This window comes from Phoenix dactylifera, chromosome 11, assembly GCF_051530095.1.
Source record: "Phoenix dactylifera cultivar Ajwa chromosome 11, Ajwa_hap1_PhDact_Kaust_v1.1, whole genome shotgun sequence".
Taxonomy (NCBI): domain Eukaryota; kingdom Viridiplantae; phylum Streptophyta; class Magnoliopsida; order Arecales; family Arecaceae; genus Phoenix; species Phoenix dactylifera.
The window spans coordinates 24,695,056-24,765,434 of NC_143200.1; the positions used below are offsets into that span (position 1 = coordinate 24,695,056).

Genomic DNA, 70,379 nt, shown 5'->3' on the forward strand with positions numbered 1-70,379 from the left:
CTTTACTGTGAGTGTGTGGCAGGGACTTACGACAGTTATCTAAGAACCAACACAATAATAAAAACTTTTTCAGTCGAGCAATGAATGAAGGAATACATGTTATTTATTTCTGGAAAGTGTGTGAGTGATGCTCTTTTTAGAGTATACAGGTGAATAGCAGAGATATACTGAACTCTGGCAGGCTCCAATGTGCTGTTGGGTTTAATTATCTCTATTGGGGTATTCATGATAGAAGCAATAAAATAGATTAGTAGGTTTTCATTTGCAGTGTGCAGTTATTTGTATGTAACATTTATGTACACATGATTCTGGTTGTGCACAAATTGCACCATCTCAGTTATATATTTCTTTATTTTTCATGAAATAGTAAATGCAAGCCTCTCCAGTAATTAATAGGTAAGTGTCGTTAACATATGATCTTTTAGGTAACTCAGGATCTCTTTCCTCTGTAAATGAATTTGTTTGTAAGATTAAGCACATCTCGGATATTTTAAGAGCTTGTGTATTTGAAACACAAGATGTTTCTTTCCGTTAGACCTCCATTTCTTTGAACCCTGAGCACAAAACGTTTTTATTACAAGGAACTCACAACATTGACCTTCATTTGGAATCTCAATGCAGGCTTCAATAATGTCCAAACATTTTACAAAGTCTGAGAAGCCAAGGTGACTTTGTGGAACCTTTTCCTCTCTCTCTCTCTCTCTGTGATTAGTTTTGTATTTCCAGTGGCTTATGCATTTATGCATTTCTTTCTTGTCTCTAGGAGATTGAGCAGCCATTTAGATGCTGAGAGAGAAGTGATCCATTCAGCATCTGCGGAGGTGTGCAAAGCTGTATCTTCCTGAAAAATTGTTTTTACTCTTTTTTTTTTAAGTAACTCTTACCCATACTGAGCTTGAGCAGTTCCTGTGTTTATGCATGTTAGAGGATATAATTCAAAAGTGAATTTTCCAATTGGCATGTCTTTTGAGCAAAATTCAAGCATGTATTTAAGCCTCATATCCCTGAAAAAACGTGCAACATGAATCATGCATACTATTTGGAAATTTAGTATTAACTATAGGCAGTGCTCTGCTGCAAAAGCATTTGGGCAACCTTCTCTTCTAACATTTTCAGTGTTTGATAGATGTACGTGAGTGGTCATACATCAAATGGGCTTTTATAGGAGGCCCAATTTTCAAACTTATTTCAACTACTATTGTTTGTCATGAAAAACATTCTACATTGTTAGTGGATGTACCTAGAATGGCCACGAACTAGGTCCTTTGTGGTGGTTTTTTTTGGGGGAGGGGGTGGGGTGGTTGTGGCAGCTGGGTTTGGATTTGATGCCAACATTCCCATTTTGATCTCAACAGTTCACCTAAAATTCCAGCTTTTAGCCACTCCAGGTACATTCTAGGGTATACGGAACACAGCATCTTCCGTATCAACTTAAGCAAGAGAATTTTGCATTTGAAGCTGTCTGATATGACATGAATGGATGTTGACTGAATTGGTAATTCTGAATTCATTTAAGAAAAATCTACAGATAACCTCATACACCTTTTCAATCATACTGAGAAGTGATCTACCTTTTATTTAAACATTAAATGAATAAACAGTGCAATGCTATGCATGATTTTATTCATGTTTTTGTTATATATTATTCCTAATTTTTACTCTAGCGCTCAAACCCTCCCCCCCCACCCCCACCCCCAACCCCCTCCCCTCCCCTCCCCTCCCCAACAAAAATAAATAAATAAATAAAACCACAATATACCTGTTGTCTTACAACATGAAACTGTGCCTTTTGGGAGCTAGGATGCTCTAGGTGGCTTGATGGGCATCATATTGCTCACCTTGTATATTAGCACATGGTTACAGTCTAGTGCTAGAATGTATGTTGAAATTTTGAAATCTATTGATATATGCCTTCCATCATGATATCCGTTGCCCAAATTTGAAAAATGTTCTAGTCTAAATTTTTGGGGACTTTCTCACATATGTAAAATGTGGTTTCAAAATAAAATAATTTTCAAATCAAAACAAATGAATTGTTTTACTCTATGGTTGGCCTTTCAATATCTTGAACATTCATTAAGTCATGTTATAGGCTATGTAGATAGCAACGAATAGTATAAACTATCAAATTGAATGTTGACTTGGATTTTGGCATTAGCGTTATATATATATATATATATATATATATATGCTTTTTATGTTTGAAAATTTGAATCTAGAGTAGTGTATATGTAAAGACCCATACAGGCATGTGTTTAGTCCCACATCAGTTGTGTGCCAAGATGGATTTTTTTACGGTGCACAGCTAGTACATGTCAGATTCCACAAGTCTAATCCAATATGTCTCACAGAGTAGAAAAAATTGGAGTTTGTCCCTTTAACCATGGAGGATGCTAGGGGTATAGCTGTGCCCTTTCTCTCTTCCAATCAGCTTCATGGAGAGAGAGAGCTGGTACTCAAGTGAATAAAGGCCTTCAAACTCGGTTTTCATACTTTGCGAAGACAAAGTTTATTTTTGGGTTCATTATAAATGGTATCAGAGCAAATCCGGTCCACAATCTATGTGTATGAGGGATACTGTAGCGTGGGCCCTTTTGGGGCTGACCACAAACTGATCACTTGTATTTGAGATTGGACTCTTAGTTTGGCGAAGATACGCAAGCTTAAATAGGGAGAGTATATGAGGACACATGCGGGTGTGTGTTTAGCCCCACATCAAATATATGTTGGAGAGATCTTGGGTACTTATATAAGGTCAGGGAACCTAGGTAATAATACCCTTTGACTAGTTTTTTTGGGTGAGGTTTTGGGTCATTACAACATAGATACTCAAAACCGACATGTGATATTTATTCATCTGGCATTACAATAGTCATTACACTAATTAAATAATTATTTTTTGCTTTTCCATTGAATTATCATGTACTGATCATGTCATTCTTCTGGTTCTAGGCGGTGTGAAATCCAGGATGCTCTAGTATTTTGATGGTAGTGGTGCATGCTTTTGACTTGATATAAACTAAATTTGCCTCTGAGCTCCAAGTAGCAGAGGTGACAGAAGCATCAGAGCAGAATCTTGTTTAACTTTTGTAAGTATTTTTGAAATAGTTCAGAAGAACCAACTGAATCCATTAATGTACTTCAATATATAGCTTTTTTATAAATGTATATTAGTTCTATTCTCATAGTACATTTTGACTCATTACTCTCCCCGTATTTCCCGTTTTCTTCGATATGATTATGAATGTGAATTTTTGTCACTAATGAAAGTGCTTCTTCAGCAGTTTAAACTAGTCGTATACTAGTCATATTTGGATCATTATCACTTAATAGTTCCAAATTAGTTCACTCCATGACATCAATTTTTCTACTGGGCTGTTGATTATAATATGATCTACTTTGAAGTTGGGAGTTGGTCTGGAGGCCTACCATAATATGAGGGTATCTAACCAATTTGATTAATCCTTTATGGTGTTTAACTCATACGTCCTAAAGTTCTAAACATCAATAGTATTCTTCAAATTGTTTTCCTTAGAACTCTAGTCATACCCAGTTGATCTGCAAAACTCTCATATGCATGGTGAAGTTTTTTCTTTTTTATATTTAAACTTGAACAAGCTTGCCAGATGTATTAGGCTTTCATTTCCTTATGCCCTTTGACAGAATTTCCGACAAATATCTAGCCCTTTCAACTAATAACTGTAGGGATTTCATCGACCTTTTCTTGTATGGTCAACTTCAAGTAAATGACTGTTTACTTTAAGAGCTTCTTTCGCACTAGCATACATCATAACAGATTTTTTTGACTTTGCAACTGCTTGAAAGTTTCTGTACAGGACTTATTGTGTCTGCATCCTCTTCTTATGTGCGGTCATATCCTGTAGCATGTTAAGCCTTTCATTAATGCAATTCGATCAAGAATCAGCTCAAATGATTTCACCCTCAAGTTTTGGTTGCACTGATGTTCTGAGTTGCTTTATTAAGTCAGTTGGAAAAACAAACCGAGACAAAAGGGGTTGAGACAAACTTATTACAATATATCAGCAGGTGTCCTGTTTCTTTGAACAAAGCGAACTTATTCAGATTCATCGTTACAAAAAATAATAAATAATACTCGTACCTCTCTTTAACTCTCGTGTGCAAAGACAATGTCTGGGTTCCTTCCATGCTTCCAACAACAGCTGTTACAAGTTCCCTTGCATCTTTCTGCTGAAGCACTCCAGATGAAATCTTTCCCATTGGTCCTTCTTATATGCTTTATCCCAGCGATGTGTACCCCATGAATATGAAATCTTCTGGCAGATACCTCTGCACCCGATACCTCAATGAGTCCAATCATGAACTCCCCAGTAGCTCCATTGTCTTCCATTGGATCTCTGACCTGAATCAGCATCAGTAGAACAACACACTGCCTGCTTCTTTCCTTCCCTTTACTCTCCCTAATTTTAATGGCTTTTGAACTCGATCCCATCTGTATCCTCAAGCCTTCTAAAACCAAGCCTTCCATCTTCTCCATTGCATCCAGAAGTATAGCCTCCATGAAACCATCTTCAGAACCTTCTAAAACAGACTTGCCTCTGCATTCACCCGTCTTGAAGCCACTTATATTGGTCATTGACATTGATTCAAACAGGCTACTTAGCAAATCCTCCATTCTCATTGATGCCATTTGGCATAGCACCTGCAAAAACGGCAATACCTTAGTTTGAAATTGATCAAGCATGTAGAAAAGGGAAAATGGCAAAGCCTATAAAGATTTATGTATTTAGCATTTTCTTTTTCCGCCATGTATTCTTCTGCAGAGCACCTCAGTTGCAGTTGTGGCATTCTCAGCAATTGCAGGTACAGAGACTTGCATGACTAATCTTCCCCATGGCCTGCCCAATCTCTTAATTTCATGAAGATAACTCCCGTCTGATAGTTTCGTCAGTTCTGTGCCAGGAACTTCTTGCGGTTTTCCTGTCATAGAGTTCTGGAGGCCCTCTCTTTGTTTTCTCTCCGTGCTCAACCACTTGTCTATCTTATGAAGTTCTTGTTCAAGTTCTCTAGCTCTTCTCCAGTAAGCTTGAACAACTGCTTCATGATTCTCAGAAAAATTTGGAATTAGAGGAGCCAATATGGAGTTAGAGGTGGCCTCTTGTTGAGAAATGACTTGCAGAGTAGGGGGTTTGGGCTGTGGACATGGTTGGGGATGGGAAAGAGGACGGCGGAGTGAGAGGTAAGACTTGATCTTTGAGCAGCCAGTGGACACTACTACAGGAGGAGAGGTGTGTTTCTTGCTGTCCGGCATTGTAGCGTCTCTGTGCCAGTGGTTTGGCAGCCCTCGGCCTCTGCTTCTTGTTGAAGCTTTTTGGGGTTCTTTAAAGCCCGTTAAGTTGTTTGGTTGAATGCTATATGCTGCTAAGTTGGATTTTGTTGCTATCTCATGCCTGGATTTGTGGGTTGTTGCGCTTTGATAGGGCTCTTTGATTTAAATTTCAAATCTTTAGATGTATCTTACCAAACGGGCTTCTCTTTGAACCTGATTTTCTATTCTAAGCTAGTCTTGTTCGTATTTCCAGTGCGGATATTGGTCTGGTAGGAAAATGTTCGTTGGGCTCCTAACTGCAAGGGACTACCTAAGGTACTTACTAGGATCTTGAGTAGATTCGGTGCGTTCGTTTAGTGATGTGAGTGATATTATGGGCCTGGATCACTGATTTAAGTTCAAAAGGCTACTCTTGAAGAAAAATCTCGGGTTGTATATTGAATTTGCACAAAGGGTTCAGTCCATGCTCCGTACCGACTAGGCTTCTTTCTTGGCTGAAGGAAATATAAAAAGTTATACCCATCTATTCTTTGCATATGAGCTTCTGGGGCATGCCAATCTCTTATGAGAACTGTAAGTGCTATTGAAACTATATATTATGTGCACTTGCCAAGGAGAGAATCAGCTAATAAAGACAAATGTTGACAAGGAGAAAGCAAGTGAAAACACTTTTTGGAGTGAAAAATAGGAAGATTCACCTACATTATAATTATCGGAGTTCAATTATCTGGACATGCGCCGCCTAGTATTTGATCCTAGAAGCTTTAGTAGTTAAGTGGATCGATGTAACTTTCACAGGTGAAAAAAAAATTATTATGTGCATGTTGCATGTGTTTATTATGTAAGATCTTATCGGAGCTTTTTTTTTTCGGGAGAGAAAAAGAAAAATTATATAATATAATCATTTAGATTCAAATACTTGGAGGTGTGCCATCCAAGAATTGAACCTATAATTATTGATTGCTAAGTAAAGAGGTGTGATTATTGAGACAAGCTCTAGAGATGCGAGACATGATGAAAACTTTTGACCATTTTTGATGCAACTGCACGTAAAAATGCATGCGATGCTTAAGTCAAATTTCTACTCTAATAACCAACACATATGCATGCGTGCAAACACAGGAGCACACGTGGGGGGAGAGGGGCCGGGGGGGTGGAGAGAGAGATGTGATTGATGCCACTTTTCTTCATTATATGGTTCAATAATCCTCGCTTCTGTTCATTGTATAATCCAACAATTCTTGAAAAGTAATGCTAGACCTACTACGTGCCTAAGTTGTCCCATGCGAACTGCCTCACATTGTATTTATGCATGGCCAGCATCTAAGTCTTGGTTAGACCCCAATAAGGGACGTGACTTTCGAGGTGTGCATGTGGGCAACGTTTATATGTGCACGTGTAGTTATAGCATTCCACATGTTTTTAAAACTGATCTCTTCGTCCAGATAATCATCCCCTCAACCATATACTTTCAAGCCCAACATTGTATGCATATTTATAGTTGACCCACACGTCAAATTGTTATTCTTAAAAAGAAAAAAAGTTGATCTATAAAACTCATGTACATACTGAGATTTTCCATCTTTGTTGTCTCTGTCCGTTCTCCACTTATCCGGAGGAATTGTGCTAGAGGTTATACTTATTCTTTTATAATTGACAAGGCGTGCCAATGTTTCTTAGAGCTTGGTACAAAGCCCTGATTAGCTTCTTGAATATTTGGAAGTAGGGTTGTGAGGAGAGTCCTGAACTTAGTTTTCCACTACATTAAGATGGTAAACTTAAGTTGCTGGCACGTCTCCATTCCATAAGGACATGCATCATATATGATCCTCTATTTTTTTATTTTTATTTTGGTATACTGGCGCCTTATGAGATATGCACATGAAAACAGCCAGCAAAGCCAGACAAAACAAGTTGTTGGCAAGCAGAATTTCAAAAATCCACTTAGTTCATTCAAAGGAGTTTATCGGAGTGATGTGCTGCATAAGAAACTACTTAGCTCGCTGTACCATTCGTCTTCGGATGAACATAAATGATCTGAAATTTTTTTTATTTTTTATTTTTATCTTTGATCTGATACTCTCTCCTCGGGTGCTACTTCTCTTTTTATGCAGACCATAGGCGGACTCCACTCAGCAAACAACCTCACCTCCACGTGTACTGCAGTAACCCGCCCCGGCTCTCTCACGCGCGCGCGCACGTACACACAAGCATCTCTTTTCCTGATGAGTTCCGCGTACGGCAGTTAACACGTGCAGTGGCGTAAGATGCAGGGGAAGCCATATGTTTTACTTCCCACATGGTGTACTATTAAGTTATAAAATAATAGCAGTGATTGACATATGATATGATTAAACCTTTTCTTTTCTCCAAACTTATTATGATCAAGGGCCGAAGAGACCATCACCCCACCCATCCGACTACCCTCACCGCATCGGTAGGTGACCGGATCCCGAACCATCCTTTTCGGTTTCACGGCGAGTAGCCTCGTCGCCATCGCCATGTGATCTAAATCAGACGCGGTCGGTGGTGGGATCCATCCCCGTTCCCACTCTCCTTTTTCTCTCCGTCAGGCGACCATCGACTGACGGCGAGGGTCCCCATGTCCCGTTGACCACTCGATCACCATCGGACGGACAGCGGGACCACCGCTGCGAACAGGGAGGAGAACGTCCGTCTGCGATCAGTGTCACGCGATAAAAGCTGACGTCGGATCAGAATCGGACGGGTTGCCGTGCTGCATCGTCAGGGACGGTAGCGGGAACTGTAGAGGCGGTCAATAGCACCTGGCGGGTGAGTGGAACTAGGCCATGTAAAAGGAAAAGGGGGAAGCGGGAGGACGAAGCCAGAGCGGCGGGACCCGTTGTCCGCCACGTGTCGTTCCGTCCGTACCCACTTCCGTCGCGTATGCGCGTCGTCGTGTCGTGTCCCCTCCCCTCCCCTCTTGCCTCCTCGCTTCTCTGCAATTCTACGGTCCTCTCCTCCTGCGGGACATCATAGCTAATCCACCGTTCCAATTAGAATTCCCCGCGTGGTAATCCGTTTATATTTGTCTTATTGCATAACAGCTGTTGTTTAATATAAGTTGGGGAGGGATAGTGGACACTGCTTGCCATTCGGTCAAGGGGACCGCCCAGACGGCCCGTGAAAAGCCTCCACTTGTGCCCCCTCCTAATCCTACCCTATCTTGATCTTTAATTAAACCCTTCTTATTTTAATATCAGATTTAATAAGGCAACCTCGATTCTCGTGCGCTCGCTCTCTCTCCCTCTCCCTCTCCCTCTCGTTCCTCCTCTTTGCTCTTCGTTCCCGTAATGGTCCTGTCTATATTTGTGTCTTCCTTTCCCCGACCCCCCTTGTTCCTCTTTTCAACTGATAAGTCTCTTTCGTTCATTCTCCCGGAGAGTTCTTTATTCCCAGCATAGCCCCACAAACAAACTACGCAAATGGATGCTTCTAACAACTGGCTCGCCTTCTCCCTCTCCCACCATCCCGGTCTCTTCGAAGTCTTCTCCGCGACACCTCACCACGGTCAGTCTCTCCTTCCTCCTCCGTTCCTTCTTTTATCGTTCGGTAAAAAGAAACCCAGAAGGGCCTTCAATGGCGCGCGGTTTTCTGTCTTTCATTCTTTCCTTTGCTTTTGGCTTCGCTGCAGGTGGCCAGGAGGGAGCGGAGGAAGGCTGCTGCGCCACTGGAGACGACCTAGCTATGCTGGCGGCGGCGGAGGGGCCGAAGCTAGAGGACTTTCTCGGCTGTTGTGGAGGGTTTTCCAGCGGCGACGCGGCTGCAGCAGAGACGGGTGCCCGCGGGGGCTGCGACTCCGACCTCAGAAGCATCGCCGCGGGATTCATGCAGGGATTCACGGCTGACCGGCCGGATTCCTCGGCCGCCGTGACGTCTGCGCTGGTGACCGCCGAGCCGAGGAGGGCGTCGGAGACCTTCGGGCAGAGAACCTCCATCTACCGCGGGGTCACCAAGTAAGTAGCACACACTACAGTATGAGACTGGACTACCGGGGCAAGTCGGGAATTAAGAAATCGTTCTCTCTGCCGACACGAGAACATGGAGGCGTCGATGATTGCTCTCTCTCTCTCTCTCTCTCTCTCTCTCTCTCTCTCTCTTCTTTTCCGGTCTTGGAATTTTGCGTGGAATTTTGAGGGGTATTTTGGGCAGGCATCGGTGGACGGGAAGATACGAGGCGCATCTCTGGGACAACAGCTGCCGCCGGGAAGGGCAGAGCCGGAAAGGCCGCCAAGGTACGCCGCTCCTGCTAACGTCAGCTGGCCGCACACTCCTCTAAGATGCGCGGCCTGCACTCCCACCTTTATCAGTACATTCCTACCCTCCATGCGCAACCTAGATTTTCGCTACCTGACGTTCTAACATGCGCTTCTCCCCTGTCCTCCTTGCGACGTGGCACCTCGTGATTGGATGCTTCACCTTCTGTTTGCTGCCTCTCAGTCTACCTGGGTGAGCCTTTTTCATCAGCGATTCATTCCTCTCTCCGCAGCCCCCCAAAAAAGAAAAACGGAAATGTAAAATCTTAATCTAATTATTTGAAATGCGAAAAATAGGTGGGTACGACCGGGAGGAGAAGGCGGCCAGAGCGTACGATTTAGCAGCGCTCAAGTACTGGGGTCCCAACACCACCACCAACTTCCCGGTAGGTGACCGCACCTCCCCCCACCCCCCGGGTTGACAATACGGTATTGTACAAAAGCATCAGTGTACTACTCTTGGTATCATAGGTGTCGAACTACGAGAAGGAGCTGGAAGAGATGAAGAATATGACACGTCAGGAGTTCGTGGCATCCCTCAGAAGGTGTCTACTTGGCGTGAAAGTCACACACATCCATTAATGCATGCATGCATGCATATATGTAGTCTTGACGTTGGGTTTATATCTCATTATTTTTCTTGTGTCAATTTACAGGAAGAGTAGTGGATTCTCTAGGGGAGCCTCCATATATAGAGGAGTCACTAGGTCCGTCAACTTTTCTTTCATAAGTGGATTGGAATTTATATATCTTGTTACTTTTAAGTGCTACTTTGATCGAGTTTTATTAAAAAAAATTCCCTTTGAAATACTGCAGACACCACCAGCATGGCCGATGGCAGGCGAGAATTGGGAGAGTAGCTGGCAACAAAGATCTATATCTGGGAACTTTTAGTGAGTATCCAAATTTTGAAGCATTCATGCATGAGTTGCACGGACATTTTGGTTTATTAACTCTTTCGTAATGGATTATTTTTCTACTGTATGTCTCTTTCATCTTAATGAAAGTGATTAGGCTCTACCTCCTGATCTGTTTCTCAGAAGAAAAATTTTTTTTAAAATCAGCTGTAATATTATTAGGTACACAAGAGGAAGCTGCAGAGGCGTATGACGTTGCAGCAATCAAGTTCCGGGGACTCAATGCTGTGACTAACTTTGACATGAGCCGCTATGACGTTGAGAGCATCCTAAACAGCGACCTCCCCATTGGCGCGGTATCTAGCAAGGCCTTCAAGGCCTCGGATTCATCATCGACATCCTCCACCTCCAATGCCGGGCACCAAACTGGTGGCGGGGATTCCTTTTCCCTGCCCTCAGAACAGGACCAAGACTATTGGTCTTTACTTGCTCTCCACCAGCAGCAGCAGCAGAGAAACCTGGCGTCGGGTTTTGAAGTGTTTGGTTCTGGTGTTAATATGGATTTCTCTGCTGCTGCTTCTGTTGGTGGTATGGGTCAAGGAAGAGGGGCGACCGTTGTGTGCAACGGTGGGATGGTTCATCCGCAAGAGCCGGGCCAGAGCAGGAATAGTTCTGTTCCTTATGCTCCTCCCGTTTCTTTTGAAATGGGCTACGAGAATTCCGGTTATGTGGGGACGACTTGGGTCACGCCACCCTACTATTACCAGCAGGGTGCAAAGCCTACTGTGGCAGCCTTACGTACAGCCCTTTACGGGATGGAATGATGTGAATGAGTGGGAGAATGAGGGCACACAGCATTAGCATGCAGAAAGAAAAAAGTGTTGCTGATAGATAGAGAGATGGGAGAGGAGAGAGAGAGAGAGAGAGAGAGAGAGAGAGAGATGATTTGAACTGACAAGGCCAGACAGAAGGAATAGGAAGACTGATGGTGGACTAACATGAATCTGAAGTTTTACGCATGGTCATGTTCTTTTACTTTGCCATTCTTTTCCTGAAATGATTCTATTCTATCATCATCAGTTTAGTATATCAACAGGAGACCTTTAATGTCTTTTCCTTTTGGCCAACTTATGCTTATCTTGTACTCGGCGACTTGAAGAAAACCCATTTTTCTTGTACTTGTGTTTTTAAATGTCTGATATTTGAAACTCTGTTTCGATTCTCTAATGAATGCATTAAGTTATACCGTTGGTTGAAGTTATTGCAACATATATATGTGGGCACGTCGTGATGCACTCTAAGGTTTCATGATATAGCATTCATTTAGAATTTGCCAAAAGCCATCAACTTGTACACTGACATGTACAGTATTTTAAAGCAACTCCAGGAGAGATTCTTTTTTGTTGCCGGATAAAGAGTCGTAAGAACCAGCTGGTGTTCAAGAAGATATCCTTACCCAGGGGTGATGAAGATTAACGGTTACTGTTCTATGTGACTAGTCTAACCATTAAAGCTTCCATTTTTAAGTTGGTCGACCCGGCCACTTGTAACCTGATATAAAACTTAGCCAATATATATAGGCAAGTAACTACACTTGACTAAAGAGAACTCTGTTACGTCTTGGTGATCATGGCTTTCTTTCGAGTCCACCATAGTTTGGTGCTAACTTGTCCCCATCTGCAACTTCACAAAACAGAACACATCCATATCTCTACATTAAATCAACGCATATGATCAGTTTGCTTTCCATAATCTCCTCATAGGATAAACTACTAAGATATCCTTCATGGATATCTTCGTCCTTTTCTTTTTATTATATCCTGGAGAGGGTTTTAGAGAAGTATTGAGAGCAACGCTTGACAAAGTTAAGGAGAGCATATTTAAGAACTCATCTATGTGATCTCACCATGTGGTCCTCCTACTGGTCCTGAGCCGGAAACAGTTTTAAAATCATGGAGGCAAATGCACCTCTTAGTGTTGGTTATATATATATCCTTCTCGTGTCCTTATCCTGGATTCATTTCAAATTCAGTCTTTTCGCGTACCCTCTATCCATTGACCAAAATCTGACCGACGCTAAGATATTACCCACTGCCTCAACCTCCTCATACTGGAACTCATGTCGCCATCTTTTCTTTTAAACACACTTCCAATAAGAAATTCTTAGTGAACTCATGTCGCCATCTTTTCTTTAAACACACTTCCAATAAGAAATTCTTAGTGTTGGTCATACGATGACAGAGGATTGCAGTCTCTTCCACATGCTGCTCCATGCAAGGCGGTCATATTTTTTTTTATCAAGATGTGGCAATGAGGCCATTAGTCAATTGAAAGACTCTGAAAAGAGCTATCTTTTGGCTGTGGGGAGGGGATCTTCCCTTGGTTTGAGAAAGAGGTGTTTCATTATTGTCTCCTTTTTATTGTTTAAACTTAGAAACTATGTCGGCCATCTCACCTACTCAGTGTTCATCTTTATGGTTTTCTTATAATATGTCATATTATAGTGCTTTGAGTGTAGTTCTCGGCAACCCTGTCTATATAGCTCTTTATTATCAACCAGTGTTTGCCTCTTGTTTGGCTCTACCTAGAGAACAAGAGATCAGTGGGGCACAAGTTAATATAACATTAGCATATTTATCTCACCAGTTTTTGCTTGCTTATCATATAATAGTTATGTGATAAATACACGTGTCGGATACTATAAGTGCAAGTTAAATAACAATTTTTAAAAAAGAAGCTAAATGTTGTTTACCTTTTTAGAAACTAAAGATCAGTTTGTGCTTGTAATCTAGCTATATATATTGACAGAATCTTATCTTTTTGAACATATTTGAGATTGGTAGATAGCAGAGATGTTTGTTGAGGCAAAAAGATCTAAGACCGCCTCGAAGTGATGGATTTGTTTACTAAGATCGACTGCATAAGTAATACAATTGCACCCTTTTTTTTTCCACACTGGCTCATGAGTCATGAACCTTGTTTAGTAACAACTTTTGCAATGAAAAAATATGGGCATCATCAAATCACTAGCATTAATACTTCTACTTCATTTATTCTGCCATTTCTGTATGTAATATGAAAACTATCATTGTTCTGTTTTTTCATTTCCATGGAGAAGATTAATGTATAACAAACTTACAACTTCAATAGAATCACCATTTTATTGAATATTCTGCCACCATTTTCAGGATATGTACCAAAAAAAAAACAAGAACATGCATTATCATTTGCATGTTCATCAGTTCTCAATCCCTGATACATTCAGTTACAATGGGCATCCTGTGGAGTTTTCATTTGAGAAACCCTAGGAGAATCAAGTTGTTTAAAATTTCTCAAGTTAGTTGTTTGCTGACAGAGATCCAAGATTCACTATGACTAGATAGGCTCGAATTACTTAACCTGAACTAAATTGGCACATTCTGCACATCAAAAGATTGGCCTTTTAATCTCTACAAAACATAGATGGACCAGCATAAACTACGGATTAGGTCTAGCCTTGGATTACTTAGGACCCGGAGTACAGAAATACTGCAGGCCGGAAATTTAGTTGTTTTATTGAAGTCCCAGCAATTTTTCTCTCAACTGCTAACCTGGCCTGTTTTTCATGTGAATCTGAACCCAAGTTCGACCCATCAATCTTGAAAATGCAAGGCTGATTAAGCTTTGTTTTTAAAATTTTTGACTGCCTTTAGCACTTGCACATCTCTATCTCGGCCTGAATTTAGAAACAAAATTTAGCAACAATTATGAGATGTAAGCCCAGACCCATCTCTGTGCCTCTGGGTTGCTTAGACAGCCCAGGGCTTTCTTGGCAGGTGATCTGATCTTGGAAAACTAATCAGAGAGAAGTTTGGTTCAGTAAAGCAAGATATAGTCCCTTGGAATTGAATTAAAGGATGAAATGGCTAAAGCAGTGATTAATTTCTCTCCATGCTCGACTTTGGTTTCAAACTGACAAATCCAAGAGATATGGTTCTTATGAGTAAAACTAAGTGTCTTGGTGCTCATTGCGATGCGAAAAGAATGCAGTCCATATATTTTTCCCTATGAACGTAATGACATTTATGACACATTGCTTAAATGTTCTGACAAATCCAAGAGATATTTTCCCTATAATTCTCTAAGAACCTGTTGAAGGAACTAGGTTCCTATAACAAAACCAGGGAACTAGTCCTTCTAGGCTAAAATGTCATACTCTACGTTCTGCAGGACAAGCCTTTACAGAAACTAGTTGAAATGGATGCACACAAAGACTGAATCAAAATCAGTCTTCAGGGCTGATAACCACGGTGAGACGGTTGCTAATTGGAATCCACAAGCCATATTTGGAGATTCTCTTTCACGAACAGTTTGGTTTGGCCTTTGGAGCCACAGCCTCCTGAGTTCGATGTTATAACTAGGAAATAATTCTTGGAACCCTATAAAAGGGAAACTAGATTTTTTTTTGGTTTTTTTACATGAATGCCCTTCTAAAAATTCAAATTTGTGCGAAGACCCTCTTAAAATTTATATTTATTTCTGTACCCTCATAAAACACTATTTTTGCACAAATACCCCTAATATAATGGTTCTTTTAACACCTTTAATAAAAGCTATATTTATTTCAATTAAAAATAAAATAAAATTTTGAAATTACTTTGTTTTCCTCATCACAATGGCTTTATAAATGCTTCTTTTTATACATTTACTCAGTAAGAGTATTTTAGCCGTTTTAATTTGAAACCGTTAATTTTGTAACGGTGTTAAATGGAATGCAAAAGTAAGGATAAAAAAAAAAGGTAGAATAACAAAACAAGTGTTTTACGATGATATACGTGTAAATAGTAATTTTGGAAGGATATTCATGCAAAATTCAATATTTAGAAGGGTATTTATATATATATATATATATATATATATATATATATATATAAGAATTAGGATGGAAGAAAGCTGGACTAAATTGGTTCATGGTGGGCTTAGAACCTATGTCATAATGCTGCTCTAACCCTTCCGGCATAATGCTATCAGCAAACATACAGGTAAAGTAACTGCAGGTGCAGGATTTGAGGTGTTGTTAAGCCGTTCATGACATCATAGCAAGTGCGGAGAAATGAAAATTTTATAGGGGGTGGCTTAAAATTTAAGGCATAGAGACCGAACATCTTTTACTGAAAATGGCAAGGGTGTATTTTGTTGGAGCATCAAAATTTGCTTCTGTCATTAATGGCGGACCTGATTGCAGGAGGAATTCAGAGTTTCTAATGCTAGTCGAGTTAAAAACAAGACAATGCCGATGCTGGTAAAGAACTTAGAAGCTGAGCTTATCTTCTTCCAAGGGATGAAATCAATGGTGGGTTTTTGTCACCATCTACCAGTTCATTAAATCATTTTCCTATTCACTTATAGTGGATAATTTGTTGGAGACTGTAATGACTACAAAGAGAGAGTTGTTTAAGCCACTATACTAATATTTGCTAATAAATAAATCAACGTTGGTCCAAGGTGAGCCCTCTATCCTGGAAGCTCATTAAAATGCAGACCTTGACTGCATTGAACTCCGACAAAACTCAAATAGTCCTTTTTTGATGAAGAGGGAGGCAAAGCCACCCGGCCTTTATGAGAAAAGGAGAGTTTACAGAAACTATTTATATTGGATTTGAAAGAAAAAAATACAAAAGAGCAATAAAAATCTTTTACAAAAGATAGTGGTCTGTAAGTAAACCTGTTAAACTATTTAACAAACTGAATAATCTCATAAGTGATTTGAAGGATCTCTGTATCTTCAAAATGTAACTATATAAGCTTTGTATCATGATGTGAGTCAGTTTTTTTCTAAACGAAAAACTCAAGTAGTCAACAAACTCTCTGACAAACAGCTACATTGGGATACATGAGTTTAGGAAGTACATATACATGACCAAAGCACGCCCTGATATAGCCATGCAGTGACTTCCAGTTAGGAAATGTTACTTATCCTACGTTCATTAGATCATAAGGCACCACTCTTCATGGGCTTATCGCCATTGATGAAAAAAGGAAGCTCAAAGACCAGATGAGGACAGTCAGTGGTTGAGTTTATCCATAACAGGAACATGATCACAGATAGGTCAGAGATTTGTCATAATCTATAGGAAAAGAAAAAAGCCCTGTTTGATCTTTATCTACGTAACAACAACAACGCTACTAAAGAATTAAGGTATAGATCTTGAAGATTCCTAGTCTTACCTGCTTCAAAGAACTAGTGTAGCCTCTCTCTCTCTCTCTCTCTCTCTCTCTCTCTTACCTCCTTGCACAGTGTCAAGGCAGGATGCTATTAAAGGGGTATATCTAGGATGATATGGTATATGTTAGCTATCAAATACCGAATTTGTCTCCACTATATGGTATTTGCTTGTGCAGAATAATGCTGGAAAGTGAGAACCCCACCTGACCAATGGTCTGATCGAGTAATCAGCACTACGTTGAGAGATTGCATCCCATCACCTCTTATCCCTTTTACTTACCAAAGGTCGTCTGCCCATATTCGAAGAGGACCAATTGGATTGGACGGTGGAGAAGAATCGCACCAGTTGGCGCTTGTCTCATGAGCCCACTCAGATGGTGTTCAAATTTTTGCACGGAAATTTACTTTCTAGCTGGTTTTTGATGGGATGACAGGGGAAGACATCAAACGTTTCTCACCTAGTGATCGCTGCAAGTCACAAGGTGTTACTATGAAATTTCTAAAAAGGTGTCTCGTAAGTTATAATATATTCCTTTTCTCAAGAATATCATTCTTTTCTCCTTTTTTTTTGGTACAAGTTGTATTGTATTCCTAGCAGTGTTCACGAGCTAAAGAGCCAACCGGAGAGCTCTTGGTTTTTACCAGGGTGCTGTTGGATTGGAGCCTCATATGGTGGTCTAAATTTTACTTCTTCCTGCTGTTTTTTGGACTACCCATCCTCTTCTACTGCAGTGCAATAACAGAACAAAGGAAGCATGCATTTTGTAATTAACGTGCTGCTAAAATTTGGTTGGAGTTGCTATGTCTTTCGAGTGGCCGTTTGACTTGTGTAAATTGGCTTGCATACTTTACTAGAGGCCTTCCAGAGCTACTAAATGGAATTAGGGTTCCTTGAGGAGCTGATGGAATGACTTCTCAGCATGCATTCATTCTAGGAAGAAATCAGCTTGGCATTCTTCTTTTTTTTCCAAACAACAAAATGATGATGAAAGCAACAATGGAAAGTACAAGCTTAATAGAAATCATCATCATCTAGGGAGTGTGCTTCAAATGGGACACTCATATTACAAGTCCCATATTACCGAACTTGTCTCTACTATATGGTATTTGATTGTATAGGTGTTTTTGTTTATTATCGTCCATGCAAGGATGTTGCAAAGCATGATTACTTTGAGATGGCAATATATACCAGCCACCCGACACAGCAGAAGCATTTGATCAGAGGGTTGGGTTTGCACATCAGCCCATCTGTTTCAAATTATGCCATGCTTCAAGGTTTTGACCTATTATTCGCATAGAACGCTTAAGAATAGAAGAACAAACCGCTGCATTACCTGCACCTCTTTCATTGAAGAAAAGAATGGAGTGCCAAAAGAAAAAAAGCAATAACTATGACTCGAGGCATAAGAAAATACGCATGTTTATCATTTTTCTAATTTGAAGATCATAACAGAGTCAAAACAAAACTCTGATCTATAACTCATTGCTCCTCCGATGACATGAACAGATTACTTTACAGATGGTAGCATTTTAATTGGCAATAACAGCCTCCGCAATTTAGAAGCCACACAATAATCGGCAAAGGCAGCATGGCATCCGAAGTGAGAACATCAGACCCAGCTTCTGAATGGAATAGTCCTCTCTGCTTCCATACATATTTATTTCAGATGGAATTTTCATCACATTGTATCAGATACGTAGTCATAAGGACTGCAAAACCTTGAAGTTATACTGCACAAATATAACATAAGGGAGTAAGAGATTAAACAAAATTAAAATGATAGGTCTCTACAAACAATAGCTGGATTGAATGCAATCACCTACCAAGAGGTTACACAACTTGCTTTTTGCCGGCAAGTCCTGCTTTGCCACCTTCCTTTACCTACAATTAGAATTTTTAAGTTTGACAATTTCATAAATCAAACTAGAAATCTACAGTCTTGAAGTTTGTTGGGAAGTGATAGATCAAAATTTTGTTCACTGAGTAGAACAGGATGCAAAGAAACCTTAATCAATTATATGGTTTGCAGCTATAACAATAGTATATTGAAAGGAAGGGACCAAAAATGCTGTGCTTGAACAACCCTCACTTGTAAAGCTGTTCGGTCCAACAAACTAAAAGTATATAGTTAGCTCAAACCAAGGAGAGTGTCTTGCTTAACCAGACTTTGGATTGTTCCTTACTGGTACACAAGAAGCTGTTCCACAGAAAAAGCATAGAAGAAACTAGTCGCTCTGTTGAAAAACCAAAATGGTTAGCATTCAAGGGTGGGCATACATAAGAAGGATACACAACAATGCAGCTGGTTGAATTTAGGACATAATGTTTTCTCTTGTACCACATAAAGCTCATGAAGTCCCATTAAAGTTTTAACCTTAGATATATGCCACTCCAGTAAGACATCGGTCCATGGAATTGAAGGGATGCCAACTCTCATAGGAAGAACAGCACCTAAAGAGTGATCCATAGTATGGAACAGGACAGGCTTTTTCCACCACAAGGGAATCAATTTCCTTTATCATAGACAAGTCAAACAAGATCATTTGCATATCATTTTGGAGAGAGATTAGTCAATTATGTGTCCAAGAGAGCGGATCTGTAGAGAGGTATCAAATTATTTAACTGAAGCTGCTGTCACTTGAGGCATCGCAAAAATCTGTAACCTTTGGAAATTAAAATATGGGAGACTGACACCATGTTAGACAAATCTTCATTGATCCTTCCAAGTCCCATGACACCAAGAGACCATCTACTTACAGCAGTAGATATAACGATTTTTTTTTTTTTCGGATGATAAGGGAAGCGAAATGCCACCCGGCTTTTATTGCTGAACAGAAAATATCTACAGAAAAGAGTTTACAAGAAGCAGAGAGCTAATTTGTCTCTCAAGCAAGCAGAATACAGTCAGACAAAAGGAAGTGAACCAATTTTGCTAGTAAAGAAGTCACCTTTTTCATGCCAGACTACTCCAATTCCATGCCAAAAATAATAAATTCTTACCACTTCTTTGTTCTCGTAGTAATGGTTCAAAGCCCACTGATACTTCGACTGGTCCAGCCCCAACCAATTCGCCAAGTACTCATCCAAGCTCGAATGCGCTGCCAAAAGCACCAAACAACAGCTCAGAACTCCTGGAATTTAAAGAATCGGAATGCATGCCACACCAAAAAACCCCAAAACCCTAAAAAAGATACCATCTTGGACTTTGGCGACGGTATCCCAGAAGAAGCCGAACGCGGAGCCCGACGACCGGGCGGTCGGCTTCCCGAAACTCAGCGGCGGGGCCTGCACGGGAGGAGGATAGGAGGGAGGAGCCTTGGGAGGCAAAGGAGCCTCCTTTATAGGGCTGGAGCTAGGGTTAGGGCTGGGGCTGGAGACAGGGAATCTCGGGGCCTCGGAGGGCTTCGGGGTCGCCGGAGGGGTCAGGAAGACGGTGTAGCTCCCGGCTTTTCGAATGACCGGCGGCGGCGTCAGCTCTCGCGCCTGCGCGGCCGCCATAACCGACCTCCGAAGGCCGATCAGAACCTCCTCCTAGGGTTAGGGTTAAGATTTGGTATCAGGGGAGGCCAGTGGAGGGAAGCTAGAGGCCGTCGGTCATCCATGTTGCTGGGGTTTTAAACGACATCCCGAGGTGCCAAAGAACACCGTCCTTCCTTCAGAATAATGCTAACAGATTAAAAGTAATTTAGCCTTTCTTTTTACTAAAATATCTAGTTTGCCACTACAAAAATGGTACAAAACCGTGAGGGTTAAAAAAAAAGCTCGTGGCGCGGTTAGATGGCAGGGGTATTTGTGGGAAAATCAGTTTGCCGGATGCGGTGGTTACATCATTGCAACTTCCGGTCGCCGCCTGATTCCTGGGTATACTTAGCCGCGGAGGAAAATTAGTAGTCTGTGCCTCGCTCTGCGTATAGATTATGAGCGATTAGCCAATCATAGACCTTGATAGTGCAACGGATGGTTCAGATTCATTTGTAGGAGTTGCCAGGTGTCGAGTTTAATACGGCGCATCCGTCGCAGAATTGGGGGGTGTCTGTGTGTGCGATCCGAAATGCCCCCCGACACGAGAGGATAAGCCCGGGACAGCCGACACGAAGGAACACGTGACAGCTGGAAAGGAACACCAGCGACCGCTGTATTGTCATGTGGTGGGCTCCAGCCAGCGGGCTACAGCCGTACGATCGGAGGGAGGATTCACGGGATTGGGGTTCGTGAGGGACCATGGAAACATACGCTGGATTTATACGTGCTACGGTATCATTGAGAAGGAAAAAGGCAGCAGAAATGTTGCTGATGACTGGAATCATGCTAGCACGTGTCAAAGATTACAAATGATTACGTGTGAGGTTATTTAATTAACTCCCAGAGATATGCTAGATTTTTCCGTGCTCTTTTGCCATTAATATTAAATATGAATTTGCTCCAGCCCTTCTGGATGGAAGATTGTTAGAAAAGTTATAAAAAAACATCAAGGCAGCAACCAATTTGTTGATAAGTTTTTTTGTTGCTTCTATCAAAAATGTGTAATCAATTCTAATATTCAAGGAATGACAGGTGATATCATGATAATATCAAAAAATAAAAAAAAAAGTATTCTCTCTCTCTCTCAAAAAAAAAAAAAAAAGCAAAATGCTACATCAGAATTTGAATATTGGTGAATAACCTAATAGAATAATTAACTAGTATCCATATGTATGGACAAAGCATTTCTTGAAAGAATAGAATCGGCGAGTCAAGACATTTCTATCCAAATTAAACTAGCAGATCATATAAAAAAACTTCTTTTAATGCTAATAACAAAATAGAAAACATAAATACAATGCACCTTATACATGTATACTATTTTTTTCCCATGAAAATTTTGCATATTATTCGCCTCATAAGTATTCATGATATTAATTTTATCAATTCGTAATTCATAAATTTATAATAATCAAATACATTTGTTATCGCGAATTATCATTCACTAAACTCAAGTAGTTAGATTCTACTTGCTTTTGAAGCTAATTAAAGCAATTTAGCATAGCACAACCTTGACATGAGAGGCTTTGGGCTTTAGCCTGACCAACCCATTGGCGTTGCCACCCTCTCGCCCCGTCTCCACTTTCTAATCACGTGCAAACAACGTGACACCTAACCATTCCAATAACCGTTTTTCTATAGTAATCCAGCGGAAATACCGACCGGTGCTCGCGCCTTTGCGGTTATTGCTGCTCTCCCTCCATTTCTCGCATTCCCCCTTCCCTCTCTTTCTCTCTCCGATGTCCTCCCTCTTCAAGTCTCGTCAGGCGGACGAGGATGGGGAGATACTCCGGGGCCGGCCAATGGCGCCGCCAGTCACACCCTGCCTCAGTCCGGAGGAATCGCCGTCCCCTAATCCTGCACAGTCCGGCAATACCGGGTGGTTCTCAGGGCTCGTCTCTGGCACCAGGAAACTCATCTCCTCTGTCCTCCGCTCTGATTCCACCACCACCACCACCTCCTCCTCTTCTTATTCCTCAGACAAAGATAATGGTAATAATCCCAGTGAGTACCATTGTGTCTTTTTCTTTCCTTTTCATTCGTTTCTCTTAGGCCCTGGTTATAGGTTTCTTTTTTTGCTTTTAAATATCTTGGTATTAGGTCGATTTATGTTAAAAAGCTGGGAACATAACGTATTTGATAGGATGAATTAATTTAAATGAGATATTCTGGTTTGGGGATTTCAATTTTGTGGACCGTTTTGATTGGAGAGGAAAGGTTTAAATTTGGAACTAAACTTGAGTTTATCAAATAGAAATCTAATCACGATTTACATGAAATCGAGATCTGCATAGAAATTGGTGGCTAAGATATGTTCTAGGTTTATCTATTTATAGTATAAATTTGTCACAGATAAGAACGGAGTGCTAGGTAAAGACATCGAGCAGAATTCAAAGCAGAGATACAATTGTTTCTTTTGGTAAGTAGATATATAATTCTTGGTTATATTGTAATTACTGCATGTCAGAAAATTTTAGAAATATGATCCTTATGATAATAGCAAGGCTGTCAATGAGCTGCAATGTTGCACAATGTTAAAATTGATTTTTTTTTTCTAAATCAAGATGATGGTAGACACATGTAAGGATGGGTTGCATGGATAAGAATGTTCACGTGAATCATGGTATTATATACTTTTCTAGTGTCTTCTAAAAGCATTTTTTTTATATACTTTTCTTCTCGTAGAAGCATTTTTCATATACTGTCACCTTCCTTGAAAAATGCTTTTTTTTGCTTTAAAAGTTGCAAAAGCACTTTTTAAATCAATATTAAACATGCCCTTAGAGTTGCACCGCTAGAGGTAGGGTGCTAGAGAATTTAAAAAGGAAGAGATGTACATATCAATTGAAGATAAAGGGATGCCTTGTTCAGTTGACAATCTAAATTTTTTCTAGAAGAGGCATTAGAAAGTGGCATTTCAAAGGAAAAAAGTTTTAGAAAATGCAAGTTCTTCCACTCTCTACCCCTCTTTTAGCATCCTCTCTCTACTCTCCATATCATAAAAAAATGAAAATTAACTCGAGAAGGTATATCTATGTGGGCGCTTCTGTTTTTCTTTCAATAGAATCAAACACACATGTAGGCTGAGGATTCTTAGATTCAGGAGGAAGATATTTTCAAACCTCTTGAGTTCCACTGAATAATCAATACTTCATCGGATTATATCTTGGCCAAATAAACTAGTTTGAAAGTTGTTGATGTATGCATTCATTGGTTGGCGCATGTTGAGATGCTAGACCATTTACTTCTTTATTGCGACTTTGTCATTTTGGTGGTCTAAACGAAGCTAAATGGACCACCTCTTTATTTGTATGAGAGCAGCGAATTGAACACACTAACTCCTTATTGATGATTTGGAAGTTTCGAAGTGGTATATCTCATACAGTTTGGTTAGCTGTAAGGAAAGAGGATTTTGTGTTTTCTCTGAAACAAGGTTCGCCATATCGGTACTGGACTCCGTACCGGTGCCACATTAGCATAGTATCAGTACGGTATGGTACAGAGTTTTTTTGCATATCGAGGGTCGGTACCGATACCGTCCGATTCAGTACGGTATGACATACCTCTGGAATTAAGATGGACAATGGCAGGGTGTGAAGAATTATCATATATAGGATTTGTCTTGTTCCAAAAGTGTGGCTGTTTTGTTGTGAAAGATGTCCATTTTGTAGATTACTTGCGCATCTGTGTGCATGTGCCTTTGATATTGCCATCCTTTTCCCTTTTTTCCTGGATTTTTTACCTAGCCTGTTTTGTGAGGAACTGAGAACCAACATAGTGCACATGCTCTTAGGATTATCAAAGGTCTCCTTCATGACATTTAATGGGAAAGTTGGTTCCACTCTCTGTTGTTTTTCTCACATTTATAGCCACAAGTGCAGTTTTTCGTTGCCTTCTTGTTTGAGGAAAAAGTTTTATTACATTAAATCATTGTTATTTTACTTTCCACTGTAGCTTGTAGCATGTTGACAAGAATGAAAGAATATGGTGATTGGTTGTTGGGCCTGTCTTGCTGATCTGTATTAACTACTGCTGGCTGCTAAATCTTATTCATCTTACCAATAGGCACATTGAGAGTCCCACTATTATTTTGTCCGCACAAACTTTGGTTTTACTAGCTTGAGATCAAGTTGTTACCTTGGACATGTGTTGCCTCTGTTCTGTCGGGTTATATTTTTGTCAATTTATGCATCCATGAAGTTTAGCCTTATGTTGATCTGTATTTTTGCAAGATAAGGTGGAATTTGTTGCACCTGTATTGTTAGTTTTTCCCATCTCCTAGTTCCATCTCAAGTTAGTTGCATTCTTTTATCTGAATGGAAGTTTATGGGTATTTTATGTGCTAATGAACAGCTCATGAGTCATGACTTATTCTCTGATTGATTGGTGCAGACGAGGATGACGATACTGCTGTGTCTTCTAAGGAACACAATGCATTAAACCAGGTATATTCAACATTTACTTTTTTTCCCTTTCAGTGTTGAAGAGTTAGACTGGTCATTTGTTTGTTATTTTGCCCCTTATCTTGTTTAAAGGAACTTTGTTTTATATATCATCAGAGTGGAAAGAATTCAAAGATAGTGAAGGACTATCTTGAAGGATCATTAGCCATTGTCTCAGAAATTGAATCCAAACATGCCATAGAACAGTTGCTAATGCAAGAGACCTTTTCAAGGTATTTATAAATTGGATCACTCCATTAGTTCTCTTTCTTCTGGATACTTACAATAATTGTTTTTATTTAACATACTAGTTTCTCCCTGTTAATCTGTATACCTACATTGTTTATGCTGTTTTATGTTTTTTCTCTTCTATATTTGAGCATCTTCTTGGAGATTAAATTGGGTATGAAAAAATCTGGTCTGCTTCTTCTGATTCTCATGCTTTATGCTCATCAAGTGCAGTAACTATCCTTTCTAACATTCTAGCTGATGGATATCTATTATAACCTTCGAAGTCAGGACATGGTTAAAGGATGATTTAACATTCACAATTGAAATTTTGTTTCATGTCTTCCAGAAACCAGGTTTTTCTAACACTGTTAATGTAGAAGCATGTATCTCCTTTGGAGTCGGTTTTATGAAACCTGTATGTTGAAGTCCCTTCAAGAGCCAAATCCTCTGGAATGAAACATCTCTTCCTCTCCCTCTCCAAAATCAAAGTATAGGTATCATATTACAAAGGATTAGCTGAAGCTCCAAAAGGAATGAAAATTCTCATACTTTATAGCCTAAACGAATGTTAAGTTTCAAGGCTATTATCTTGTGTTCCAGTTCTTCAAACTGGCATCTCTAGCATAGAACTTAGAAACTTCTCTCGTGCAAGACAGCTCATAGTTGCATATTCCTTCCTCTATGATAAGTTATAATTGCCTGCTTTCATATTTAAAGATTCTTCTTCTCTGTGCACTCAGTATCTGCAGATGAATCAAGTGGTTCACAACGTACATTTTCAGATGACTTAGGTTTGTGAAAAAGCACATTTTGTCGTTTCATTAGAGTTCTCAATGTCAATTTTTAGAAATATGTCTGTAGAATATATGCTTATTCATAATGAGGCCCCTCCATGCCCAAAATTATTAATTGAAAATTCTTCTAGAATTGGATTTTGGAAAACTTTCTGAAGTGGTTTACTTACTAAAATTTATCTCAAAAATAAAAATTTATGCTGTAATTGCCATCATCTCTTTGATCACCTGCTATAAACATTTCATTCTTTTTCCGGTTCACAAGTTTCCTTCATTTCGAAGCTGTTGGTGTAGCTACATAGTTATAGCTCACCACTTCACCTTTTGTCCGCATATCTCTGGAGTTTGTTACAAGTTATGTTGCATAATTTTGCTGTCTGGTATATATGGAAACTGAGTGAACTGGAAGTCCAAGATAGACAGAAGAACTGGTGTCTGCATTTGAAAATCACACTCTTTGAGCTATCTTATGTGGTACATTTAGAGAGTTAACATACAATAGGGCTTGTTTAGTTAATAGCTTATATTATGTTTCATGTTATGGAGTTTTGAGTGTGCATCTTCCTATTTCCTACCAGGGATGAATGCAATAAACTTACGAAGATAATTCAATCACGAGTTGTGGACTTCCAATCTACAGAAGTTTGTCAGGATGGAGTGCAAAGGGAACTTCTTGGAAGGGCAGCCAGCAATACTATTGATTTTCCAGGATCTTGGCAACTTTCTTCTCCAGGATCTTCTGACCACCAAGCACTTCCACCAGGTTTCCATGACAGAGCTGTTATTGAGGCAAAGAAATGGTTAGAGTCAAAAAGGTTGTCACCAAGCTCCGGTCATGGTTGTGATTGTGGGCCTTCCTCTCTAAATACCAATATGCTTCAGTCAGTGAGTGCTGCTTCCTTCTTTCAATATTTTGTGCCTTTATCATGAATGAGGTCTGATTCAGAAGAATTACTAACGTGATCTTGTTCTGGACCATGTTAATGCAGTGCAAATGCTTTTATTGTTTCCAAAAGATTAATTCCATTCGTTTTATGGATTTTCCTGAAATATTAGGTTTATGACAAAATTTTACACATAGAGTGTGACTTCTATGACTGTGTGGTGAAATTGTTGTCTAATTAGCAGGATTTCTAATGACCAAATTATGCAACGCACTGTGATGGTCCCTTTCTACAAAAATCAGTTTTGTTATTTTAAAAATTGTTGAGTATTTTTGGAATATGGTAGCAAATTTGTTGTTTGGCAGACTGCTATGTGATTCAGTTTTGATCACAGGCAAATGCGAGCAGATCACGTGTGGTTTTATAGCCTAAGTTAGATACCTTTTTTTTTATCATGCTTGACAATTCCTTTTATGACAAAAAAATTAAGGTTCTGTCTCTCTCAATGGGTAGTTTCTACACATTATAGAAGATTAGTGTTATTTTGAGTTATGCTGGAATGTGGAAAGTGGAAGACAGATATTATTGCTAGTATATATGCAGAATACAATACCTTTGTTTGTTCCCACATTATATTTTATCCTTGGGTATCATAGAGAACAATATCTAATATGTCACAGTTGTTCTGAGTTGTATCTGGGCAATGTGTTGAGCTGGTCCTTAAGTTTAGAATGGTCAATGAAATAACAACAATTATTAAAGCATATTTGACCTGTACGTATATTCTCTTTTAGTTATGCCTACTAATTATTTCCTTAGATCAAGTTTTCTTAAATCTTGGGTCTACTGTTTCTGGAGTTTCTTAGGGAAGGCATCTTTTATCCATCAAACTTAATAGTCCTCGTGAGACATGCGATAGTGCAGAAATAATCTTTTTATATGATGCAAAAAACAATGTTTATCCTAGCTAATGCATTGATAACTTCATCAGAAATATCTCTTCATGTTCTGATTGCTGGTAGTCCATGTTTCAAAGTACTCTGTTGTTTAGTCAAATTGCAGTTATAAGTTAGTTCTTGGTGCGGGGATTCCAAGCTTCCTGTTTGATCAAGCATTCATTATGTATTATTTCCTGTGCAGGATTTTGAAGGTGGAAAAAGTTCACCTCTTGATATGGCTAAAACTTACATGCAGTCCTTGTCCTCATGCCAATTTCCATCCCAAAACAATATGGAGTATAAGTCAACACCACCTCGCATGATGCATCTATACAAAGATGAAACAACATATTCAAACACTGATCACTCTTTGCCCTTGTCCAAGGTACTTTCTGTGGCCTGATATGATGAAAGCATTAACAAAAGAAAAGAAAAATTAGGAGAGAGATAGTGCGCAATATTGCTCGTGTACAATTAATGATATTGGAAAACCTATTTCCTCAAAAAAAGATATTGAAAAACTTGTATCACATGGTGCACGATCAGATACAGACCCACCATTTGGATGCCTGTTCTCCTTGGGTATGTGTTTGATATGCCATCTCCTTTCAGTTGGTCTGTGAGTGTAATGAAACTAGACCTGGCCAGTTATCACCCTTCCATCCTTGAATACAGGATAAATGCTCTTTTCTCTATAAAAACTTTTATGCCATAAAAGTGACAGGATTATCCAGTAGCTATATTTTTTGTCTTTTTCTATATATGCGCATATATATATATATATATATATATATATATATATATATATATATATATATATATATATATATATATATATAGAGAGAGAGAGAGAGAGAGAGAGAGAGAGAGAGAGAGAGAGAGAGAGAGAGAGAGAGAGAGAGAGAGAGAGAGAGAATATGCTCGTCTCAAGATGAGAGGAGGCATGCAAATCAAAGATCCACACTGTTGTTCATATCTATATCAGTAAAAATATATAGAAACCAAAAATCACATATTTTGGTTGCCTCTAATACATGCATTATATGGACACAAAAATGGATGATTTTTATTGTGCAATTATTCTAAATATATCATAAAACATTTAAATTGAGAATTCATCTTATTGTTCATGATTCACATATTTTAAGATATATATATATATATATACTGAAAATCAGTAGATTTTAATTTTTAGATCATAGCAAAATATGATCTTATATTATTTAACAGTTCATTTTTGCACTCACTTGATGCGCAGAATGGAAACCACCAAAACATATGATTATTTATATCTAGGCATTTTAGTAGTATGGATCATGATTAACAGTATAGATCTTGGATTTGGATGCCCTATTATTGATTTTGAAGTCAAGAAGAGTAAAAGCCTTCTCTTCTCGAGAGGAGTGCATTTCATCTCATATATACATATATACATACAACATTCGTACTTCTTAAAAATGGAAATTTTAAGCAGTCTTCTATCGTATTAAGGTTTCAGGCTTAACCTACTTTGATCGAGGCTTGGATGATGATGATGATGATGATTCTTTTTGGGGTCAACATTTGTATACAGGTCCTGAAAAGGAATTATCATACCTTGATTCCTGGGGATAGTCATGATGAATCTCGAAGGGTCAGGCTGAAGTCAACAAAAAATGTATTAAACATTTCTAAGTTAAAAAAAAATGATCTATCTGCTGGATGTTTAGAACATGAAGCTTGCAAAGTCTCCTTCGCACCTGATAAAGGATTTGTAGATGCACCTGCAAATTTGTCTCCAGAGTTATGTGTTGAAGATCATAGTACACTTGGAGGCCTTGGATTGTCTATTGAAAGGTCCTTTGAAGCATTCCATCCACTTCAAACAGGTAACATCACTTCTAATAACATCATTTCAGATGGTGAAGCTGTGGCCGCCGCATCAGCACACGACACTAGGAGACCAGCTTCCTTGCCTTTAGAACCTACTCATGTAAGAGCAGGAGGTGATCTGAAGTCATGCGATCCTGCCGTTCCTATTTTAGATGAAAATAAGGTATGCGAGTACGCCGCACCGATGCAGCAGGATTGTAACGTATTCCACAATTTGTTTTCTTTGCTAATTCTCAGTCGTTATTTCTTTATGTTAATTTTTATATCTTGAGTTGGTTATCCAAGATACAAAAATACGTAGAACTTCTTATAATTTATACAGAACTTATTTATTTATTATGTCTGAAGGATGTGGAAGAGCCCTCAAAAGCCAAGGAACAACTTGAGAATATTTTTGTTCCTCATGACTCTCATATTCCTGTTTCTACAGCAATGAAGCATGATGGTATGTTCTCATTCTGGACAACGAGTACAGTTTTTAACCAAATGACATCCACTTCTGCAAATGAATCCTTATCTGCATTTCATCATATTAACGCAGGTCCCTTCTTATATTCAGGGGACCCTTTCCAAAATGTCTCATATGCCGGACAGGCAATAATGCCAAAAGAGGAGATTGAGTCCGCATTAAGGTTGGTTATCTTTGTATTTTTGAGCCCATGAAGAACTGTGCCAGCTTTCTCTTGTACTTTCTTAACATAATTTTGCAATAATAAAGCACTCTTCACTAGACTATAATAATATTTTGACATTTATAATGCTCGGTTTCATTTATCACTTTTGGATCTCATAGACTACTGTCTCATACTCCGATCATGAGTTATTTAATTTTAGATGGCTTTACATAAAAATTTCTATCACAATTAAGATGTGATAAAGGTAAAATGCCTTATAGATGAGCTAAAATGACACTTGCTACATATTTCAATAAATTCTGCTTTTGTAGCTAAAGAACAATCCCTTTATTATGATATAACTACATAAAATATCGCAAGTTATATCGTGCGAAGTCACGGCAATTTATTGCAAAACATTATTTCTGATTCGTGCAATGGAAAAGGATAGAATTTTGGTTAAACTTCCTCTGTTTTTCTCATTAGGCTAATAAATTCAGGCAGATCAAAATGCCTGTCAGCTGTTTTTAACTGTTCAGATGAAATGCAATGCGCTGTTTAAACACTCAATTGTCTTTAATTTTTTTTATGATGTGATGCATAAACTTAATTTTTTTACAGGTCATCAGCTGGATTAGACGTGGAACTGTACGTCGATAGGAAGGGGTATGTCAAGGTAAGCAACTCCGGCAATGGCGAGCCAGCCGAAGGACCGTCCGGGAGAATCCTTGAGCCTTCAGGCAAGGCTGCTGCTGCTCGTCGAACCAAAGGCACCAGAGGCAGACCGCATAATGCTACGATGGTGGAGTCCGTCGAGCGGATGCTGGGTGAGTATTATCCGAGCACCAGCCGTGGCCGGGGGAGAAAAGCAGCGGCGAGACCGAGGAGAGGAAGGGGGAAGGCGAAGTGATCTATATAACTTTTTCTTCGCAGCGCGATTGTTTGATAATTATTTGTTTCATATCCAGATTCCGTTTCAGTTTGTTTGATTCTGATGTGCTACTGGACAAGTGGACATTATAGTATTCGCCGAAAGATTAGATTTTTGGAGTGGATTTAGGAAGGGGCTCGAGCTCTCGGGGGAATTGGAAGAGAGCTCTCCTCGTCTCACGAGCGAAGTCGTCGTCCGGGTGCTGGGCGGCAGACAATCCCGGCATTCGGTTGCCTCCAAGCTGTTCGATTCTATTCCGCTGGAAAGCTACTGTCTCGAAATATGACCGAGCCAGTGTCTTTTTTTCGAACAGATTAAGGAGATGGGCGGCTACGGAGCCTGTCATGCAGATAGGAGGAACGAGGGCTTCAAACCTAATGAGCTATGGAAAATACATATGGAAGGGGATATAGGAAATGGAAACAGAAGTTTATGATGGTTGAATCTTTTTTTTTTTTTTTGGTACAACGGCGGCTCACACCCTACGGGTGTGGATACGGCCTGCAAAATCTGAAACAAGTAAATCAAAGAGAGACTCCGGCACAGTGTCGGGCTCCCGCAAAATAAAACCTCCAGAATGGTGAGCCGCATAGGAAGCGACCCAATCAGCTGCACAATTCGCTTCCCTGTAGACGTGTGTAGCCTGATAGGTTTCACACGCCTGCAGAAGACTGCGAATGTCCATAAGCAGCGGTCTGCCCTCACCTGCACGACCTCGGCCTCTCACCCAATCAATCACAGTGGACGAGTCACCCTCAAGAATGATCTGGTCAGCACCCAGTGTCCGTCTCGCATAAGATACGCCCTCCCATGCGGCTCGGAGCTCAGCACATACCACCGATGCATCGGAGATCCACTGACCCCCCAGTGCCACCAGTCTGGCATCATGATCTCGAATGACGAAGCCTACACCTCCACCTCTCCGGTCAGCTGCCATACTGCCATCGAAATTCACCTTTAGGAAGCCAGGGGGTGGGGGTACCCAGGATACGAAAACGTAAGTGGGCGCTACAAGAGCAGAGGGGGTACCCCAGATGTCCCTGGCCAACCCGGAAGGTGACCCCACAGCAGTGCTAAGAAACTCCTCTGCATGCAAAAAGGCCCTGGCCACCACCGCCCCCGGGGGCGTGCTCCGACCCTCAAAGACTCGTGCATTCCTGTCTAACCAGGAGTGGTAAGCCAGGTATGCAACCCGAGTCCCTCTCTCCATCACCCCGGGCCCTGCCCCCGGACTCTCCAGGAAGCGAATGAACTCAGCAATGGACGGCCATCTCTGCCTCGGGTCGTAGGCCAACCCTGCACACCTCCAGATCTGAACAGCCCGCGGGCACTCAACTAGCACATGATAGATGGACTCCTCCACCTCCGAACAGACTGCACAGTCCGCAGCTATCCGTACTCCCCGTCGCATCAGAACACTCCTCGCGGGGAGGCAGCCCCAAGCTACCTTCCACATGAATAGTGCGACGCGTGGATGAACACGTAGTCTCCAGATCCAAGCACCATCAAGATATCGGGTCTCCACTCCTCCCCTCCACTGCGCTATATCGCGAGACCTCACTGTCGTCCGCCCGGACAAGCTCCATATCCTCCTATCCACTGTCATCCCCATCGGTATCGGTAAGGCCAGCACTCGCTCTGCAAGCTGCTCATCAAAAGTCTGCCTAACAAGATCTACATCCCATCTCTGCTCCCCCTGGACAAACAGAGCACTCGGTGTGCGCCCCTCCAACCACCCATGATCCATCAATGTGGGCCAGTCCTGCAATCTGCCCTCTGATAGCCACCTATCCTCTAGAATCCTGATAGTCCGACCGTCCCCAATCTCCCATCGTATCATAGGCAGCACCCCCGGGGCACGAGCACATATCTCTCTCCAAATAAAGGAAGCTCCGCGTCCAGCTCTGAATGTGGCCGAAGTGATGGGGTCACCATACTTCGCCCTCAGCAAAGAGGCCCAAATACTCCCCGACTCCAGAAGAAATCTGACTGCAAGCCTCGTGGCCAGTATCTCCCTACGCTCAAGTAGAGAGTGGATTCCCAGTCCACCCCGACTGGTTGGCTGACAAATGACCTCCCAAGCTAGTAAGTGGATGCCCCCTCTGTCCCCACGATGCCCCCAAATGAAAGTCCTGAACAACCTCTCCAATTTGCGGAGCACAGACACCGGTACCAGTGTATTAGACAATAGGTAAATAGGAATAGAACTCAAAACTGACCTCAGTAGGGTGACTCTGCCCATCATCGAAAGGGTGCTCACCTGCCAGCTCTCCAATCTCCGTCTGATACACGCCTCCATAGACGAACACTCCCCCTGCCGTAAGCGTCGGCCAGTAATCGGGACCCCGAGGTATCTAAAGGTCCCCTCCTGCTCGCCAATCCCCAATCTGCTCATAATGGAGGCCTTCACCCTAGGATCAGTCCTCGGGCTGAAGCTGATGGCTGACTTAGATAAGTTGACCATCTGACCTGAAACTCTACAATATCCCTCCAGGATCCCACTAATGGTCAGAGCTGATCTCCGTGTCGCGCGAGACAGTAGTAAGCAGTCATCCGCAAACAGCAGGTGAGAGATACATGTCGCACCCCTCGCCGGCCTATATGCCTCAATCTCCTGTGACACTGCTGCATGGCGAAGTGCTCGTGATAAGAAGTCTGAGCAGATGATGAACAGAAGAGGTGACAGCGGACAGCCCTGTCTCAAGCCCACTGATGACTCGAAATACCGCGATGGGGAACCATTTATCAATAATGCAAATGATGGTGACAGAATGCACCCCTGAATCCATCTAATCCACTGAGGGTGGAAACCAAACATCTCCAATGACCGCCTCACAAAATCCCACCTCATCCTGTCATACGCCCGCTCCATATCCAGTTTTACCCCCATCAAGCTCCTACACCGGGGAGCACTCTGCAGATCAGACATGAACTCATGTGCACAAAGGACGTTATCAGAGATCGAACGACCCCCTACAAAGGCTCCCTGCTCCTGACAAATAATCCTGGGCAAAATACCTCTCAACCTCTGAACCAATACCTTAGCCACTACTTTGTGCAAAGTCGTGCACAAACTAATAGGTCGAAAGTGGCCCGGCTCTACTGGGTCATGTCTCTTCGGGATCAAGGTGATAAAGGTCCGCCTCCACTCCACAGGCATCGATGCCGATACAAAGAACTGCTGCACAGCCTCTAGAATCTCCTGTCTAATGATCTGCCAATATCTCCTGAAGAAAAGTGGGGGGAAACCATCCGGGCCTGGGGCCTTATCCTCACCTAGGGACCATAGGGCCTCCTGAATCTCCATATCTGACACTGGTCTGCTCAATGCTGCATTCTCACCCTCGGTGATCTGCACCTCTGGAACCAACCCCCACTCACCGCTATCAACATCCAACCTCCCTGTATCAGTCCATCTGGCGTGAAAAAACTGTAGTAGAGTCCTCCTGACAACCTCCATATCCTCTGACTCCTGCCCACTGCTATCCCTGATCCTGCGAATCCTGTTCTGCTGTCTCCGCATGATAGTCGACTGATGAAAGAACCTCGTGTTGCGATCCCCCTCGCGGATCCACTGAACCCTCGATTTCTGTCTCCAGAATACCTCCTGCTGCCTGAGTAGAGAATGATGCACAGCCAAAAGCCCCCTAAGCTCCCCCTGGTCCTCCTCAGACAGTCCTCCACCACTATCCTCATGGGCCTGCGCCCTAATAATAGATGCTTCAACTTTCTCCACCCTTCTAAACAGATTCCCCACTTCCTCCTTATTCCACCGGATCAACCGGCGTCTAGTCAGCTCAAGCTTCCGGGTCACCCTATACATCGCACTCCCCCTAACAGGCGTACTCCAGGCCTCCCTCACCACATCCCACGATCTCGGGTAGGATAGCCATACCTTCTCAAATCGAAATGGAGAATAAGTCTGAACAAAATGTGAAGTACTCACCAATATGGGGCAATGGTCAGAGGCAATCCTAGGCAAGTGGCGCACCCAATAATCTGAGAATCTCTGTACCCATCCGGTCGAGGCAAATACTCGGTCAAGCCGCTCCCATACTCTGGCCTGGCCCTGCTGGTTATTGCACCATGTAAATCTTGGGCCTGTGAATCCAAGATCAGCTAGCCCATTAGACATTAAGAAGTTCTGAAATTCCCGGACCTCAATTTTGTTGGTGAATGCCTTCCCACCCCTCTTCTCCATCGGACCATCAATACAATTAAAGTCCCCTGCTATCAACACCGGGTGCCCCAACTGTATGAGGCTTGTGGCCTCCTCCCACAACACTCTTCTCTCCCTATAATCAGTACTTGCATATACTGCCAGTAAAACCCATGGGGGAGCATTACCCTCTGATATCACTAAGTTCACCTGCTGCCTACACTGGTGGAAAACGTCAATGTTGCACGTCCCCACCCTCCACAACACAATAATCCCTCCGGATAGCCCCTGTGCCTCCACTACATAAGTCCCCCAAGACCTCGGAATAGTATGCCTGACCCGCTCCAAGCTTCCTCCCGACAATCTTGTCTCAAACAGAATACAAATCTCAGGATCATGAAGGCTTACCAATCTCTGGAAAGCCGGTTTGAAGGACGGCTTCCCCGCCCCCCTACAGTTCCACAATAAAACCTTCATTACAACTGTTGAACAGTGCTTGGATGAGTCAGAGATACCTGTGACCCATCCACCACCCGTGACCCATTCTCCTCTATGGAAGACCCTGCATCCTTCTGTCCATGAGCAAGCAACACCTCCTTCATCTGCTTGGCAATCACAGCATGACCCGGGCCGCCAGTGGAACCTCCTTCCCCAGCCTCCCGATCGGCCGATTCCCCCTGCACTCCAACAACCGGCAAGCATCTAGGGTCTCCCGTGCCCCTGTTCTCCCCTTCTCCCGAACATGACAAGCTGCCCGTTAGAATCCCCGTCGGGACCCCGCCGCCGGCCGCCGCTGTAGAGGTCGAAGTCGATGATCTCGGCCGATCCAACGCCTTGTCGCCGTAGACCCCCTTCACCGCACCACCGGGACTCAGGGCAACAAAGGGCTGCCTAGCAGGTGGCCGGACTCCTCCCACGACCGCCGGCGACAAGCTCCGGCTGCGGAATCTCCGCCGGTCAGCTCCCTGGCCTACCATCGCCGGCCTCGGCACGTTTGGCACGGAAGGGAACCGTGCCAAACGGGCCGTGCCAGCCGGCCGCTTGGATGGGCTACGAGCCCGTTTGAACATAACGGGCCCCGCCTCGGCCCGCTGATGGGCTCTGGCCTGATCCAGATTCAGCGGGCCCACAGATCTATTCGGCCCACGGTCCTGACTTGGGCCTGGGTCTTGGGGTCTGGCTGGCGACTTCAGAACTCGGTCCGATTGCGCCTGGTGCCGAGTCAACTCGGCCGTCTGAGATCCCGCCGCCACACCGGTGTCCGGATGTCCCGAACCCTTCCCCGGCGACCCTCGCCGGGCGAACTTCTTTGGCTTCCGCCACCCCTCAGCGTCCGGCGAAGAGTCAGCCAGATCTGCCGCAGCCGAGTCAGGAGTCGGTTTCACCGCACTTGCTCGCCGATCCGCCTCGGCCGTTTCCGTCATCTTCTTCACGCCAGCCGGGGCGCCGCTTTTCCCCCAAAACCTCTGCCGGGGAACTGTCATCCACGAGCCAAAGGTCAGCCGATCCTCCTCCAGCTGTGGGGATACATCCGACCCACTACCAGGCTCGCCATGCCTCTCCATCTCTTCGACCCCCGGCTCCGACCCCGTTTGCAATCCCGGGGCCTGGAAGCAGCACTCGTCGGATTGATGGCCCAAGCGGGCGCACCGATAGCACAACCCCGGCAAATCCTCATAGGCAAAGGTTTGCCAGAACCTCGCCTGCGCTCCCTGGACAATGGTTCCCGGGATCAGTGGCTGCCGGACATTGATTTCAACCTTCACCCTAGCATACCCGATGCGCCGCCTCTCATGGGAGAACCGGTCGAGCTCCAGGGGGTTTCCCACCTCCGCCACAATCACCCTGATCGCCTCCATATCCCAGTACTCGACTGGGAGCCCGGGCAGCCGGACCCAAACAACCGCTCGGTTCACCGAATGAGTACCCGGAATGAAATCGGGTCTCCACTTCTCCATTGCCAATAACTGCCCCGCCACCACCCACGGCCCAGCAGCGAGCGCCGCCGCCCGGTCGTCGCCAGAGGCAAACCGGACAATAACGAAGCCCTCCATCATCGGCAAGACCTCAACCTCATTTTTTAACTTTCCCCTGCTCCTGAGATCCCGTGCCACCAGCTCCGGAGAGACCCGCCGCCCCAAGCTCTTTGCAATCACAGCTGTTTCCATCCAGCTGTTCCTAGCTGCCGCAACCCTCTCCTCCGGGACCACCGCCACCCGAGGAAACCTCCGTTGCAGCACCTCCAGTTCGTCAGCAGTGAGGCGATGACTGGGTTCCTCCGGCCGCCGTTTCATCCCTCCCGCCACCTCCGACCACAGCGGCGTGGTCTTGGCCTGCCCAGGAGCAATGTGTGAAGGCCGGGGCCAACCCGGGTCATCGGCCACCGCCGTGCCAGGGGCCTTAACTGACCCCGTCTTCCTCCCCACCTCCGGCTCCGCCATCTCCCCCGACCGCCACTCGTTCGGGATAATCCCCGTGAATCTTTCCGAGGTGGGTGATTTTGCCAAGTCTTGTGATCGCCAATTTGAATGATGCTTTATGCTGGGATGTTCATGATGAATGAAATGCAAGAATTTTTCTCCACAAGTATCAATCATTCAAGGATTTTTACTTTTTTTGGTGAACCTAGACCTCGTCAAGGAAGAAGAGTAAATTGTCGCAGATATTTTCCCAGTGTCGCAGCATATAATCCTCTCCTTACATCAATGATTACCGGTGGGTTGTATTTTGAGGCTATATATTATCTCCTCTCCTTGCACACGTGATTTAGGGTGTATTTGTAATCTAGGTTTTAGGCTCCATTTGGCAGAGTTTTTGATGGACCATAAAGCACTTTCTGATCCTTCAAAAATACTTTTAAATATAATAGAAGTATTTGCTAAAAAATCGAGAAATTATTTTAACTTCTTCGGAAAATTACTTTTAGCACATGGAAAACTATTTTAGATTTTAAAATTTTTTTATTTTAAATTAAAATATTTCTGATAAAATTATATAATTACAGGAAGAATCTCTTTATATTACATTATATCATAATGCTTGTATTATATATTATGTTATATAATATCAAATTATGTTATATTATTATGCTATAATATATAATATTATATTAATTATATTAGAATAATATTATATTATATTACAATAATAGTATACTATATTATATATATATGAATTAATGCATACTATATTTTTTTATGCTCTATTGTATAATACTATGTAATGTGCTTTTTAGTCATTTTGTCGTATCAAAAATATTTTGTCGGTTTGTTTGCTAAACACACATTAAAGTTACACAACACTTTAGAAATATAGTTACCAAACAACAAATAACTCTTTATAAAAGCTTTACTTCTGAAAGTTTTACTACTAATAGCTTTGTCAAACGACGCCATCCTCGGATCAAGATGTATGGCTTTAAGAACAGTTGGGCCATAAGAAGAGGAGGAGAGAAAGTATGGTCAACAGAAAAAATAGAAAAATAGCTCATATTTGGTTGGAGTCTTCAAAAAAGAAATATGAAAAAATAGTTTTTTATAGAAGAAGATTTTCATATTTTATGAAAAAGAAAAATTCATGTAGGAAATGAAAATTTTTTAATTCTCATCAGCTAGAAATTAGATTTTTTTTAAATACCCTAAAACTTTTAAATAGAATGGGGTAAGTTTTTTCTTTTATTTAGGATATAAAAGATATTTTATACAATTTTTTCAGAAAAGTTAATGCTCAACAAAAAATATAAGTCATTATGTAATATACCATTTTCTCGTGACCAATTAAATATACAAAACCCACTTTCTCATGCATCATATACTTAATTATTAACTTTTTTTTTAAAACATACTATAGCGAGGAAAAATATTTTACGCAAATCAAACGAGTCTCAAGTCTCCTTTCATCGCTCTAAAATCTCCAACGTTTCCCATGGAAGGTAGAAATAGGAGAATGAATGAAAAGACTGCTCCATCTTTTAAGAGAAAACTAGAGAGTGGTTTCGGTGTCCTTGTATTCTCTTATCTTTTTGATTTTATGGATTGTACCTATATCCATTGTATGTGAGTTGCCGTTGTATCAAAAAAAAAAACTAGAAAGACTTACCGGTACCGTATGTTTGTATTTTCAGGGATACACCCTTCAAGAATCAACTGTAGTGGCCATCCCATGCCTACCACCCACTTATGGTAGCCCATTGCGAGCGGAAGTCGAGATATTTTTTTGCCCCACGCCGGCAGAAAATCCTGGCCAAGGCCAGGATAGAGACATCTCTCATTCTCGTCTTCTTGTGAGTCTATAAAGATGTACCCACCACGGCTCTTTTACAGGTCAATTTTGTCTCAAGCCACAAACAAACTTCACCAGATTGGCAGGATTTTAGTAATATTCTTTTATTCAATTTCATTTAATTAAATATTTGTCAAACGCCTAAGTAATAGAGCAATATAATTGGAATTCCAAGTAGTTATCTTGAGGCCCTGTTTCGAATGGGGATTCATGGGGTTTATCCCGTCTATCCTCGGAATAAGTGGCAAACACCTCAAGCACCCTTTAACCTCACTAAACTGGGCGTAACTTTTACCTAAGATCCCACGGGTTAGGCTAAAACCTAGGTGTGTGGTGTAAACCTAGCTGCATATCTAAACAATTAACTCTGACCGTTGGACTAGAGAATATTTGACCCCAATTCAACCTATTTTCATATTCAGATCATAATTTTGGACCCTGACTCAACCATCAATTGATCGGCTTGAGTTGTGTTGGGTTCATGAAAAGAATTTTAAATTCAATAGGTCTTCCGTAGTCAATCATGGTCAAGTATGATATTGATCCAAACCAAAATGTTCCGTATTTTTGTTAGTTATGTGTTGAGCTATTCTTTTATAACTAAAGTATAATAATTGATAATTAAATATAAAATTACTAAAATTTTAAATACACTAGAAAAACACCAACGTACATTTCAATTTTATTCGAAAATTTTTAATTTTATTCAATCAATTGATCATTCTTAAATTTACAAAATATGATTTTTAAAACATATATTGGTATACTTAAGGGTATTATAAATAAGAATTCAGTAAGATAAACAATGAAATATCGATGTTTAAACATAATTAAGTGGAAAATGGATAGGAGCATATATAGTTGTTGAGACAAAAAATAAAAAATAATAATTTAAATGGGAGTTCATTTAAGAAAAGATAGAGTAAAAGAGATGGAAGTCTATATGATTCAGGTTTTTGAGTTGGATTAGAAAATTTTTAAGTCGGATTGGGCTTCTTTTTTGTTGACTCAAATTAATCTTGGATGATATATAGGCCAACATGATTCGGGTCAGGTTGAAAATACAAGATCCAAATTCAACCAAAAGTTTAAAATAAATCTTATTTTTAAACTCGATCTAATCGACAAGTCATTAAATTTGAATTTAACCAAATTTAATTGGGTTAGATCGGGTTAGGCCTCTGGTCGATCTGATCCTTTTTCAGCCCTACAATCAATTAATTTTTTTTTCTCATTTTTCACTTTTTACCATTTAAATATTAACAAAATATAAATATTACAGTATGATATATTTTATAAATTTAATTGTAGATATAAAAATAACTTATCACATACCGAAATAAATTATAATGTTACTATGTCATGTAAGCATGTTACATGGCTGGCTGAAGATATTCTGTATCATGTTGAAATATTTTATTATGATAATGAATTTAATGCCACTATTTAAAAATCTTGGGATGGAGCGGTACTGGTGGCAGCGGCTGACCGGAGGAAGGAAGAGACGAAGAGTGAACAGGGATTCCATATGGGGATGGCCACCCCCTGATACGGGATACGCGTAGATTGGTGCGGGAGCTGACCTTCTGTCAGATTTCTCATGTATATCGGGAGGCGAACAGTGCAGCAGACTGGGTCGCCTCCTATGTCGCTCGGCACTCGGGGGAGTCTCTCTGGACTAGCTTAGAGTGCATCCCACACTCCTTATTTTGTTTAGTTTCCTTTGATATGGCAGGTTGTATTCACGTTAGAGGTACTTGAAATGGAATACCGTTTTGAACAAATGAAAAAAAAAAAAAAAAAAAAAAAAAAAAAAAAAAAAAAAAAAAAAAAAAAAAAAACAGGGATTCAGAGACTTTTGCATCCCAAGTCCCAACTTTCTACGGTGAGATTCCGGAACGTATACCCGGCCAAACAAACAGGACATGTGCACGCTCGGTTCGTGCCGCGCGGTGTCCGTTTCTTCCGTGGACCCCACGTAGTCTTTTCCTGTTCCGCCATGTGTGCACAGTTGTGACGGACGGTGATTCCTGCGGCACCAAATCGGTGCTCCAGTTCGAGTGTGACCGATGGTCAAATCGCGATTACGTGATCGATCGTATCACGTCACCGCTTTGCACGAAATTAACGAGTGAGCCCCGGTCCTTGTGGTCCCCGCGTATTCGTGGAAAGGGCGTGTGGTTTGAATTTGAAGTCCACCACCTTTTTCGGCTCCAGCACGGCACTTGAGGTTACACAGGAGATCCAAAAGATTTTGAAGATGTCAGAGCTGGTCGGAATTTAAAGCTATTTGACGTCTCTGGTTGGAGGAGGAAAATGTGACCAACGAAAAAATAATGAAATATTTTTTATTTAATTAATTTTTTTTAAAAAAATAAAAAATTTATATTTTCATGAAAATATGATCCCTATATTTCATAAAAATATTTTTCATGAGAAATATAGGAAAATTACTTTTGCATGAAGTGGAAATCATTTCATCTTTATTTTTTTTCCAAAATAATCCTTCAATATTAAAGAAGCATGAAACACCAAATTTTTATTAAGGGTATAATAGGAATTATACATAATTTTTTCAGAAAAGTGGATGGTCAACCAAACATAAGCACTCTGAAATCTGTCACTTTTCTATGTTTGACCAAATATGTCAAAAGTACATTTCTAGACATTTTCTTCCTAAAATTTTCTTACCAGAAATCATATTCGTAGAAGAAAAAATGCTTTCCGCGAACCAAACAAGCTCTCAATCACAAACAGATGGTTACAGATTTCTAAATTTATTAGTTTGGTGTAGTGTCTCTATCAATAATAAATAGATTGGAAAGCTAGCAAGTAGCGTCTCTATCCATGATAGATTGATTGGCGCTAATCAAACATGTACTAAGTTTGGTGCCCATCCATCACAATACGGTAGTGCCCTTAAAAAAAAAAAAAAAAGAAGCGTGAGGGTGCACGAGCGGAAAGCGTGATGGATGCACGAGCGGTAAGACTTGCTCAATCTGCTAGAAACTGAAATAGTAATTGAAACTGGAGGCAAGGGTTGAGAGCTTCCGGGCTCCCGCTAAGATCTGGTTCAATTTTTCTCCTTCAGTTCGCCGAGTTTTATGGATTCTCTTCTTCTCCGGCCCTTCTCCTTCCCTCCCCGGCTACGTTGTTTCTCGTCTCGGGGAGGTATGTGCTTCGAACTGAGGGATTGGAGGGAAAGAAGCGTTCTTTCTTGTATTTTTCAGAGGGAAATGCCTAAGTAGATTGGATAAAGGTGGGGGGGAGGGGGGAGGGGAAGGGTTTACAGGGGAAACGAGGGGGAAAAGGAAGTAGATTCAATGTTTCACATATTTAGTGAACAGGGAGAAGCCGTTGGAGCGAGGAGGCTTTTCTAGGGTTTCGATTCGGAGGGCATCTGCCGTTTCTTTTGGAATAGCTCGAGATATGAAAACCCTCCAGCTAAAGAGAGGTTTTTTCCCCCTCTCCAGTATTCTTAAAGAAAAGAGAGCGGTTTCTAGGGAAATTGATATCGTATGACCTGATAGATATGAGTGTGTGATTAGTGGTAGGCATTTTATTATTATTTTTTGAATGTGTAGATAGATGATCGTAGAAAGCACATATAACTGTGAATCTATTCCATGCTGATGTGGACAATGTTTTGATCCGTCCGTTGAAGTGGAAAAACATCTTCGAGGTGTCATGAAATTGCACGTGTTAGCGACCAACAGCATGAAACAATAACACTTTTAAATCTAATCGCAATAAGATGTAATGAGGTTTCCCATGGTTGTATTTAGTCAATACCAATAGCTATTGCGCGGCCTTAATTTTTTTTTCCCCTTCAGTTAGCATCACGGATGGTAACATTTTCAATAATATTTCTTCTATCATCTATCTTATGCTTACTTTTCAACACCATATTCATATGATGGATGATACATTAGAATTTGGTACATGAATTATTGACTCATTTCAGTCTTCTATTCTGTAAGATACTTGGAAGTTATAATTCCATAGAGACTTATTTTATAGGTGGTTATTGAGTTCCTCAGACCATGCAATAGGTAAAGGCTTCTTTTGTACTAAAACCCTAAAATTAAAAGAAACACGAAGTACTAAAAGTAAGCAGGGCAATCAATAGAACAGTAAGTACTAGATTGAACTGTTCACTGATTCTCTGACCTTTTTTGCTTTAATACTCCTAACATGCCTTACTTGCTTCTGCACTCCCCATCTACATTGCGCATATTTTTACTAGCTTCCATTTCAGGCAAAACAATGATGAAACAATATGCACGTAAGTACGCATGCAAAGTTAGAGTAGAACTGCAAACTGTTCTATGATGAATCCAAGGTACATTGATGTCGTAACATAACAATCTGATTGTTCAATGTCAGAGAATCGATGAAAAATTATAATATCATGTACCAACATCTTTTGCATGTGTAAATGAATCTGCCAGTCCTTGTTCCTTGATCTGCCTGTGGAAACTTGTTATCTTGAGCACAGTTTTAGGTTGTAAGAGATTATATGCATAACCCATTGGTTGATAATCTTATCAGTGAGTTGCTTAAACTGTCTCAGATTCTACATTTGACAGGGTGTTGCGTGCCAACCCAATATTCAATCAACCAAGCATGTAAGACCACATCGAGATGCAGAGTTGGAAGATCTCAAGGTCGCCTTGTCAGACAGACTCATGGAAAATCCACTTATCATGGGAGACTGCATGAGCGTAGTCCCATTAATGCGACATCAGGGCACTCAATAGGATCTGAGCCGCCCGAGGCATATGATTCTACAAACACATGGAAGTCAATACTAAGTTCATTCGACGCCTTCTACCGGTTTTCACGGCCCCACACAGTTATAGGAACGGTTAAGTCTTAATCTATAAACTATTGCATGACGCTCTATTTCATATCAGAATATTCTAATAAATTGACTTATAATCTGTAAATTTCATCTGTCTTTGGACTTGTCTATTTAAGCAGACAATAAGCATATTCTCGGTTTCTCTATTGGCTATCAAGGACCTATCTGATATTTCTCCATTGTTTGTTACTGGATTGTTGAAGGTAGCACTCTGTATAAGCTTTTAATTGAGACTTTTATGTGCTGTGTTCATACTCTGAAGGTATTTCCCTTGTTCCTAGCAGGCAGTTGTGGCTGCACTTTTCATGAATGTTTACATTGTTGGACTAAATCAGCTATTTGACATAGAAATAGACAAGGTATTCCTTTGCAAACAGTTTTGGTGAACTCTTGGTCTTATATCTGTTGTGCAGCAACACATTCGGATCTCATTCTTTTAAGTTTAGCATCTACTGCATCTATCAAGAGTCATGTCATCCTAAACTTATCAAATTAACCTGGTGGAACTTTGAAATATGACCACTTTCATTCTTTCAGGTTAATAAGCCATATCTTCCGCTAGCATCTGGGGAATATTCTGTCACAACTGGCATTGCAATTGTTTCAGCTTTTGCTGTTATGGTAAGTTAGATCCTCATAATTGTCACCATGCTTCTGAATAATCCTTACTGCTTTGTCTATACTCTATAACCTGCAGGACAGCATGTGAACTTATATAAAGTGTTTTTAAGAGCTAGATGGATTACAATGACTCTGGATTATACAAATTTAGTGCCCTTGATAAGTCTTTCTGATCCACAATTTTCTTCTTACAGAAGAATGTTGGCATCCTGGATTCATTTGCTATTTTACCATTCCTTCATTACTTATTATTTATTTGCTTATTTATTATGAATGGATGTCAATCTAAATTAAACCCTGAACTTTTTTCAACTGGAACTGGTGTTGTCACTACGTTTTGAAGATGACCAAATCTTTTTCAAGGAGACAAGAATAGGGTGAATGTGGCATAGATAAAATGGAGGCCAACAGTAAGAGTGTGAGTGTTGATTAAAGGTCATGTTATACCCTTTAGTAGCTTATTCTTATTATCTTGTTTCTAGCATGTGAGTTGGAATCTAGGCTGGCGTGCATGCAAATGTCTTGTCATCACTTAGTTTTCTCTGTTGTTTACTGAGGCTAGCAAGGGGCGAGTCAGATGATACATCGTGATTATTCATGAGGGGCTTTCTGCTCATGCCAATTGGTCCTTGCTGGTGGCCAGGCTTGTAAGGTAGAATGTGCTTTGTTGCCAAGATATCCTTGTCACAATATAAACACAAAAACATGGGCCAGAATTAAACATGTTATAAGCTAGTTAGTTGCAAATCTATCACTAAAAAGTGGGCATTCTGTGGTTCTCAAAGAGTTTCTGTTTATATTTTTCTAGATATGCATCTGTTATAAGTAATGAAAATGGTCCCCTACTTGCTGATATGAAGTTATTTGGGCAAGATAATTCACTAAGGAGGTTTATGAACTGCAAGTGCCTGTCAGATCTGTCTCTAAAGTGGATGGCCATGTGCTGGTAATCACTGAACTTAGGAGCAAGTTAGAAACCTCTTCCATAAGGTTCCAAGTTTAGGTAAATTGGTCATTGTCTCAATGGCAACAATCCTTTGCCTAACAAGCAGAAGTTCCAAGTTTTAAGTCTGAAGTGGTGCTTCTCCAATTATTTGACCTGTGTAATGGTGATATGAATGGGTCTCCTCTCTTTCTCTCTCAAAAAATAGTGGGCAAGTGAAGGTCTTATTATGTTGACAAGCAATTTGGGCATGTTAGAAGTGCTATTTCTGGATTAACGAGCACTTATAATTTTACACCTTTTTGATTCACTTATTTCCTTTTATTTTCAGAAGTTTATCTGATTATTGTTATTTCAGGTTGCAGATTATTATAATTGACTTCTTGTTCCATGCCTTAGTCTTTTGTAGACATTTTGTAGCTGACTAGAAAACATGTTAGTCAACAGACAAACTTCAGTATTTTTTTCCAATACTGATATGCAGTTTTATTATAGTAGTCATTTACCAGGTGAATGAAGGGCTGAGCATTTGCCAGGAAAATTTAATTCATGTTTTTTTTCTTCACATAGTATCAAAGGCAGAATGGAAAATATGAATATATGTGGCTAGTCGTGCTTGCATATTTATATAGAGTTTATCATATGCTTTCTGCTTACTTTTAGTAAACCATAAAAGAAATTAACTCATTCTGATGTAAAATATACAACTTGTTTACCTTAAAAAAAATATACAAATAGTTATCTTTAGCTATATAATGATATTAGTTCATGAGGTCTTTTTTATGATATTAGAGTTTTAGCTATAACAGCTACTAAATCCTTCTATCCACAATTAATTATAGTTTTTCCATGTACAAATTTATATCACGTATTGATCACGATAACAAATTTACAAAATTTACAAGTTGTACTGCACTATTCAATACTTCATTTGATGCCATGCCTTTAAAGATGCAGATAGTATGCTAATCCCTAATATTATGTTACAGAGCTTTTGTGTTGGATGGGTCGTAGGCTCGTGGCCATTATTTTGGGCTCTTTTCATCAGTTTTATCCTTGGAACTGCATACTCCATCAATGTGAGTTTACTTTCGTTTAACAATTTCTCTGTCCATTTCCTTCAGTAGCAATCAATGGTCATTAGCGGTTGAATTGTAACATACTGTGATGCATTTGACCTGATGAATATTGTGCCAATGGAATCTTTGAGTACTATTTGGAATTCTGTGCTTGTGGCTTACCTTGTCATCAATCATGGAGTAAGAAGCAGATAAAAGATATTTTCTTTTTTAAGGAAGCATTTGACTTCTTGCTTCTGCTATGTATCCTGATCAGACAAAAATACAGCATTGTAGTGAACTTAATACGAGAGGAAAAGATTAAAAAAATACATAAGAAGAAATAGAAGTTGGCAGGCTGAAATTTTATTTAGCTTCAAGATGTAACTAAATTGAAGTTATGATATACTACATTTCTACTTATAAAGCTCCCCTTCTTTCTGGCTATGGACATGGTGGTCAAACTAGGTAACTTGAGTCCAAAATGGTACCCTCTTGACTTACAAAATAATCACTGTTATGGTTTAACGTTCATTCAGATTAGCACTATAGCCAAACACACCTGAAACCCTATACTGCAATTCTAATGAGTGCAGAGCTCCATCAATTCAACCTTTAAATAAAGCAAGGCTTCTAACAAGATTTCTGGCCAGAATAGGGCTCAGGAGTATTGCAAGAACATTCCACAGGCATTTCTTAGAATAGCTGGCCACTAATCATTCCCTTACCAATCTTAATCCATATTCGACTAATATAAAATGGTCAACAATAATTAAAAAACTGCTTATTTGATTTGACTTCTATCTGAAACTTTCTCAAAGCTAAAAGAATGTGTGCATTTCTAACTAAAGTCGACTAAAGACTTGTATTCATACAAAAGAGTCCTCTAAGGACCCAAACCTTAAAATTTCAATCAAAGGCCTCATTTAGAAATCCTTTATGGTCAACTTGTATCTATTAAGAAGTTGATAGAGTATTCCTTGTTACAAACAGGTCAAGCAAGTCAGATGTTAGGGCGGAATTATTACACATGCTAGGCCAGTGCAAAGCTAAGTTATTAGGTTTACATTATTGGTTGAATGCATGGTTTGCCGAACCACCCCATACCGGCCGGTTCAGGCCGTATCGGATCGGTCCGGCCAGCAACCGGTACGGCGGAGCCGTGGAAACCGGGACGGGCCGGTTCTGTGCCGGAGACGAAGAAGATGAAGAGGAGAGAGCGCGGGAAAGAGGGAGAGGGAGGAGACCTGTGGCTGCCATCGGAGAGCCGCGGAGGGGCGGCGGAGCCCGCGGGGGGGGGGGGGGCCGCGGAGGCCGAAGCCGCAGCCGCATCCTCTGCTTCTTTTGAAGCAGGGGGCACGACGGAGGCCGAAGCTGTGGCCGCATCCTTTGTTTCGACCGCGACTTTTTAATTTGGGAATTTTAAGTGAAGTCAGCCGCATCCATTGCCGACTTTCCTTAAAAATTTTTAAATTTTTTAATTCGGAGATTTTTAAGTGAAGTCGGCACCCGAGAAGTCGGCACGCGAGAAGTCGGCACCCGATTTGCCGACTTCACTTAAAATCCCCAAATTAAAAAGCCGAGCTGCATCCCGTGTTTCGAAAGAAATAGGGACGCGGCCTCGGCCTCTGCCGTGCCCTCGCAGGTTCCCTCGCCTCCCCGTGGGCTCCACTGCCCCCCTTGGCCTCCACTGCCCCTCCGTGACTCTCCGATGACGACCACAGGTCTCCTCCCTCCCTCTCTTCCTTGCGCTCTCTCTCATTCTCTTCTTCTCCGGCTCCGGCGGAGGAGAGCTGGCCGATTCGTACCAGCTGGTTCCGGTACGAACCGGAACCGTATCGGTTTGGTAGGCAGCCGGTACGAACCGGAACCGTGGTAGGCGATCGGTACGTCTAGCTGTATTGGTATGGCGAACCTTGGTTGAATGACTATCTGAGCTGGCCAAGTTTTTTTAATTTTTCTGAAAGACATTTGGTTGGCCCACCAATTGACTTTCCTATGCATCAATAAAATGGGAAAAGTTTCAACTCTTTTCACAAAGTTTTGTAAGGAGTACAAAGATTAAACTTTTGAGGCCATGTTTGGTACGGGTTATAACCATGGAATAACCCCTTATTCGGTGGTATTCCTACCAAATTTTAAATTGGGGGCTTGGACTAGGCTTATACCTTGATAGGGGATAAACCCCTCTTACATGGCATAACCCTATTTCTTTGGTTCGGGGGGGGGGGGGGGGGGGGGGGCGGGGTGGGGGGGCGACTATTCCTCCAGTTTTGGGGCCTTCTTATTCCTCCGGGTTACCCTTTTGTTCCTCTCTCTTTCAATCGCCCTTCCCAAAATCCTCCCTCTTGCCCTACACTGGTGCTCTTCCTTCACTAGATCCAAGGCCTCTTTGGGTCTATTCCAGTTACCAGTGACTCACTTTGGCTACTAATGACCTGATCGACTCCTCCAATCGACTTCTGGGGGTTCCTTCTAGGAGATCGGTAGTGGAATGGCTCTTCAGCACTAAAACAATCTTCCTCCTCTTCTGTCTGCTGCTCGACACGCCACTGGACTATAGGGGATAGCATCGAGGAGCGTTGAACCTGCTTCATACTTGGTTACCGTTGTTTTGCTCTTCATTTCCTCCATTGCCTAGGTATGTCTCTTGGTGCTGATGAGTTGCTCAAACTGTGTTTTCTAATGGATGTTGACGGATGATGGAAAGATTGGATTGATTTTTTCATGTTCCTTGTTCCTCTATTGATGGAACTGCTGTGATTTATTGAAGGGATGATGGCACCATTCTCTTCCCACAACATGCTCGATAAAATTCCTATGAGGGATATGGATGGACGATGCTTGATGATGGATTGGTTTTTTCATGTTTTTTACCCATTTAGATGGATCTGCATCATGATTTAACATACTTTAGATTAATTTTTAGCCAGCTTGTTCCATGCATGTGGTGGTGGTTCTTGGTTGTTCCATGCATGCGACTTTGTATCATGCTTATTTTGATGTAAGTTGAGTAAGTGGAGTATATTTTGATATATAGGCTGATGTGGGAAGACATATGATTATATATCATGCTTATAGGACAATTTTGTCCAGAACAAAACAAAATCAACTCCTAGGGGCTGGGGCACTGTGCAGTGAATTGGAATTCATGTGGAGGGCATACCACATTTTTTTTGGTTTGATAGGGCATACCACATTTCAAGTACATCCACACTTAGCCATTTCTAAACAAATAGTATATGGGCAATTGTGTTTGTAAAATATTTTACTAGTTCATTAGGGGTGGGCTGGGTGGGGTGACGTGGGGGCTTGCTGGCTGGTGGTTGCACCCAAATTCAACTACACCTATTATATGTCTTCATTTTTTCACAAGTGGAGGAAGGGCAGTTTTATCTAAATTCACAAATTTTCTGTTCCATGGAATAGTCTTGTCCCTCCAAATTTATCTGGATAACTTTCCCTTTTTCCGTCCAAATTCATTCAGTGAACAAATGCTACTTGAATGAGCACATTCACTTAAACAAGGAGTTTATTCCTTTTTTGTTGAATTTTTAGATACACTTAGTCCTCAACATGTTATAATATTTACGAGCGAGTGAATTGGAACTTACTGTCTTATTGTGGTAGGGTTATGCATGTGAGGGCCCGGTCTATTGACCTGCCTGCACTTGACCTAGGCTTGTGGACTGGCCCGAAGAGGCCAGGCCTAAGGCAATTGTGCCCTGTGGCACGATGCAAACAGAGAAGAAGACTCTTCCTCCGATTTCGGCGAAAATCGCAGACTTGCAGGGCAAATTTGAGTTCATCTAGAACTTGGAGACTGTCTATTTAATCTCCCTCCTCCTTTGAGTTCCACCATTAGAATCACCAAAGATCGCCGCCGATTCCAAGCCTTCTTCTCCGAGTCTCCTTGATTCGACGCCGGAAAGAGCCGCCGGAAAGCCTCGTCGAACCGAGGTATGAGTTCTTCATCTCCTCCTCTTTCTTCCTTGGTGTCTTGGCCTTTGTTTCCTTGGATTAGAGGCGGCAAATTGCCGGACTAACTTCCGGCACAGGGGAGCCCTGTTTTGGCTCCCTTCCTAGTTCCCCGTCGTCGGCCGCCGAGTTTGGTCGAGCTTTGCCGCTGTCTAGGACCCATGTGATCTTGTGATTGTGGGTGAGGGAAACAACTATGGTAAAGGTTGATGAAGGGGTTGATCATGATGGTTTCTTTTTCTCCTGTTCTTTGGCCGACCACCGTCGCTGGTGGTGCCGCGGACGAAGGGCCGCCCATGGCCATCGTCGCCGAGGGTTGGGCCGTCTTGATGGCTGTCACCGTTTGATCCGGGAAGAGAGGGAGAGATTGGTTCTCCCTTGTTTTGGGAAAGAAGGGAACCTCCTTTCTCTCTCTCTCTCTCTCCTCTCTACTTTTCCTCTTTAGAAGATTTATGGATTTCAGTATAGGGTCATGTCGACCCGATTTACGAATTCGAGTTGATCTCTGAAATGAGTTCCTAAATTTCTTTGGTGCCCGGACCGTTTATTGGACCAATCACCTTGGCCCCATTAAGTGTTCCTGGAATCCACTGATGATAAACCCTATCGAACGACCTTAGCCCTAATCGAGTCCATACCCTATGATTCATTGATTGAGCTGCTTAGACCTGACCTGCCTAGAGCCGTTGAACATTGTCACCTGATCAACCGTCTTTTTTTTATTATTTTAATTCGAATAGAAATTAATCTTCCTTTTAATATTTTTAAATAGGTCTAGTGGAGTAGCCTAGCGATGTCTAACAGTCTAAGACCAAAGAGGTAAGTGGATCTTACACTTCTTACTTTTCAAATTATTATGTTTTTGGTGCATAAAATTTGCTTGAAAAAATATTATGCTTTTCTTAAAATTATGGATCGACGCATGTGTTATGAAAATCGTGCTTTATTATGAAAAATAGTTTTTATGAATGTTTTGATGAAAATAGTTTTGTTATGAAATATGAATTTGATCATGCCATTTAGTGTTTTTCATCTATTTATATGTATGTTTTAAGAAAAAGATATAAGTTTTCTAAAGGCTCTCAGATAGCTATATATGATTTCTAATATTGAAAAAATTGACACTCTAGAGCTAACATCCAACGAAAATGGCCCTCTGCCAACGAGTTAAAGTTGGTAACAAATATGAACTATAATATCTTTGTCGATTACGTACACAGGCCCTATCACGGATATAAAGTGACTGTAGCACGAATATCTTTGACCAATGTTTTGAACTATGATATGTCTAAATGACAGAAAAATGATTTGTGTATTTATTTGTAAAATAAATTTGGAATCATACTTATGAAATATGAATGATTTATGCATGCATGATTGGCTTTTTGACTTGTTTTAATATACTATTATTATCAAATGCTTTATTTTGTAGTATATATTATTTTTCTTAAATGATGCATTGGCATGGAAAAATTTATGCTTGATCCTATAAGGTAGTAAAAGATTTAATTATCGAGATGTGTTGCTCATATACCTCTATTTTTATTTTTCTCTCTCCAGACGAAAAAGTTGATAGGAACGAAGGATGGTCCAGGCTTGGAGTTTGTGCTAACAAGCCTGGCAATTTTGTAGAAAAAATTTAATATTTTAAATTGACTATGAATTTGTAGTCAATGATTTTTCTGAACATTGAGAATTATGGGTGTGGTATTTATGTTTGGATTTAGATGTTCTGAACCAATATTGGTTGCATTTAATGGATAATGAAATTGGATTTCTATTTATTTTATATATTTGGGATGGATTTGAAAGCTAAATATAATGTTGGCTTCGTGTTATCATAGGTTGTTCCCCTTAGCAGTACGGCCATGTCATGCTTCGGATCTGGGTTGGGACTGTGCAAATCTTTAGATTAAATTTGATATGTGTATGCTTCATTCTAATAGCTCTGTTGCACATGGAAGTGCAATTTGAATATGATTAGTTCATATGCCAATGTGGCTTTTTCTCTACAAGTTATTAGTTGAATCTACTGATAATCTTTGGCCTTGTTCATATGGTTTTGAAATGGTATAATTATGTTAGGGCTCATCCCAGCTTGCTTGTACGCACTCATAGACACAATATTTATAAAAAATGTACAAAAAATGCACAAAAAAGCATTAATATTGGGTTGATAACTTGATGGTTGTGGAATGTTGTTTGTTACAGATACCCTTTTTGAGATGGAAGAGATTTGCAGTCGTTGCGGCATTCTGCATCCTGGCTGTGCGTGCTGTGATTGTTCAACTGGCATTTTTCCTGCACATGCAGGTAGGTTTATAATGACAGCATGGCACACCGCTTGATTAGCCACTGTATACATTGCACACATTTATCTTTCTTATGTTGGTAGCATAACAAATTTATATAATCTATATTTGTTTTCTTGATAAATCTTGCAGACTTTTGTTTTCAATAGGCCAGCCAACTTTTCAAGGCCGCTGATATTTGCAACTGCTTTCATGAGCTTCTTCTCTGTTGTTATAGCATTGTTCAAGGTACTTCCTTAAAATTTCCAATGTAATTAATTAATCCGGGGACTTGGAAAGATATTTCAAGGTTTTACATTATGCAGATTCAAGAAAATTTAAGTTGGTGTTGTTAGAAATAAGATGTGCCTGACATTAAATTCTTGTATGTTATGGAAGCATGCCATGCAATATGTGGCGGTTCACTAATCGTTTAATGGTCAATGAACGTGTGTAGTCGTATCTCTGATTCTCTGTGCATTTGAGTATTCTCAATCAATTAAATATAGCTTTAGTGGGTAAACTACAATTAGAAATTTTGAAGATATTATAAGTGAAGTAATTGAAAGGCAATAAAACTTTTGCAAGCATTACTTGTAAGATCATTCCATCAGCCATGTAGATTATTAGTCTGATATATAGTCTCTCCTTCTGCATGTAAGTTTGGAAAAGGAAACAAACAAAGAAAGAAACAGTTGATATAATAATGTTAAAACAGATAAATGATTGTAATGTTTTAGGTGTTAGATGTGCTATACATTTCTTGAATTCTTTATATTATGATGAGCCCAGCAGTACTCTATTATGGACAAATATTCGGCTCTTTCCCTCCATATGGGATATGCATTTATTGAGTGATGTTGGTTATGGACAAATTTGAGTCTTTTAGCAATTATATAGTAGAGAAATCCTGCATATCTGGAGCATAACAGTGATTATCATGCAGGATATACCTGATATTGATGGTGACCGGATATTTGGCATTCAGTCCTTCAGTGTACGTCTGGGTCAAATGCGGGTCAGTATAAAGAAAGGGTTTAAACTACTGCTGTGATGTTGGTGAATTATAGTTTGTTGATCACATTGTCTCTGAGCAGGTATTTTGGATTTGTGTATATCTCCTTGAGATGGCTTACAGTGTCGCCATGGTGATTGGAGCCACTTCTTCCTGCCTTTGGAGCAAATTTGTTACTGTATGTTACCAACTTTTCTGTTTTATTTTTCGTAATGGTTTCAGCTTGTATACTGTTTATGTAGTTGATCTTAGTGATGCTTATCTCTGATCAACATGCCATCATTCTTTCTGGTCTTCGATAATTTTTTTCTTTCAGAATATTGGACTCATATTTATTTATGTTCTATATCAGAGACCAATAAATCATTTCTCTTTATATTTTTGAAAGGGAAAAAAGGTTCATATGTTAACAAGGACGTTATCATTTGGATATTGCATTGGAATGTGATAATTGACTGATGCATACCTACATGCATGCATGCATTTGAGTATATAGACTCCTTTCATTGGTGAGTAGATGTTTTCCCGGTTTCAGAGTGGAATGTGGTATTCAATACATGTAATTTGCTTTTGTGATGCAGTGAACCATAAGCATAACCAACAACCCTTATCCAAAACAAATTGGTATCGGCCCTCCCATAATGCTGTTCTGATGTATAAACATCCCACACCATTTTCAATGTAGGACCCTAGAGGTATAGGACTGCATATGTACAGTGGTGGACCTTGAATTTAATGATTTAAGGATTTAATTTGGACTTCAGAATTTGCTTTCTCGAAGCAGAAATCTGTATAGATGGGAACTGGCACGAGACTGGGGAGGGAAGAGGAAAATAATGGATCTTTCCACCGATTCTAGGGTTAGTAAACAGTGATAAGAAACAGGTTTTAGGGTTTTAGGAATAATAAAAAGGCAAATAAATTGTTGCGTAAACCGTCATGTCTTATCTGGCAGGTTTCTGCAATTATCAGTTGATTTTCAGTGACTCTGGTAAAGATAAATTGAGGGCAAGGCTAAGAAAATTTTCCAAGGTTCACAATGAATGACAAGGCTTCTAGGTCTCAAGGAATCAAAGTAGCGCCTAACACTTGCATTACAGATTTAAGCCTGTTATTGGCTAAGAAAATACAAAAGGATAGCAGAAAGAATGGTACAATGGTATCGAGAGGAATTAGATCAGAGGGAAAAAGAAGAAATAAAGAGAGTGAATAAGGGAATAGAAGGAATAGCCAAACCTTGGTATATTATTTCTTTCAATCAGATCAACTCAAAGAAGAAAGAAAAAAAAATCAACCTTCATCATCACAACTTTAATACCTAACAACATCTAATCTTGTCCTTTGAATAAAAGTAAGGGGGAAAAATCACTAAAAGATGCAGTGGACCCTACTATTTATTGCTAAATTGCCTCAAGGGTTTCCTGCTGAAGTACCATGAATAGTACTTATTACATTAATGCTGTATGACTTGACACCAATGATTCTGTAAACATGACTATACTCTTCCTGGAAATGTGGATGCCGAATCTTTAAACTAGTGAAAGTATGGGCCACACTACTATGGAAATTGGAGCTCTGATGCATTCTGATCTTGTGCCCATGACTGAGATATGAACACAAAGAATGGTTCCCCATCAATATTTCTTGTAAAATTAATTAGGTAAGCCTTTTCTTTTAATCTATTCTCAAGGGGAAATTAATTATCAGAATTGGTTTGACTGCCATCTAACAATGAAGGCCTGCCCATGTTCTGCTTTAGCCCCTGCTGTGCATTCTATATGCACTTCTGCCTTCTTTTATTTGTGCTTCTTTTATGCACTCATTTTATACACTTATCTCTTGTTTCATACGCATTCATACTAGTCAGGGACTAAAATTTGAATGACCATCAAAACTAGGGATTAGGAAAATAAACTTTTTGGCCAACAGGCCCTGACCACTTGCCAAATGGCTGGGAAATCAGGAACCAAAAGTTAAAGTTGCCCCATGTGGCTGGAACATAACTCCGTATCTTGAGGTAACTGTGAAAGTTGTGAAGATTGTTCATGTTTTTCTGACTCAGTCAGCACTATGGTTAACATAGAATCTTGCTCACAATGATTTAATAATTTCATGCTCTATATAAGCTGGTTATTTTCATTGTTACTAACTTCAGTGATGATGCTGGGTATTGTTGTATTCTATATCTTGTTGAAACCATGAAAGAGGCTAACCGATTGAATTGTCTATTTGATTTAGTAAGAATGGTACTTTCCTGACTTATGCAGGTTTTGGGCCATGCAATCCTTGCTTCAGTCCTCTGGAATCGTGCTAGATCTCTTGACTTGATGAGTAAAGCTGCAATAACATCTTTTTACATGTTTGTTTGGAAGGTGACTTACTGAGCTTCCCTAATGACCAACATTCTAGGATATATCAGATTTTTAGACTTGTTTCTCTGACTTGACTAATTTAAACTAAGGCTTCGTTCCTGCATGTGCTAATGCAATTTTTTGCCTGACTGATCAAGCAAATTATATAAAAAAAAAGGTTGGATGTGTCATTTTTGTTTCAATCTACGGTCTGTGAAGCAGGATATGGCTTTATAAGCTTATAAACCAAAAGGGAAATGGATATGCTGTTTTCTTATCTTCTTTTTTGTTTATTTGCAGCTCTTTTATGCTGAATACTTGCTCATTCCACTAGTGAGGTGAAAATGAAAGACTGAAGTTGGCACGTAAGCAGGATCAGCTTTTTATGAATCCAAGGTTCTCAGTTGCCCAAGTTCTCCATGTCTTTATCTACTTATATTGTGGCCTTAGCAATAACCAGCAGCCTGTTCTTTGTTTATATTCTTCCGTTCCATCATGCCAAATTCAATCTAGCGAGTTGTCCATCTACGTGGATAAGATTTCAGAGTATAGATGTATGGCTGTTTCTTGTTAATTTCACGAGGCAGGAGCAATTCTTACCAAACTTGTTATCAAAATTCAAGTCATTGTGATGATATCAAAGTTTTATTTGTGTTGATTTGACTCATTAAGAAAATAGAGAATGAATGTTCCCTTGATGGATTCCTATTTACTTGCAGTTTAGTTGATTTGAAATCACTGTGTATTACTGTGCCACTTTTCTCTTCCATTAGCAGAAAACGATGACAACAACAATAACAACATATCTTGATATCTTCTTTTACCGAGCACAGTCATTCTCTTCCACTCTAGAATGCACATGTATTCCATCATTTCATTTGTTTTGGCATGGTGGTGTGGTTCTGCAACTTTTTCTAGTTGAACTTAATGGACCGGTAATATCTCTTGTATATGCTGGCTCTCTTCCTTTTGTTGATTTTATTATCACGTTGGTCTGTCTGTTTGTGCTGCAACTTCTTCTAGTTGAATTTACTGGACCTGTAATATCTCTAGTATATGCTTGCTTTTCTTTCTTTCATTGATTTTAGTATCACGTTCTGTTTGTGGTGCAACTTTTTCTAGTTGAAATGGACCTGTAATATCTCTAGTATCTGCTGGCTTTTCTTCCTTTCACTAATTTTAGTATCACGTTTGCTGTTTGTTTATAGCTCCAAGTTAAATCACACTGCTCCTCCACTCCTCTTCTGCATTATCTCCACCTCCAATCACGTTGTGCAATCATGACATCCTACATGTAGGAAGCTGCTACTGGACCTCCATTCTCTGTTCTCATGTTAGTTTCTTAGCCCTCCATAGGACACTGTGCTCTCACTAGAGTGGCGATTGGGCAGGTTATCCTTTACTGTCAAGACCAAATGGATGGACTTGAAAAGACACCAACACATCAACAGGTCATACCTATGAACCTAGGTCAATTGGCAAATCATCTAAACCAACCCAGAGGAGGTGGAAAAGGAAAGGAGAGCGGGGAGAAGTGGGGGAGAGAGTGATGGGGATAGGAGAGGGAGTAATAAAGGAGGTTGGGGTTAGTGTAGCTGATGAGCCAAGCCGAGATGAGCAGTAAGCTCCCTGGCTCGGCAGGTCATATGGAGGGGGTATTCCAACTCAAGCCAGCCTTGACAATGGATGTTGGAGCTTCTTCTTCTTATCTGTGCCCAGCCTGAGCTTCTATTTATTTTTTGCGAGAGCAAAGTGTACACTCCTGACTACTTTTATGAATTCATGCTGTAGGTGAAGTTTGAGCTTGGCTGGTTTCCTGGCTGAATGAGCTCAATCGAGCCTGTTATCGAGCTGAGTCCGAGCCGTCGATGCTCTGATGGGTTTATTTGCAAAGCGGAGTCAGGGAAGAGAAATGCAGGCAGATCATTTAGGGTTAGAGTCAGTTATGTGTATGTAATTAGAATGTAATGTTTAATAGTTGTGATAACCTAATGACTTGAATTCTTGAATTTAACCTACTGAATCTATTTGTGGGTCAAGCTTGTCTGATCCATACTTAACTGGTCAAGAATCAGCTCAGCTCTGGCAGGCTAGGTCGGGTAGGTACCATCGGGTGGTGTAAGGTAATTGTTTTGCTAGGGTAGTGCCTTGAGAGGGTTAGGGCAGATCTAACATCTTGATAAGATTTCAAGGTTTTCGGGTAGTTATTCTGAAGAAAATTGGTAATGGGTAACTGGTCTAGCATCTTGATAAAATTCCAAGGTTTTTGGGTAGTTATTCGAAAGAAAATTGGTAATGGATAAGTGGTCTTTTTCTCCACAAGGATAACAGAAAGTCCTGCTGAAAGGGGTGAGGGCAGGATTCTCTTTTTCCTCAGAGAGGAGGCAAGGGCAGGATTGGAGGTTAGTCATTTTAACTAGGTCACCATTATCAACATGCGGTCACCCTTAAGGAGTAACTAGTCCCTGACCTAATATTTAGGTACCCTAGGTCTTAATTAAATTGAATCCTCGGGAGTAGTTTTGAAGAAACAAAAGAAATTATGAATTCATTTTAGCAGGCAACATTGGATACTTGGGAATAGTGACATTTTTCCCTCAAAAAGAAACTTCCTAATGGTTAATCCATAGACAGTAACAATAAAGAAGTTGAGGAATATTACTTAAAATATATAAAAGAGATAAACGTTTACGCACTGTAAAGAATATAGTATGCATATATAGGTTCTAAATCTTGCAACTGTTTAACAGTTAATGCCACAAAAAAAATAACCAGAAAATTTCAATTTGACTTATAAATTTTCATCTGATTCTTAAATTCCCATGCAAGGTAAGATTTTTTCATATCAATTGGTAATCAAAATCATCCTAAAACTGCAAAAGTCAGATTTCAATAAAACTCCTTGTATTTTTCAGAGAAAATTAGGCCAAGGTGTGATAACTTTCATTTAGTAAAATTCCCAAAACTATTTCAAAGCACAACACCTAGGACTACCAAACATTCTTAATCCATCCAGTAGCCAAAGCAGGAAAATAAACCCATTCAAAATAGGACTTCAAAGCCACACCGACAAAAACACTCAAGAACTTCAACCTAGTAATTGCTATAAACCTAAAACAAATTCCCTAACTTATTTATAATGTTATCCATACTGTGTGGCTAATTGTTTATAGTTTTATCCGAACTGTGGCTCACGAAGTTCAGTTTCCTTTCTCATCTCTGTTTCTATCTCCTTTTCTCTTAAAATCCAAGAATAACTTCTGACGAAGAACATATCTAAATTTATGTGCGAATAAAACCCAAGAAGAACTAGTGCCATAAATCATTCAAAATCATGGGTTTTATCTCTCTTTTGGTTGGCTTGCATCCCAAAAGGCAGTCATGGTCAGCTGGGGATGTTTGCCAGAGTTGAGGACCAAGTTGGCCACAAGGTGTGGGGTTTCTTAGCACCGTTTGGGTTGGCTTTTGAAGGTCAAGGGGACATATATCTGAATTCATGGGCCACTGGGCTAGAAATTGACTTGTACTGTGAACAAAGTCCATTGGAAACATTATATGTTCATGAGTATGCCTGTCTGCGCTGACCTGCAATGGATTGGAGGGAGAGTTTAATGTGCATAGCTCCTGCCCCACACCCACTTAGACATCCTGATTGGAAATCACTTAAAGAATGGTCGGTGATTCTTCGATATCCAAATCAAATAATTCCCAAGTGCACTCATCATCTCTTACGATTTGCCGGTGTGCAAATCTGACCTTGGTCCCTTCAGGATTAAAGTAGATCTTTTGGGACCATCAGAATAGGGAAGTAACGGACATTTAGTGTTTACGAGTCAACATTAGAATATTCCTAAAGTTAGAGGGGAGTTGACGTTTAGACCTCTCAGTTTAGCTTTAGCTTGTTTATATTATTATAGTTATTATTGTTGTTATTATTTTTGCAAGTTACTTATATGAATGCTATTAATAAATGGTCAAATGAAACGGTTGAATGATTTCCTGAGCTTGTCTAGTATTCAGGTTGAGCTCTTTCAGATTTCCTTGAGCTACAGAAAACTAACCTGCATGGACCAAAAATCAGCTAAGTTTGATACTTCAAGATATTGATACAGTTTAACATTAAAAAGGTATGTAATTAAGAACCTTCTATCTTGTGTGCCCTTGATATATGAAAGGGTATATAGCGTCTAGTCTTCATGAATCATGGCCATTACTTTTAACAAAATTAAAAAGGAAAAGGATACAATAATGATGATTGACAATAGCTTGCATGTATGCTTGCCGATCATATTTGTACAGTGACATCGGTGGCTTGAAAATTTTGAGAGCAATTTTTGCAGCAATACCCAAGATTTACACCATGGACCTTGCAACCCTTAGGTAACAAACGGTAAGTGGATGTTGGCAAATTCTAGAGCTGCCTGGTAGTTTACCACACGACTTACCAGTTCCTTCTTTTCCTATAAATCCTCAATAGCCTTGGTTGCTTCTCTACTTTGGTGACCTCTGGTGTCAGTGTCACAATCGTCTTTATTTAGCTTTCCTTTTTTGTTCTTAATTATCCCAACCATAAGGGAAGGTTAAACAGACCTTATTTTGTTTATTGGAATTTTGAAAAACACACAGCTCTGTGTATATTCTCAAATATTTTGTTTTGTTATGTTTTAATTTCATGACTATTTTTTTGAGAATAAAACATGAAGCAGCCTTTTCTCTTTTAAAACTTAATCATGATAAATAGCAACGAGGGATGTCTAAAGATCTATTCAAATAAAATGGACAATGATTATCATGATGCAGCTAAACGTTGGATGGATATTGATGTGGTGTATATTTGTCAGCATGTCATCGGTACAGGCTGATGTCATTCTCATCTCGACAACGGTCGAAGTCAACTTTACCTCGGTATTGGCCGAGACTAATCTAGCCAAGCAATAGAGAAGAACTATGTGCCTTCAATTCAACTTATTTGAAAGCGGTTGATGCCTACTAATGGTGCGACCACGATCTCACCAGTTCAGGAAAGGTTACTTTGTATCTGTTCGGCTATTGCTGCATGATTAGGATTATTATCATCCATGAGTGCAACATGGAAGAAGCAGTTAATAATAAGGAGGTGGCTGGAGGACCTCCAGGTATGTTCTATCACCCATTCTCTCTTTCGAAACTCTACTACTCTTAAGATTTTTCTTATTTTTTAAGAATCCAGTTGACTTAAGCATCGAAGGATTATAAATTTCGGCAAAAGGGCTTCTTTTTCTATTTTTAGGTCAGTCAGGCATAACTAAAAAAACTATTCTGCTCAGGCTCAGGGTTGTTTGTCGCTAACTACTTCCATCAATTCTTCAGCCTAGCTTTCAAGCTCAGATCCTAGTTACCGGCCATGTCTCTTCACCTCGGTCTTGGGCCACGACAGCTTCTCAGCTCGGATTCTAGTAGCAACATATATCAATTTGTTATTAAGTTGGTATTCCTAAGGCCATGCAGAATAAACTTTTCTCAAAAAATTAAAAAAAAAAACATATTGATCCTAATTTAATCTGTAAGTTTCAAGTCGATACCTTCCCAATTATCGTCTACTGTTTGATGGGGACTGGACCTCCCAAGTTGCCCTGCTATCTTCCCATGCAGTGAAGCCTATGACCTCCCCCATTTAAATTTTGGTCCAATAATGCACCAAAGGACACAGTATGGGTAGATATGGATGCAAGGCCGGTCTATCCTAGATTCTCCACTAGTGGAATACGGCAAAGGAAGCCTATCTCTAGCGGGCATGCGAGGCCGCTGCCACCAATCATTTCTTGGATGATTCCATAGGTCGTAAAGGTCGATGGATTGAAAGTGTTAGGAGAGATGGAGAACGGGTGTTGTATAACTAAAGTCACTTCTCTTTCATCAAGTTTTATTTTTTGGTAGGGCCTGTTCTTTAAATTATTGTTTGGGGACTTGTATGCACGCGATACTACAGAGCCAAGGCAACTTTTCTGAAGGCCACCTTCACGTGTGCAGCTCTCCACCACCCGTGCTGCCTCTCTCTCTCTCTCTCTCTCTCTCGGCTCTCTACAGAGGTCTCTTCTATGATTTTACTTGCGACACTATTGTTACATGCGATGACTTCTGAGGAGGCATTCGAGAATCTTGAGATTGGGGTGAGTCAATGGGATATGGTGAAGAGGGAGAGTGCCGGCCCATTTGTGGAGAAAGTCTAAAGTCTTATTAAGGTTTTTTTTTTTTTTTTTTTGGTACAACGGCTGCTCATTCTACTCTAGTATAGGTACAGCCAGTAGAATCAAGAGCACAATGGTGAAGGAGAAACCTTCTGGTGTGTCCAGACGACCTCTTCAGAGTGTTGTGCAGTATAGAAAGCGACCCAATCTGCGACCCTATTCGCCTCTTGATATATATGCACTGCCTGAAAGGCGCTGCAGTCTCTCTTCATCCGACGAATGTCACAGAGTAGAAGACTCCCATCCCCCTCCAAAGCGAAGGTGCTTTCTAGCATAGAACCAAATTATCTAGAATCTCCACTGCTATTTCACCTATACTTTTGTAAGCTAGTTGCACGTAACAGTCCTTATTTTGCAAAAGTCTGCAACAATGATCGCTAGGGAGAAAATTTGGAACATGTTCCATTTGCATCTATTGTAACAATAGCTTGTTAAATTTTTAAAAGAATAACTATGCTATGATTATTGTTGGACCCTAGCTAGCATACTTATTATATAGATCATGTTCTCACCAAAGTTCACATATGCATCCATCGACTTTGATCTTTTTGATTTTCATCCTGTATTTCTTTTATTTTAATGGAAACCAGAATACATAATTTCTTTTTTCAAGTAAGAACATGTTAAATGAGCCTTTGACCGACGAAATATTTTTCCAATTCAAGTCCCATAGTGCTTATATTAGATTGAGCGATCAGTAAATCTATGACAGTTGAATCATGCATGCACCCACCCACCCTCTCTCTCACTCACTCTCTCACACGCACGCACGCATGCAATTGCATGTGTGTGCACAGACAGACAGAAAGAGAGAGAGAGAGAGAGAGAGAGAGAGAGAGAGAGAGAGAGAGAGGAATGGGGTGGGCCACACTCACTGCTCGCAACTTGACCATCTCCAAGTAGGTTGCAGTTTAGATCCATTATGCAGTGGAAACTAAAGAGTTTCTGCTCGCATCTAGTGCACTACATGGTGAACTTTTAGATTCATCATGGTCCTTACACGAATCTCACAGCCTGGTGGTATCGATTTCGTGTTCCCCTTGATAGCATCCCTTATCATATCTAGTTGTCCTTCAAAGGACATGAGAATCGTACTTTGAAACAGGCAACTTTCTCATCTAGAAGCCGACCCTAATTTCTCCTCCACTCATTTGGTAGTTCCTAAAGCAAAACGCAGCACATGATAGAGATTCTTCTCAATGGGACTCCCATACCATGATATCAAACATACTGTCCTAGAAGAACTAAACTACAGATAAAAACTCTAATGTTAGATTCTCATCGATAGATGTGATTGGTTCGACATCTTAATTTCTCTACCGACAGAACAACTTTGCATGCTCATGTCTCTTGTTCTGGCCTTTCTTAAAGTCAGGTTCGGTTTTCATGAGTGGTCCAGATAGGGTTCCATAGAGGCTAGGGGTGGGTGGGTTTTTTTTGAGACAATTTTGTTCAACAGGTACTAAATAAGAAGCCAACTCCTCCATTCATTTGGTCTGCCCTGAAGAAAAGCAGCATATGCGCACCCAAAAATCTCGCTTAATCTAACACCAAGACACTGATCAGCATCTGTCCTAAAAGCACTTCAACCCAAATGTGAATTCCTTATGAATTAAAGAAGTAGTCCTTCAATAGAAATGATTAGCTTAGCATCTCTTTCTATCTTCTGTTCAGGTTTACATTCTTGTCTCCCCGCCTCCTGGCCTTTGTTTTAGTGGAAGGGAGTCTTGAAGAGATGAATATCTTACTTGGTTTAGGAGATGGGGAGTTTTTGTGTCATCTTGTACGAACAATAGCCTCCACCACTCACTTTAGGTCGCAAGTGGAAAGCATATTTCGTATAGTGGTTTCGATATCATGAAAATATTATGCCCTTGGAATAAGACAAGGCATGCAAATGGCTTCTTTTGTGGCAGGCATCTCCCATATTCTATGCGACCATGGCATGTCTGGAAAGTGGAGTTGTCACACTGGCCCATCTTTATATAAATTACAGAAATATTTCAACTCGTTTCTTCACTTAAATTGGGTTGAATTCCAGCAATTCTCATATTTATTAAGTGCCTCCACATGAACAAACTTGGGAACCGATGTGAAGCTCCAAATTGTGTTTGGAATCTCATTTAATAAAAGGTGCTTGTCGCACGTAAGCTTCAGGTCCCCTAAATAACCATCAAACAATGAAATTATGCGGAAACCCTTCACCTTTGACGACGTAGTTCGTGCTTCAGAAATCTCAGACAACTAGCCTTTGTTGGGTTTCATCAAATTCCTAATTTAATATGTTAACATGCAATAATTAGCATTGTCATAAATGCTGCGAATGAAAGTCTGATTAGGCTTTTTAAGTTATTTAAGGCCTTGCATGCAAAAGTGCACAAGTAATCATCCCATAAAAAAAAATCAAATGAGAAAAAAAAGGCCAATCATAGTGGTATCAAATACTCCGATCCTTTGATGACACCAAAAAAGAGGAACTAGCAATCAGCTCCATAATTTAGCTTATCTAAGGAAATGTCAAGTACTATACTTCCTCAATTTCTTATCGCTAATTCAAGTTGAATTTGTTTTGTGACCGGAATCGGAAAGAATTGGAATAGGAATCGGAATGGTCATATTTTCCAATACAATTAGTTCGTGGCTATAATTCGAATTGAATACTAGAAGAGAGTGGGTATTGAATTTTGGGAGATTTGGGCATTCTCATTTTTTTCTGAAATCGAAATGGAAATCAGAATGGTCATATTAAGTGATGTGATTGGTTCATGACTAGAATCAAAATCGGATTTGGAATGAAATTTGAATAAAAGAGGAGTGTCAGGATTGGATTTTGGGAGGTCAGGGCATTCTCACTTTCTTCTACAATCGGAATGGAAATACAACTTTCTTCAATCAAATAGCTAGAATGAGAGTCACTCATTTTTATTTCCATTTGAGCCTAACTCTCCTAACCAAACATGCCCTCAATATAAGTTATTCGGAGGGTGGGGTGTCTTTAATGTGGAATGTCATCAGAGGCATCTTAACATGTGGCGTTTAGTGATTTCAAATGCAAGTATTATAAAAAAAATCCCTTCACTGGGACTCGGGAGTCAGGTACCTAAAATCATGCTTTGTTTGCTGGACTTTTTTATGGTAAAGGAGGCGGCAGGCATGCCTTTTGTTAGGCCATTAATTTCCGATGATAAGGGAGAAAGATGATGGCAACAATCTCGACAAATTTAATTTAGATTGTTTGTACTTTTCAATGACATGACATAAATGTAAATTGCAAGCAAGATTTTTAAACTAAATGGCTATAAATTCTAAAGATGGGTGTTTTTTCGGGTAGTTAAAAATGGATATTTTTTAAGATTTATTTGGTTGGGATATGCCGGATTATGGGGGTGTTATGACGGTTCCTATAATTATTTATCTGAAAAATAATTATGAGGAAAAGTCAATTTTACCATGTTTGGTTGGTAGAAAAATTACTTTAAAAAATAACATAGAAAAAAATTACTATATTTAGCTGGTGATAATCTTATATGTAAATTGCAAAATTTCCACCAATGCACTTGAACACTGAGTAATAGCATTTTTTTCCTTATTCCGTTTGTTAGTCACCATTTATATAAACATTATCAATGTTAGCTATTTTGAATATTAAAATATATTCACATAAAAAACTTAATTGTTTATTAATAACTAATATTTGTTATAAATATATTAATATATTAAAATATATTAGTACTTCTAAATATTATTAATCAATATATTAGTATATTCATAATGTATATTAAAATAATGTATATTATATAATTAATACTGATTACATAAAATATTTAATACAATATTAATATAATATAAGTAAAGGTATTTTAGTTAAAAAATGATAATTTCATATTGCCTCTGGGAAATGCAACATGGGAAAGTAAATACCACCTCCCAGTGGTTTTTGTTTTATCTTTTTTTTTCCGAAAAATAGATATAGGATCCATCATTTTTTTTACCATCTCTCTCACCGATTTTTCATGCAAAATATAGTAATCTCATATAAAATTGATTTTTTCATGCCAGCTTACCTCCGATTAAACGAATTCTTAGTATCCAATTGTTCCGACTTGAAGGAAAACCCACATAGTTCTTGGGACATACCATGGACATTGACTAAAGATGGAAATCGAGTAATATAATCATCCAATGATGAAGTGCTAGATACCTCCAAGAGAATCTAACAACCAAAAATTTGGATAAGTAAATTGAAGGATGGATAACGCAAAGAATCACTCTAGTTTATTTTGACATAGTTATGCTTAGACAATTTCTAAGTCTATATCTTGAACCATGTTTTTTTTTTTTAGTAAAACAGTCGCTCACGTTAATCTAACGTAAGTGCAACCAACAGAGTCAAGATATAATACGTGGTATAAAGATGGGGGTACAATCTTATACCATATCCATAAGACCTCTTCGAAATGATGGACAACAAAGGAAGCAACTCAATCAGCCGCTCTATTTATCTTGCGGTACACATGAACAACCTGAAATGAGTTACAGTCTCTCATCATCCAGCGTATATCGCTAAGAAGAGAATGGTCGTCTACATGTCGCTCAGCATGCTGAATCCAATCAATCACCGTAGCGGAATCTCCTTTCAGGATGATTTCTTCAGCCTCTAGGACGTTCCTCGCATGGATGATGCCTTCTCATGCCACCTTAAGCTCTACTCCTATGTCGTGAACCAATTTTTTATTATAATGTAGATAAAGTATATTTTTTTATCACACCCCCACATCATTTAGGCCCAGCTCACGTGATCTCTTTTTTTTTTTCACCTTCCTGCAGAAATAGAGACCCGCAGCTTCCTCACACTTTCCGCTCCCCCCTCTGGTCTCTCTCCCTCCCTTTCAGATCCCACGTGCGTCGCCAAAATTTTCGCAAAAGATTCTACGACTATGGATAAAATAATACATACCATAGTTGCTATTACTAATCCCCAAAGTAGAAGTATTTAGACAATTCTATTTAAATATTAGTATGATTTGATTAAGTTATTACGGTTCAAATTACAAAATGTTCTTTGGATCACCATGGATATTTAAAAGGTAGACATAATAACACCTCCATAAAGGTTTTCATCTAAATTTTCGTCGCATACAAGGTTTCAGAAAGGTTTTTCTTTTTTCCATACGAGCGGTGCACCACAGAGATAAATCCAAGACGAGCTCGTGATTTTTTTTTTTTTTTTTTTGCAATGGCCGTGACCTTGACGCTCGAACCTTGGCCCATTTTTGAATGACTCCCTTCCCTGAATATTTGTTAGGATTGTCTCCGAAGATGCTTGTGGCTCATCGACACCTGTACCGATACACCTACCATCACAACCGGTTTCGGTGTGAATACCTGGAAATTCCTCTTGATTGACCGTTGAAAAGTCTTTGCGCTGGCTATCCCCGTACGTACGACCTAGTACGTGACAGGACAAAACTTGATCGAATTTTCCACCTAAATTTATTTATTTATTTTGACAGATGTCACTGTCGGTTCTTTGACCTCTAAAAAAAAAAAAAACTGAATTCAAAATGAACATAAAACAAATACTTACATATTTATATTTATTTTATTTAATAAATATAGATACATATAAAAAATTACAAAAGTTAATCAGATGTAAAAATTTATATTCATATTTATTTTAAATAAATATAAATATAAAATATGAATATAAATATAGTTATAAATTAAATAATTAAACTTTATTACTATGGAATTAAAGTATTACTAAATAGATTATAGATCAAGTTAATAGTATGTCAATGTCATTATTTATTTTTTAAAAAAATCATATTTATTGTATAAAATTAAATAAAATTACAAATAAATTTGGATATACATGTACGAATCGAATAGTTGTTTATTTATATTTATATCTACTTTTATTTGATTGTATACTTAAATTTTTATTCTATCTATATAAATTTGGATAAAAAATAAATTTAGTTGGATATTATTAGATCCATCTATTTCAGATTTTTCGGAGCAACGGAGGCAGGAAGGGTAGAGTATAATAAGCTCGCCGCGAGTGACCGCACACCAGCGGAATGGATCCCGAGATAAGGTCACTTGAGTCGTGAACATCAGCCGGATGGTTCTACTCGACACGTGTCCAAAGAAGGACCGCGGGTGGATGGAGGGCCTTTAACCCTGTTGAGCATAGGGCTCAAAATAGCGTTCAACGGCGGCAACTCGGACCATTAAAATTTACGGGTATTTATTTCGTGGTCCCCCCCATTGACCGCTGCTAAATGAAACTCGCTGCTGACCAAAAGATATTTCCGATTCATATAATATTCTATTTGTAACTTGCGATCATAAGATCGTATCTTTAAGGTGAAAATAAGAATACCTTTATCGAGGGGAATTCATTTTTTCCATGGAACGTCAAGTAATTTATTTTTGTCATATAGAAAATAAAAAAAAAATACTTGGTATCTGATGGTAGATAATTTTATAGAATTATTGTATGTATCATGGTTGATTCCTTTAGATGACTGTGTAGCAAGCTCCATCAGTAGAAAATAAGAGCAGAACTAAAACGATATATCAAATGTTGATAAAGGGTGATATTTGGATCCAGGCAATTCATTCTTTCGCGTGGAGCATTCCCATTTAAGTAATTCATTTTTTTCCACCCAATACGGAAAAGAAAAAAAAGTTTCTTGATACCTGATGGTAAATAATTCCACAAAAACACCGTGTGCACCATGTTGATTTCTTTAGATGACTGTGCAGTAAGCTCCATCAAGAGAGCAGAACTAAGAGGACAAATCAAATGTTGATAAAAAGTAAAACATGGAATAGCAAAGTTAGTAGGTATATATTGTTATAATGAACCCTGTTTTTTTTTTAAAAGGTACGCATACATGATCCTAGCCAAGCCACGCTTGCTACAAACAATGAGCTAAAGAGGTGACCGACGCTAGCACCAACAAAGCAACACAATCAAGAGCTGACTCAACACTAATTGAAATTATTTGCATAAATACCTCACTATCCATGACATCAATTGCTCATGCCCAACTAGATGAAATTGTGACAAGATTAAGCAAAACAAACTTCACAAATATTCAAAATATTGTCTTTATATATTGACAAGATAAGAATATTATTTGTCTTCCATCTGTCAATTACCCCATCCTACAAAAAAGAAATAAGCTTATTCCTTTTTATTTTTAGATGGAAATGATATTAACGGGCTTAGTTTGTAACTTTTTCTTCATGATACTTTATCAGAGATATTAACAATTTGACCCCTCTCATCAAACATCACACTTCATTACATTCTTTACCAACATGATACTTGTGCACACTTATTATTGCACAGCACACTTAAGATAATGGTTATGTACTCACCTAATATGGAACGGTATACACTTAATATAACATGGTACATACTTAATATGGTAGGGTACAAAGTAAATTTACCAAAATACATACTTAATATAATACAATTAATATAGCACAATACATAATTAATATACAGTTAATATGACATAGTACACAGTTAAAATCTCAATGATACCCCTTATTAGTTTCGACACCGAGTCACTGGCGATTAGAATAGTGATATCTTGCACTTTATGCATCCTGTATCTGATCTATACCACTGGGTTATGTGGCCACAGCTTGATATTAGATCTCTAGAATTAGTTTATGAAAATAATAATAAATTT

The 70,379-nt window shown here is 39.9% G+C and overlaps 6 protein-coding genes across 13 annotated transcripts in view; 4 read left to right on the top strand and 2 right to left on the bottom strand.

Annotated features, from left to right (window-relative positions):
* The window catches only part of LOC103707085 (uncharacterized), an 11,611-nt gene extending 8,426 nt beyond the window's left edge, over positions 1–3,185 (top strand). Inside the window, exons 14-16 of one of the 2 annotated variants that reach the window (XM_008791444.5) lie at positions 622–665; positions 764–821; positions 2,953–3,185. In XM_008791444.5, coding sequence (XP_008789666.2) covers positions 622–665; positions 764–821; positions 2,953–2,961 — 111 coding nt within the window. In that variant the 3' untranslated portion in view covers positions 2,962–3,185. Of the gene's footprint in view, positions 1–621; positions 670–763; positions 822–2,952 lie in introns of those variants that run through there. The other variant, XM_088707384.2, reaches the window with a different exon arrangement.
* Positions 3,186–4,125: 940 nt separating this feature from the next.
* On the bottom strand, positions 4,126–5,290 carry LOC148700724 (uncharacterized). The gene is made up of 2 exons (XM_088707919.2): positions 4,808–5,290; positions 4,126–4,681 (listed from the first exon to the last, which is right to left on the bottom strand). Exons 1-2 carry the CDS (start codon positions 5,288–5,290, stop codon positions 4,127–4,129), a joined length of 1,038 nt encoding a protein of 345 aa, XP_088564045.2. The 3' UTR covers position 4,126.
* A 3,125-nt stretch (positions 5,291–8,415) lies between these two features.
* Positions 8,416–11,699, top strand: LOC103707084 (AP2-like ethylene-responsive transcription factor AIL5). Of its 2 annotated transcripts, none has more exons than XM_039128084.3 (9): positions 8,416–8,839; positions 8,964–9,285; positions 9,482–9,564; positions 9,770–9,778; positions 9,883–9,971; positions 10,057–10,130; positions 10,242–10,292; positions 10,402–10,478; positions 10,650–11,699. In XM_039128084.3, the coding sequence occupies exons 1-9, from the start codon at positions 8,755–8,757 to the stop codon at positions 11,264–11,266; spliced, it is 1,407 nt and encodes a 468-aa protein (XP_038984012.3). In that variant the 5' UTR covers positions 8,416–8,754; the 3' UTR covers positions 11,267–11,699. The 2 variants fall into 2 exon arrangements, with proteins under 2 accessions (XP_038984012.3, XP_008789665.4); XM_008791443.6 differs by having other exon boundaries at positions 10,665–11,699.
* A 6,352-nt stretch (positions 11,700–18,051) lies between these two features.
* LOC103707083 (uncharacterized) lies at positions 18,052–20,276 on the bottom strand. The gene is made up of 4 exons (XM_008791440.6): positions 19,843–20,276; positions 19,649–19,746; positions 18,472–18,529; positions 18,052–18,378 (listed from the first exon to the last, which is right to left on the bottom strand). Exons 1-3 carry the CDS (start codon positions 20,144–20,146, stop codon positions 18,479–18,481), a joined length of 453 nt encoding a protein of 150 aa, XP_008789662.3. The 5' UTR covers positions 20,147–20,276; the 3' UTR covers positions 18,052–18,378; positions 18,472–18,478.
* Positions 20,277–21,842: 1,566 nt separating this feature from the next.
* LOC103707127 (uncharacterized) lies at positions 21,843–30,934 on the top strand. Of its 2 annotated transcripts, none has more exons than XM_088707385.2 (9): positions 21,843–22,162; positions 24,563–24,615; positions 24,730–24,845; positions 26,216–26,522; positions 27,662–27,844; positions 29,033–29,494; positions 29,680–29,776; positions 29,891–29,963; positions 30,567–30,934. In XM_088707385.2, exons 1-9 carry the CDS (start codon positions 21,910–21,912, stop codon positions 30,853–30,855), a joined length of 1,833 nt encoding a protein of 610 aa, XP_088563511.2. In that variant the 5' UTR covers positions 21,843–21,909; the 3' UTR covers positions 30,856–30,934. The 2 variants fall into 2 exon arrangements, with proteins under 2 accessions (XP_088563511.2, XP_038984010.3); XM_039128082.3 differs by having other exon boundaries at positions 21,846–22,162; positions 29,873–29,963.
* Positions 30,935–42,220: 11,286 nt separating this feature from the next.
* Positions 42,221–58,502, top strand: LOC103707082 (putative homogentisate phytyltransferase 1, chloroplastic). 5 transcript variants are annotated; one of them, XR_016397816.1, is made up of 13 exons: positions 42,222–42,770; positions 43,906–44,183; positions 44,300–44,383; positions 44,465–44,539; positions 44,718–44,801; positions 46,734–46,823; positions 52,992–53,093; positions 53,225–53,320; positions 54,018–54,089; positions 54,169–54,264; positions 56,354–56,458; positions 56,738–56,833; positions 58,229–58,502. XR_016397816.1 is itself a non-coding variant. In XM_017842772.5 (12 exons), exons 1-12 carry the CDS (start codon positions 42,421–42,423, stop codon positions 56,777–56,779), a joined length of 1,191 nt encoding a protein of 396 aa, XP_017698261.4. In that variant the 5' UTR covers positions 42,221–42,420; the 3' UTR covers positions 56,780–57,149. The 5 variants fall into 5 exon arrangements, 3 of the variants coding, with proteins under 3 accessions (XP_017698261.4, XP_088563512.2, XP_088563513.2); XR_015971399.2 differs by having other exon boundaries at positions 42,225–42,487; XM_017842772.5 differs by lacking the exon at positions 58,229–58,502 and having other exon boundaries at positions 42,221–42,487; positions 56,738–57,149.
* The last annotated feature ends 11,877 nt before the right edge of the window (positions 58,503–70,379 follow it).

Bases quoted from the DNA above. Each gene is read 5' to 3' on its own strand.
- LOC103707084 (XM_039128084.3), top strand. From the start codon at position 8,755: ATGGATGCTTCTAACAACTGGCTCGCCTTCTCCCTCTCCCACCATCCC. The intron at 9,286-9,481 runs GTAAGTAGCACA...TATTTTGGGCAG, and splicing joins ATCTACCGCGGGGTCACCAA to GCATCGGTGGACGGGAAGAT. The intron at 10,131-10,241 runs GTGTCTACTTGG...GTCAATTTACAG, and splicing joins TTCGTGGCATCCCTCAGAAG to GAAGAGTAGTGGATTCTCTA.
- LOC148700724 (XM_088707919.2), bottom strand. From the start codon at position 5,290: ATGCCGGACAGCAAGAAACACACCTCTCCTCCTGTAGTAGTGTCCACT. The intron at 4,682-4,807 runs GTGCTCTGCAGA...CCGTTTTTGCAG, and splicing joins ATGCCACAACTGCAACTGAG to GTGCTATGCCAAATGGCATC.
- LOC103707127 (XM_039128082.3), top strand. From the start codon at position 21,910: ATGTCCTCCCTCTTCAAGTCTCGTCAGGCGGACGAGGATGGGGAGATA. The intron at 24,846-26,215 runs GTATTTATAAAT...ATTTCCTACCAG, and splicing joins ATGCAAGAGACCTTTTCAAG to GGATGAATGCAATAAACTTA. The intron at 29,495-29,679 runs GTATGCGAGTAC...TTATGTCTGAAG, and splicing joins CTATTTTAGATGAAAATAAG to GATGTGGAAGAGCCCTCAAA.
- LOC103707082 (XM_017842772.5), top strand. From the start codon at position 42,421: ATGGATTCTCTTCTTCTCCGGCCCTTCTCCTTCCCTCCCCGGCTACGT. The intron at 53,321-54,017 runs GTACTTCCTTAA...ATTATCATGCAG, and splicing joins TTGTTATAGCATTGTTCAAG to GATATACCTGATATTGATGG. The intron at 54,265-56,353 runs GTATGTTACCAA...TGACTTATGCAG, and splicing joins TTTGGAGCAAATTTGTTACT to GTTTTGGGCCATGCAATCCT.
- LOC103707083 (XM_008791440.6), bottom strand. From the start codon at position 20,146: ATGGCGGCCGCGCAGGCGCGAGAGCTGACGCCGCCGCCGGTCATTCGA. The intron at 19,747-19,842 runs GTATCTTTTTTA...TGCTTTTGGCAG, and splicing joins CGTCGCCAAAGTCCAAGATG to CGCATTCGAGCTTGGATGAG. The intron at 18,530-19,648 runs GTAAGAATTTAT...TTCTAATTGTAG, and splicing joins ACTACGAGAACAAAGAAGTG to GTAAAGGAAGGTGGCAAAGC.